The sequence below is a fragment of the Bos javanicus genome, chromosome 14 (assembly GCF_032452875.1).
Source record: "Bos javanicus breed banteng chromosome 14, ARS-OSU_banteng_1.0, whole genome shotgun sequence".
Taxonomy (NCBI): domain Eukaryota; kingdom Metazoa; phylum Chordata; class Mammalia; order Artiodactyla; family Bovidae; genus Bos; species Bos javanicus.
Window position 1 is genome coordinate 15827018 of NC_083881.1, and position 72089 is coordinate 15899106.

Below are 72089 nucleotides of genomic sequence, written 5' to 3' on the forward strand. Positions count from 1 at the left end.
GTCTACACAAGGGGGTGTATAGCACAAGGCATGATTCACTGGGACCATAATGGAACAATCGGACACTAACACACAGCTAGGAAGTGATTGATCCAATTACTGAACTTTCAGCATTCTATGCTTTTGGAGCCGACACACAAAACTGGTGTCCTGGAGACTGCTGGAGACTGCTTTTTCATCTCTCTCTTCCCAGGCCCCACCCCAAACCCAATGAATCAGAATCTCTTGGAGGTAAAAGGTATATATGGGGGGAGGTGGTAGAAATCCCAAGAATTTGAGACTTAAATAACTCTGTAGAAGATTCCAACACACCATGGGAAATGTAGGGGGTTTCAAAGAAAAGAAAGTCTCTCTCTTAAGAGCTTGCATTTTCCAAAGAGAACATTCTTAATTATCATTACAACAGGAGCATTGCCCTGAAATTTAAAAAATTTAAAAATGCTTTCCCTGTTTAAGTTAGAGCAGTGGTTCTCAAACTTTTGTCTGTGAGTGTGTGTGATGTGTTAGTCACTCAGTCGTGTCTGACTTTTTGTGACCCTATGGACTGTAGCCCCCTCCAGGCTCCTCTGTCCATGGAATTCTCCAGGCAAGAATACAGGAGTGGGTTGTCATTCCCTTCTCCAGGGGAATCTTCCCAACCCAAGGATCAAACCTGGTCTCCTGCATTGCAGGCCGATTCTTTACCATCCGAGCCAGCAGGGAAGGAATCAGTATTAACTGGAGGGTCTGTAAAACGCAGATGACTGAGTCCAAAACCCAGTTTCAGATTCAGGATGTCTCTGGTGGAGCACCTGAATTTGCATGTGTAACAAGTTCTTTTGTCTAGGGACCATACTCTGAGAACCACTGAGTCAGAGCAGTAGAAGGATTTGGTGATAAGGTTCCTCCAATGACTCACATTTTTTGTACTTATATTTTTACAGCACATCTACTGCATATATGGTCTTGGGCTGGGTGCAGCAGCGGATATAAGGATAGGATTTAGGTCTTGATTACACTTGAGCAGATTTATTCTCTAAGTGGATCTATTCTCTAAGAAGCCAGGAAGCCTAAGTGTCAGTTCAGACAGAGCAGAGATCTCCTCCCTTGGGAAAAGATAAAGCTCGTAAAAGGAGACTCTGTGACTCCTCCGAAAATGCCTAGGACACGTGGAAATGGTGGAAAATTGCAGAATTCTTTCCGTCTCAGCATAGATAAAAAAAAATCAACCCAACAGACCTGAACAAACACCTGGAAAAGGTCTGCGGCATTCATGCCTCAGGCTCCAGCACTAACAATCTGCAAAGTGCTTGCATTAAAACGGGGAAAAGTGTTCTCAGTGTCAAGGTCTCAAAGCCTTCTTGGGAAGGGGTAGACATGGCTTCGCCTTCCCTTTACAGAGATCGGGTTCCGGCGGAAGCCGGGGTGTGCGGTGACTTGGCAAACGGCGCGGCTTGAGCGCTTCAACAACCCAAAGGCTGAGCAGGGCGCTGTGGTGAGGCCCGTGTCAAGCGAAGGGGGCCACACGCTGGACCATCATTCAGAACCAGCCTCAGATTCAGGTATGACGCTAGGGCGGGACGGGTGGCAGTCTCACTACCCAGCCCAGCGAGGGGCTCAAGGCTCTTCTTCCGTACCCCTCAGTCTGGACTCAAATGTGGCGGAGGCTAGGGCCGGCAGCCACTGCCCTCTTCCTGCACCTTCAAGCACCGGAGGGCGGGAGGACGCGCGTGCACTCGCCTCACGCGGGAGCGCGCGCGCCCCGAGAGCCTGCGCACTGCGCCTGCGCAGCCCCGCCCCTTACCCGCCCCCTTCTTTCGCCCCGCCCTGTTACCCCCTACCCTGCCGCTAGGGGTAGCGGCGGCGGCTGGGGTCCGAGAGCGCGGCACCTTTGAGACAGACCTGAGGAGTGAGGACGAGCGCCGGCCAGAGGCTGGGAAAACCGGCGATAAGGGAGGGCGGTGCCGGAGAAGGGCGGCGCGTGGCTGACTCATCCCTCTGGAAGATAAGACTGACAGACGCAAACCCTTGCCGAACCCGCCCGCCCGGCCGCGCTGCTCCGGGTCGGCTGGGAGGCGCCCGCCCGCGCCGCCAGCCCGCCTGCCAGCCAGTCTTCTCCGGGAGCGCTCTCCCGGCCCGGCCGCCTCAGAGAAAGTTTTCGTCGTCGGGAGGGACCGGAGGTGCCGCGGGCCTTCGGGGAAGGGAAGGAGGACGCAGGAGGAGGCTTCAGCCGCGCGGGCCCGGGGAGTGCATGGTGCCCGGCGCCTCGGCCGCCTATCAGGAGGACGTCGGGGCGGGGTCGGGCTGAGGCCAGCTCCTTCTTTCCCGAGGCCTCGTCAGAAATCGCCCTCCCGGACTGCCGCGGGGTCCCCGCTCCTCAGCCCGCCATGTCCCGGCTGCTGCCGCTGCTGAGGAGCCGGACCGCGCGCAGCCTGAGGCCGGGCCCGGCCGCCGCCGCCGCGCCCCGGCCGCCCTCCTGGTGCTGCTGCGGGCGGGGGCTGCTGGCGCTCGCGGCCCCGGGCGGCCCCCGGGCGCTGGGCACCCACCCCAAGAAGGAGCCCATAGAGGCGCTGAACACGGCGCAGGGCGCGCGCGACTTCATCTACAGCCTGCACTCCAGCGAGAGGAGCTGCCTGCTCAAGGAGCTGCATCGCTTCGAGTCCATCGCCATCGCCCAAGGTAAGGGGGACCCCAGGGGGGCGATCCGGGGGGCCTGGCGCCCTCCTTTCCCCCGCTCGCCCCTCGGCCTGGGCCCCTGGCCGCCGCTCCCCTCGCCTTCTTGGCCTCGCGCCTGGGACGTCGGAGGAGGGGGAACTTTCCGCCTCCTGAGTGTCCCCGGGGCAGGTAGGACAGCCGCGGATCGTGCCAGGCAGCCGGGGCCAACGCTTGTCTGGTTCCTCGGAGCTTCAGCCCCAGTTACCAACCGACGAGAATCTGATTTTGTTTAGATTTGCCGTGTTCACTCTCCCCCGACCCCCACACCCGCTAGTCGTCCTGTCCCCTAGCTCGTGCTGCTTCTGGGAACGTGCAGCCGTGCAGGTGGCTAAGCCGACAGGCAGGAGGAAACTTTGTTGAATGGTTATCAAAAGAAGATGTGTGGGTCCGAAAGAAGGGATGTTGCTTCTTAAGGCAGAGATACTCTCAGCTGCCTGTTTGTACACGCCTCCAGTTGGATTCATTTGAACAGCCGAAGGAAACATTTTCCTGGGAAATGGAAAGAGTGGAGTAGACCAACAATAGCACATACAGACTGGCAAGTCAGTCCATCATAGGTTTGGTGCTACCCAAGTTAAACTCCCCTTTCTGTTGTTTCCTCAGAGGATGAAAGAATGCAGTAGATAGGAAGGGTTTTTTTTCTGGAAATCTGTGACTCTACAATAAAAAGCAGACTTCTGCTTAAAAATAATCTGGAATGGTGAAAACCAAGCTATTTTTAAGCTAACATGTTAAAAGAGGATATTTTTAAAACTAGTGCAGAATGCTGGTAGGTCAGAATTTGAGTCCAAGTGAAAGAGCTAAAAAGTCAGAAAACCAGAAGAGGTGAAAGGGACCAGTGATCAATCATTCATTCTTAAAATACCTTTGCCATTTAAATACCCTGATACAAACAAAATACATTGCTGCTGTTTTATATTACATTCTGGTGTGTTTGAAAGTTGTGTTTTTTTCCTCTAAGTTTATGCCTCTCCTCCTTCAGGGTTGGTAGGTAAATAACCATTTCATAAATTCCTTACGTTACGAGCCCATTTATTTGGAAAAAGACGTTTCATTTGCCAGAGGCACTTGAAAGTGCTTCTTTGATCTGTGGATAGGAATGGAGGAAAGAATTACGTATCTCATAAGCATGATTTTTCTATACTACTTTTTCAGAAACTTTTTATTAGTTATTTCTTTAGCAGTAAAGAAAACTTTTAACTTCTTTCTTTTCTGCAGTTCAGGGAATTGTGGAATAATTTATGGTATTGGATCATTCCAGACATTGTCTACTCACAGTGCTTCTATAGGAAAAATGTAACATCCCAATCAATTCGGTTATTCAATATGTAATCATGATATTATATGAAGTCATAATCAGATATTAGCATATTTGTAAGCTATATGTGCACTCAGTGTGTGGTTTTAAAATAATCATTTCCAAAAATATGACCATTGGAAAAAACTATAAAGACATCCATGCCAGAGCATTAGTTTTGGGAATCTTTCTCCATGTATAAGACTGTTTAAACTCACATTTGGCCTTTTCTAAGTAATTTCTTAGAAATTCTGTATTAACATTGTTTCAAGATTGGAGGGCCTTCTTAATATGATTTTATAACAGTTCATGAAAAGCATGTTCTGTGATACACATGGATAAATTTTACCTTGTACCTTATTGTTTTAGCACATGCCAATAGTATTGTGGTAGGAATGCTACATTTTCCAGTGAAGGTAATGCTTTAAAATTTAACATGGTTTTAAATACTGGAAAGGACCTATAAATTTCAGTCAATGGAGATCAGTTAGTGCCAAACTTAATAATATATAAGTTATATGAGAGAGAAGTTGGTAATTTAAATTGTGTTTGTTCAAGATAAACAAGCAAGGATATAGGAAACAATGTAGTAGTCAAATGCTTATTTGACTTACAAGCTAAATAATTGTAAAGTTTAAGTCAACTAATTTTACCAATGTTAATGACTAAATTAGTGCCTTTTGACTCATGTGACATTTATTGATGATGATGCTTTAGTTTTTAGTATAGAATTAATTCTAATACAGTTTTCGATACCAGTCAGTGCATATAGTTTTGAGGGAGATAACTGGGATCATAACTAGTAAATTACCCTAGTCATTAACCACTTAAGGTAAAGAGATTTCTTATGTCAAGAATGCATACAGCTCAATCTATTGCTGAAATAAATTTTTTCCCCAGACAAATGAAAAATTGTCATATTTTTCTTTTATTGTTGCTTTTTGAGTGTTTTTAAATACTCAGCCTGTGTATTAAATGTGTGTGTACTAAGTGCACTTTCTAATGAAATAAATCATTAAAAGAGCTGTTTCTTATAATAGGAAATCTTACATGTTTTTGGAAAGCGGGTGCTTGCATGATCTAATGTAGTGTTTTGGATTTGGTGTGGAAACATTACAAGAAAACATCTATGCTTTGAAATGGAAGTGGATCTACTGCTGAAATTTGTCACATTGGCCCTTATCTTTCTTATGTGTTTATCAGTAGGCATTTGATATAGTCTGTGGCAAGATAAAGCCTTAGAATCAATTTGTAATAGATAAAGCAAACTTTGTGGGATGTCTGGTTATGGTTAAGTAAGATATTGTGATTTTTAAATTACAAACTGATTTCCTGCCAAGGTTTTTTTAAAGTAGATGTTATGTTCTCAACTTATCTGTTCAACCTGTTGTCTTTCTTCCAGAAAGAGTCCGTATTCTGCTGACAGTACATTGTTGTGCTGATATTATTACTATTGCCTTTTAATTCTAGCTGAGCTTTTTAAACCAAATTTGTTTTCAAATTTCTACAATTACTATTTCTATTTGTAATTATTTTAAAAAACATTTAAAATATCAATTTAGTTTTTCAAGAATGAGCAGGATTCATTGTATTTGTTATACATTCAGTTCAGTTCAGTTCAGTCGCTCAGTCGTGTCCAACTCTTTGCGACCCCATGAACGCAGCACACCAGGCCTCCCTGTCCTTTACCAACTCCCAGAGTTCACTCAAACTCACGTCCATCAAGTCGGTGATGCCATCCAGCCATCTCATCTTCTGTCGTCCTCTTCTCCTCCTGTCCCCAATCCCTCCTAGCATCAGAGTCTTTTCCAGTGAGTCAACTCTTTGCATGAGGTGGCCAAAGTACTGGAGTTTCAGCTTTAGCATCATTCCTTCCAAAGAACACCCAGGGGTGATCTCCTTTAGAATGGACTGGTTGGATCTCCTTGCAGTCCAAGGGACTCTCAAGAGTCTTCTCCAACACCACAGTTCGGAAGCATCAATTCTTCTGCGCTGAGCTTTCTTCACAGTCCAACCCTCACATCCATACATGACCACTGGAAAAACCATAGCCTTGACTAGACAGACCTTTGTTGGCAAAGTAATGTCTCTGCTTTTCAATATGCTCTCTAGGTTGGTCATAACTTTCCTTCCAAGGAGTAAGCATCTTTTAATTTCATGGCTGTAATCACCATCTGCGGTGATTTTAGAGCCCCCCAAAATAAAGTCTGACACTGTTTCCACTGTTTCCCCATCTATTTGCCATGAAGTGATGGAACCAAATGCCTTAGAATACATAAAAACAAATATGACTTTTCCTGGAGTTCAAATCCACTAGGGATCTTGGACTCTTTAATAAGAGTATTCCCATTTTTGTCAACCCTTTGTATAGGATTATATAAGTAGCAAAGCTATTAAGCTGTTAGCCTCTGGGATGAATTGGTGATAATCTTGGCTTTTGCTCAGAGAGAATAGGAAAGAGGGCAAGAAAACATTTCATACTCCAGTTTAACATTTGTGAATAAAGATATTTCAGTGCCTTGGTGAAACAGTAAAAGAAAATAAAAGAATAACTGGACCTCCAAGAGGAGAACAGATGAGGATATGAAATGTGGATTGAATCAGGAGGAGTGAGTCATCTCTAATAAGCTGGGAACTTCTGTATCTTGGCCCTGGATAAGTAAATGAAGCTTTGTTACTATCAGTTATTTTTCCAATATGGGAAGAGCCTCATTATGGCAGTATATTCCAACAGCCTTAATTGTGAATAGTTTTAAGAGTTAATGAACATATTGGATTAGCCCTATAACTAGGGATTCTGCCTAGAAAACAGATAACATAAATAGGATTTTTTTCCTTTCCATTATAAAATGGATATATTCTATTAACAATCTTTAATCATCATTTAACATGTAACTTGAGCTCTAGAGTTATTTGTGACATAAAACAGTGACCATTGTGTTATATCTCATGGTTTTATGGATCAGGAATATAGGCAGGGCTCAGCTGGGTGATTTGTCTCTTTCATGCAGTATCTGTGGGGGTCACTTAGTAAACAGCTGGCAGATGAGCTAGTTACAGGATCCAAGATGGCTTCACTCGCTTGTCTGGCACTTTGTTGGACGTGACTGGGAGTTTGGGCTCAAATGGAACTCCTGACTAGTGTAGATGCATTTGATTTCACTAGCATGACAGTCTGAAAATGAATCAGGACTCCCAGAGGAAATGTTCCAAGAGAGCTGAGTAGATGTGGTAAGACTTTGTATCAGTTTCCTATTGCTGCTGTAACAAATTACCACAAATATAGTGGCTTAAAACAACACAAGTTCATTCAGTTAGAGTTCCTGAAGTCTGAAGGCCAAAATTAGACTTAAGCGGCTAAAATAAAAGTGTTACCAAGGTTCTGTCCTTCTCCAGGCCCTAGTGGAGAACCTGGTGCTTGTTTCTTCCAGGTTTTGGCATGTGCTCGTTCCTGCTCACATTAATCTCTGCTTCAGCTGTCACATCATTGACCTTTTTACCTTTCTCTTATAAGGACCCTTGGGATTACATTTAGAACTGACCTGGATTATTCAGGATAATCTTTCTCTCTCAAAATCCTTAATTTAGTCACATCTGCAAACTCTCCTGTGAAGACAGGTTGAAGGATTAGAATGTGGACATATGGTGGGGGGTAATATTATTCAGCCTACCACAGATTTATGACCTAGCCTTGCTGCTGCTGCTGCTAAGTCGCTTCAGTCGTGTCCGACTCTGTGTGACCCCATAGACGGCAGCCCACCAGGCTCCACCATCCCTGGGATTCTCCAGCAAGAACACTGGAGTGGGCTGCCATTTCCTTCTCCAATGCATGAAAGTGAAAAGTGAAAGCTAAGTCGCTGAGTCGTGTCTGACCCTCAGCGACCCCATGGACTGCAGCCTTCCAGGCTCCTCTGTCCATGGGATTTTCCAGGCAAGAGTACTGGAGTGGATTGCCTTCTCTGTATGACCTAGCCTTGGAAGTCCCCAAATGTCATTTCTGCTGCATGCTATTGATCAAGCAAATTGCTAAGGCCAGTGTAGATTCAAGGGAAGGAAAATTAGGAGGAGATATTCTGTGTAGTAACCATAACTGATAACTGTAGTTTGTTCCTTTTTATTAGTTATGTATAAAAATTAATCGTTTCTGTTAGAAATTTTATGTTGCATCGTTCTTTATTAATGTACACCAGTAACATGTTGGATTTTTGTTTAAGACTTTTGAACATTCTGAGTGCCAGTGTAGTGACAGTGATTCCTTTGATTGTTATATATTGATATATTGATTAATATATATATAGAGAGAGACAGAGAGATGTATAGGTCCTTTTCTCTATATCAGGATTTCTCAACTTTGGCAATATTGACATTTTGGATTGAATAATTCTTTGTTGTGGGGTTGTCCTTCACATAGGATATTTAGCAGCATCCCTGTCTTCTAGGTACTAGATGCCAGTAGCCCCCTCCCACCCTCCTCACCCCAAGTTTTGTGAACCAAAAATGTCTCTGCTGCTGCTGCTGCTAAGTGGCTTTAGTTGTGTCCGACTCTGTGCGACCCCATGGACTGCAGCCCAGCAGGCTCCCCCGTCCCTGGGATTCTCCAGGCAAGAACACTGGAGTGGGTTGCCATTTCCTTCTCCAGTGCATGAAAGTGAAAAGTGAAAGTGAAGTCGCTCAGTTGGGTCCGACTCTTAGCGACCCCATGGACTGCAGCCTACCAGGCTCCTCCGCCCATGGGATTTTTCAGGCAAGAGTACTGGAATGGGGTGCTATTGCCTTCTCTGAAAAATGTCTCTAGATATTGCCAACTGTCCCTGGAGGAGACATTGTATGGGAGGAAGGGGAGGAATTTAGCAAAATAAAAACCAGTCTGATCAATGGCCATTGCTTCATATGAAATGCTGTATTTCATATAAATATATGAATAGAAAAGACAATTACTTCTTCGCTCTTTGTCCCTGTCTCTCCCCTTTGCCTATCATCCATTGATACTTGCTATTTTCAGTATATTCTTTTTGTTCTAGCTCATTTCCTCCATTTTACATTTATTTTTCTCTGGATAAGGACAGAAGAGTAATTCCTCACCTCTCTGTCAGACTCTTTGGGGCTTCCCAGGTGGATCAGTGGTAAAGAATCTGCCTGCAGGGCAGGAGACTCAAGAGATATGGGTTTGATCCCTAGGTTGGGAAGATCCCCTGGAATAGGGAATGGCAACCCACTCCAGTATGCTTGCCTGGAAATTCCATAGACAGAGGAGCCTGGTGGGCTACAGTACATGGAGTTGCAAAGAGTCAGGCACGACTGAGTGACTGAGCACATGTTCACTATCAGACTCTTCACCTCATTATCATAAATGAACTTCGCAATAACTGTTTTCCTTGATTGCGATGTCCTTTCACTTCTAAGTTCTTAACTAAATTCTAAAAGTTAGACACTTAGAAAATAGGACTTCCAGATAAGTCAAACACTGCTATAGTTGAATTCACCAGTAATTTGGTGGTGGTCCTCTCAGTAGTGACTATTTGCTTACTTTTTATAGTAATTGTGACAAGTAAGTTTTTATAAACAAATTTATAGATGGGAAAATTGAAATAATATAAAGTCTGCAGTGTTATAGGGTCATCCAAAGGGTCAGGCAGAACTAACGATAATGGATGACCTTGAAAGTTAGGGATGATCTGTTATTGAACCACTATTAATGATGACTGTTTTAGTTTTTCTAAAAATAGTGATGAGTTTGCATAACTCTACTCTTTTCTGGGTTTCTTTGGCATGTGAGAGTATAAAGCTAACTGGGACAAATAGGGGCTAAATTCCTGAGTGCAGAGTTTATTAGCATTTTGCTAGTCAGCTGAATTAATTAGTAAAACTCTAGCCTTGTCCTTGACTCAAAGGTTTATGTCTGCTCTAAGTTAATGAAAATAACCACATAAAAGCAAGTAGTTACTTGTTAAAATATAATAATGTAGTTACCTGAAACCATCTGGTAAATGAGAGACTCTTCTACACAAAGGACTTTGCAGGCAGCAAAATGTCATTTCTCTTAACCTCTGAAATGTTTACTTTGACTATTTTTGATGGCAACATATCTGAACATACTGCATTTTTCTCTGCCTTAGTAAAGTATATTGAGCACAGTTTTGCTTTTACCAGATGTCAGAGTTTTTGTTTACTGTATTTAATACAGTGATTTTTCTCTGGGGCTACTTACTTCTATTTGTAGATGTACTAGTCATCACACTCAGTGCCTCCAGAACACTGTGCTGTTTCAGCTGGCACGCTTTTCAGACCGTGTCTCAGTGCTGGTGAAAGGTGTTGGATTTGTTGTGCCGCTCCCCATCCTATCTCCAGTGCCCTCAGACTGTGCCACTCTATTCTCATTCATCCCTTGTGGTTGTGGTAAACTTTGCTGCTGTGTAAGGAGGGCTGCTTCTTGGCATCTGTTACGGTTTCTAATGTCTGCTTTTTGTCACTCTTCCATGGTGGTTTCTTATTATTATTTTTCTTTCATTTTCTCTCTCTCTCTTCACCCTTAGGTTTTTCAGTAGAGTTTAATCTTTTTTTTTTTTAATTTATTTTTTGCTTGAAGGATAAATGCTTCACCAACCTGAATCAGCCACAGGTATACCATATGTTTCCTCACTCTTGAATCTCCCTCCCCATCCCACCCCTCTAGCTCGGTTTGAGTTCCCTTAGTCATACAGCAAATTACCATTGGCTATTTACATTATACATGGTAGTGTAAGTTTCCACGTTACTCTCTCCATCCATCCTGCCTTCTCCTTCCCCACCCCCACCCCTTGTATCCACAGTCTGTTGTCTTCGTCTGTGTTTCCATTTCTGCCCTGCAAATAATTTCATCAGTAGCATCTTTCTAAATTCCATATATATATGTTAATATACATTATTTGTTTTTCTCCTTCTAACTTACCTCACTCTATAGAAATCTTGATAGATGTTTCAGTGACACAGACCACTACTCTCTCCTGTCTTTCCAGCTAGCCCATTGTGCCTATCACATTGTTAACTGATCTTTGACTCTTCAGATCTCACATTGAAGATCTTGTATTTGTGCTAACATTACAATTATGGCCATTCAAAGGATTGTTGTAAATATCTAAAAGGTACTTAGTTGAAGTTAGAATGGTGTTCTTTACTTGGCTTAATTTAGATTTTCTGTCTTCTTTCTAAGTCTTAGTACAGATTATTTAGGGCATTAGGTTATTAAAACATTTGTGATTTTAAAATTAGCATGATATTTTTGTAATATAGCTTCTGAATTTCTGTTGTATAATGGTTATTATATTTTATAGTAGACATCCCACTGCTCCCCTATTGCTGCTGCTGACACTATTTTCATTACATTACTTAGCAGTTACTGAATATTTGCTATAGACATACTGAGCTAATTAAGTGAGTTTTCATGTAATTATTCTGTTTACTTCTCTTGGAGAGAGAATGAATCATCTCCGTTCTCTGGATTAAGATGCTGAGGCTAAGAGGAGCTTGCCCAAGATCCTTAAACCTGTGTGGCAGAGTAGAGTAAGTAGAGTAAGTTTTTAGCTTAGCTTTGTTTGACTCTAAAATCCCTGTTTTCATTATTGCACCTTTTTAAATATTCACAGGGCTTTCCTGGTGGGTAAAGAATCCTCCTGCAATGCAAGAGACCTGGTTTTGATCCCTTGGTTGGGAAGATCCCCTGGAGAAGGAAATGGCAACCCACTCCAGTATTTTTGCCTGGGAAATCCCACGGACAGAGGAACCTGGCAGGCAACAGTCCATGGTGTCACAAAGGAGTTGGACATGACTTAAGGATTAAATAACAATGACAACAGATATTCATATCTGGGATTTTTAACATGCTGGAAAAAAGGTAACAACTCGAATTCTTGATAAAAGTCACCTGTGCTGGTAACATAACTTAGTCTACCTTTTATATGTTTGCATAATATACACATTCAATACAAAAGCAAATATGGCATTGTTAGTTTTAAAATAAGGGAAATCAGATCAAAGTCAATGTGCAAAAAGTTTGTAAATTGTGGGAGAATTTTGAAAAAGTAAAAAAACTAGTATCTGGGACTTCCACCTGTCATAATAAATCTCTTAATTTTCTAACTTTTACTGTAATTTTCCTTTAGATTTTTGAATGAGCTTTTAAAAAACGTACCTAGCATACTGTTCAAAGAAAACCTTCCTAAACTTTGAAAATTTATTTATGTAACAAATATTTGTTAATCTCCTACCATATCATAAACATGGTACTGGATATTGCGGGTGCATCAGAGAATTAATTCAGGAAAATATTCTCATGAAACTTACATTTTTGAAGAGCGGAAAGATATGAGAAATAAAGTAAATAATGAAATAATTATAGATAGTGTGTGCTATTAGAAGTATAAACAGAAGGACCTTTACTTAAAGGTGATCTAGGAAAGCTTTTATTTAGGTAATATTTAAGATTGAGATGATAAATATAAATAATAAAGGATTGAGAAGAAGCCATTCATCAGACATAAAGGAAGAGCATTCTCAGAAGGAGAAGCAAGTATCAAGGAAGGGACTTGGCGTGTTATAGAAATTGAAAGAAGGCAAATATGAGTGGAACCTAATGAACAAAGAGTATGGGATGAGATGTTGGTAGGCAGAAGCCAGATTAGTCAGGACCTTTCTGGGTAAACCATATGAAGGCCATTTAAACAGGAATGGAGTAATGGTATTTAAAGAGCCCTCTGGCTGCTAGGGTCGCAGAGTCAAACACGACTGAGTGAGCACACTGGAGAGTGCAATGCATAAGCTGGGAGACCACTTAGGAAGCTGTTACAGTGGTCTAGGCTAGCAGTGTTGGTGCCTGAGACTAGGAGGCCATGGAAATGAAGAGGAAGAGATAGATTCCAAATAGACTTTTGAGAGTGATCTGATGGGAAGGAAATTAAGGGAAAGGAAATAGTAAGTGATGACTTAGGTTTCTGACTACAGTGACTCAGTAAAACATAGTATTTACTGCAAGGGAGAAGACTGGGGAAAGAATGGATTTGAAGTTTTAGATACCTCTGTGAATATAAATGGAGATGTCAAGGGAGTAGGGGTGTGTGTGTGTGTGTGTGTATTTATATACTTAAATCTAGAGCTCATTGAAGTTTAGGCCGAAGATGTAAGTGTAGGTGTCAACAGTTGTATGTAGATGGAGAAGATCCAGGATAGAACTCTGAAAAACAGTGATGTTTGTTGGAAGGGAAGACGAAGATCAAGAGACATACATACACCTGTGGCCAATTCATGTTGATATATGGCAGAAGCCAACACAATATTATAAAGCAGTTATCCTCTAATTAAAAATAAAGAAATTAAAAGGAATGAAAACTAGAGAGAGACTGAGAAATGTCTACAAAGTTAGGAAAAATAACAAGAATAGTGTATTCCAGAAGCTAAGTGAAGAAGAGAGCATTTCAAGAAAGAGGGGATGATCTGATGCTTTAGATAGTTCAAATAAGAGGAAGACTGGGGAGAGGGGTGGGTGCTGGGGGTATAGAAGGTTTATTGGATATAATAACTTGAAAGAGAAAAAAAAAAAAAGAGTGATGTATTTGTCGGTTTTGTAAGAATTATGTGGGGAGAAGCTGGATTTTAGTTGACTGCGGAGGCAGTACCAATAAAGAATTCAACTCTTTAAAGTGAACTTTGGATGTGGAGGGCAGGGGGTGTTGGGCAGTATCCTGAGTAATACTGAGGTTATCTCTTTCCCCATCAGTCAGGAGTCTGAAAGTAATTTAAACATATGGTACCAGTTTACTCATTTTTTACAGAGTCCTGTGTAGAATTCTAGTTTATCAGAGAAAAATGTTATACCATGGGTAAGCAAATTACACCTCTTTTTAACAGCATGGTGTAGAAAATATGCAGACCATTTAGCAAGTAATGTCTTTGCATTTCCTTTGGTAGGAAGCTTAGAGAAATCAGGAAGATGATTTGAAACTCCACTTTCAAATTAAATTACCCAGTGACTAGGGGGAACATTTCTTTTCTTGGAATGTGGGACTTTGAGTGCTAAAACTGAATTAGTCTGAGGCAAAACCTACCCTAAGGGTGACAGTATTTTTTCCCTTTTCATAGATTAAGGCCTTGACTCATAGGAGAGATTGAAAAAGGGATTCAGATAGTTTCCTGTCCCTTCTGCAGCTTTCCTTTCCTCTAGATCTGAACCACTGGACACTTTCTTAGGGCTCCCTCTGTTATCATTTGTGTCTGGTGAGATTTCTAGTGAAAGAACCTGCAGGTAGGTGCAGACTCCCACAGAGTATTCGCACCCGAATCCTTCACAATGACTCACTGATCATCAGCCTGCTTTCACCTGTTCCCTTACTCGTCTAGCCGTCCTGTTCTTATGGTGTCCGGTTGCATCTGTCTCAGATAAACATGTGCTGACATCTCCTCTGTCCTTGCAGGGGCCTCTTCTCTTTTGATTTAGGCCCAGCTATTTGTTTTGTGACTTGAGTTCCCTTAAAGCTTAAAAATAAATCATAAATTTGAATTTAGTTTGACGTTATTTCTCTGTAAGGGTGGGAGCAATGCTCTTTGTAGCTCTCTGTATTCCACAGTGAAAACTAGAACCTGCTTCACGAAGTTTAATGTACTTATAAAATCACGTGGGAATCTTATTGAAATACATATGTTGTTTCAGTAGGTATGGGTTTGAACCTGAGTTCTGTGTTTCTGATAATTCTATGTTTCTATGTTTCCCAGTGGTTCAGTGCTACAGGTCCAGGGGGGCAACATTTTGAGTAACAATATAGCAAGTGTTTTGTTTTTAAGGTGAGAGAGAGTTGAGGTCATGTAGATAAACTCAGGCATGCTTGCATTTTGAAAGGAAACAGGCAAACATGCGCGAGAGCAATAATGTAAGATGTGGCATATTTTGTGAGTTTGCAAAATTTTATGTTTGTGTGTGAGAAAGATCTTATGGTTTCAAAAACATTATTATAACATTTTTAATACTCAAAAGGGTTTGTTAAGGACATTACAGAAAATGTGCATTGTTAACACTGATTTTATAGTTATGCAGCGATCACTGAGTGATAAATACTGTATAAGAGATTTATTCCTTGTTGCTCATCTCTTTTTCTTTTGCGTTATTACCTTGAATATGCTGTTCATTGGTTAGTCTCATTTCTTTGGTAAACCATGCCCTCTGTCATACGTTTTTCTTCGGCTTTTCATCAGCCTGTTCTTTCTATATTTTCCCCACTCAATTTTATATTGCTTTTTTTCTTTTCTTTTTCAATTTTATATTAATTTTTTTAAAACTTAGAAACAACCTCAAGTTTCTAGAAAAGTTTCGCATATAGTACAGTATAAGCTTTTTTTTTTTTTTTAATTCCTTTCCCCCGAATCATTTGGATAAATTGCTGACATGATACCCTGTCATCCCAGGCACAGGGTAGGTTCCTTGGGAAGCAGTCTCTGAGACAAAGCTTAACATGCAAGGAGTTTATTGGGAGTGCTGTCTACAATCCTCACCAGGAAGATACTTCAATACTTTAATATCATGAGCTATTTCATGATATTAAAAATATGAAAGATAAAATGTAAGCTCTTTCAGACTTAGAAAAGAGTATGACAATTCCCCAAGGCATAGGAAAGGTACTTGTTCCATACTGTAAGTTACATGATGAGACAGAATGCTAGCACTATTGAAGCAACTTTTGATCATTTAACTTTTTTTTTTACAAAGAATAAAGCACTTTTTTTTAAAGGTCCTTGTTAGTTATTCGGAGAAGGCAATGGCACCCCACTCCAGTACTCTTGCTTGGAAAATCCCATGGGTGGAGGAGCCTGTTAGGCTGCAGTCCATGGGGTCGCTAAGAGTCGGACCCAACTGAGCGACTTCACTTTCACTTTTCACTTTGATGCACTGGAGAAGGAAATGGCAACCCACTCCAGTGTTCTTGCCTGGAGAATCCCAGAGACGGGGGAGCCTGGTAGGCTGCAGTCTTTGGGGTCGCACAGAGTTGGACACGACTGAAGTGACTTAGCATAGCATAGTGTTGTTAGTTATTCATGAAGAAAGAGACAAAACCAAATTGAAGTACTGCTACAACATAACTGGTCTATAATCCTCACCAGAGCCTTGAGTGAGGCAACGTTCTTCAGCTGAGGCAGTCCCCTCATAAGACTGTCACTGAGAAGTATCTCTCGGAAAGACTTCAGGCATCTAGGGATTGACTGCATCACAGTACCCACTACAGCTGGCTTATATTTCCTGCAAACAAGAACATTGTCCTATATAAGCCACGATATAACATGGATAGATTCCTTCCCTCTTATACTCTGATGTCATTCCAGTTTTTACCAGTTGCCCCATTGATATTCCCTTACATCGGAAAGATCCAGTCCAGAACCATGCATTGCACTTAGATTTCCCTTTATTTGAAACAGTTTCTCAGTCTTTCCCTTGGCTTTGATTACGTTGATACTTTTGAGGATTATAGTCTAGTTATGTTGTAGCAGTACTTCAATTTGGTTTGGTCTCTTTCCTCATGAATACCTTCCAGTTAAGCATCTTAGGCAAGAATATCACAGAAGTAATTTTATGTTCTTTTTTCCATCCTGTCAGTTGCTCATGATTTTTATTTATTCCTGATGATATTAACCACTTCTTGGTTAACCATGTCCTTTGAACACTGGACTAAGTAGTATCAGTCTGATTTATCCACTGTAGAGTTTCTGTTTCCCTTTTGTGATTAGTATTTTGTGGGGAGGTACTTTGAGTCTATGAAATACCCCAGTCCTCATCAACTATTCAAGTTATGAATTCATATCAATATATGTTCATAAATTCTTATTGTTTAATAGGTTACAGTTTATTACTTTCATTTTTGACCTTCCAACTGTCCCATGCTTCACATTTAAAAAAAAAGATAATCAAAAGAGAATTGACCAAAAAAAGGGTGAAAATGCAACAAAGAAATTAAAAGTGGTAATGCTGATGTGATATTTTAATCAAATGTAAATGAGGTTATAGAAGAAATAGCTGACATTGGGAATATTCATACTGCTGTTGAACTCCTGCCATTTGAGAGACTCCAGATACTTAGCCAGAAGAGCTAAGAGAAGGCAAACTTACGGACATAAATGAGGAAAGTGAGAAGTTTGTGGTGGAAGGATGAAGACTTAGGGAGGAAGTGATTCTGGTAAAATTTTCACATTCAAGGAACTCTCTGAGCTATTTCATAATATTGAAAATATGAAAGGTAAAATGTAAGCAATTCCAGACTTAAAAAGGAATGTGGCAGTTCACCAAGGCATAGGAAAGTTGCTTGCTTCATATTGTAAGTTATACGATGAGAAAGAGTGCTAGCACTATTGAAGCAACTTTTGATAATTTAATTATTTTACAAAGAATAAAGCACTTTTTTATAAGGTCTTTCTTGGTTATTCATTTTATATATAGCAGTGGGTACCTGTCAATTCCAAACCCTAACTATCCCTAGTCACCACCCTTCCTTGCTGGTTCCCATAAGTTCTTTCTCTAAATCTGTGAGTACAAAGAATAAAACACTGTACTGTAATTCTTAGTGTGTCTAATATTTTCAGTTACAGATATTTTAGTCAATAGTTTTACTGTTTAAAAACTTTCCCTTTATATGTATAACTACTAGTAAGAGAATTTTTTAATGTTTTGAAAAGAAATTTAAAAATCACAGAACAATGGTGATTTTCCCCATCAGTTACTAAGATTTCTTTCCCACTTACACTGTCATTTTTATGTCCCCACAATATTGTACAAAGTGAGGACTGCCCATATACTAGCATGTTTCACTTCAAAATTTCATATACATTTAAAGTTTTATACATATTTATGTTATTGCTTGAATACATTGATTTAAAATATTTTTAGCATGCAGGTATCCCAAACCTGAGATTGCCATTGTGAAGCGAGCGAAGGAGGTGTCATCAGCAGAGACCCCTGATAGTTTTGGTACAGTACAGTATTGCAGTATTGATTGTCAGATGTTTATTGCAAGTGGAAGAGCATCTATTTGACAGGACTTCTTGCTTGTTTGAAATAGAATGTTTTGATTATAGTGATAGTCTTTTTTTGTTTGTTTACATCAGTGTTTCAGTGTTCCATTGTCTTTGGAACATCTATTTTTATTATCTAACCCTAGACCTGTGGACATAATTGACTAATAATTGCATGTTTAATTGACTGAAAGATTGCATTTATGATCTTAACAAAAGACAGAATCACTAATATTTAAATAACATATTTTAAATGTTGTTGAAATAACCACAGCAAAGTGAGACATCAGAAGCAACAAAGATGATGAATTTCTTTAGGATGAATGAGTAAGACAGAGGGACCACACACAGAGAAACCTTCAGAGTATTCTAAGAGAAACTATGTTTCAGTAATGAACTTCAGTAAAATATATTTTAAGAGTATATTCTTGAATAGTTTGAAAGTGTTATGTACGTTCACTGTTAGGCCATTCATGAACTTTTTATAGATTAAGTCTCCATACAGTTTGATATCTGACTTACATTGTATGCTGTGGTGGTGGTGGAGGAGGAGGAGGAATTGTGTTGAGTGTATGTGTGCGTGGGATGGAGGGAGAAATAAGAATAAATATCTCTGTCCATATTTTATTTTTTGATTACTATTTAATATAGATGAATTGCCTCAGAAGTATAACACAATATATGGAAAGGAATAAGAACTGTTTTACGCACCAATTGAAATTTTGTAAGAAAAAGTTTCTTAGACTGTATATATAGTGTCAGGAGCAAAAGATAAACTGAAAGATCCTGATTTCTCAATGGGGAGGCATGTAGTGTGCATGTACAAGCATGCACACTTGTGTATATTTTAACGTATCAGTGCAGTGCAGAAATCCTCCAATTTGCTCTACTTTGCCAGTTCTAATGTTATTCTAAAATTAAAAATTTTGTCTCAGGGTGTATTGAGAAATTAAACATTTAATGAAAATGTCTTTTGGAGAAGAAAGTTTCAATTTTGGATTATTCTGAAGGTTGTTTTTAGATAACCCTCATTTTTAAGACAATGTAGGGAAAAGGAATGATACTTATTCTATGCTGCTGCTGCTGCTGCTAAGTTGCTTCAGTCGTGTCCGACTCTGTGCAACCGCATAGATGGCAGCCCACCAGGCTCCCCCGTCCCTGGGATTCTCTAGGCAAGAACACTGGAGTGGGTTGCCATTTCCTTCTCCAATGCATGAAAGTGAAAAGTGAAAGTGAAGTCGCTCAGTCGTGTCCAACTCCTAGCGACTCCATGGACTGCAGCCCACCAGGCTCCTCGTCCATTGGATTTTCCAGGCAAGAGTACTGGAGTGGGGTGCCATCGCCTTCTCCGACTTATTCTATAGATAATGGCAAATGATATCACTAGGAGGAAACATGCTGCTGAACAATAACTAATAGGCTTTAACCTGTCAGTGATTACCTTTTGATACTCAGTCTTTAATTATGTCCCTACTCACCGTAATGTGCTTCTTCATAAATGTTTATGTGGTACACCTCTATTTTTTTAATCCTACTAGTTATACAATAAGGAAGCAATATAGAGTCAGAATATTAGAGCTATAAGGGATGCAGAGACCTAAAATCTTCATTTTATGTAACATGAAACAGAGATATAGAGGGTTTAGGGTTTATGATGTAGTCAGGTTTGGTGACTGGTTTTATTATGTATATATGTGTATATCAGAGCAGGGGTTAGTGTCAAGGCCTTTGAGTTTATTATTATTATTATTATTATTGATTTATTTGGCTGCACTGGGACTTACTTGCTTTGTGCAGGCTCTTAGTTGTAGTTTGTGGGATCTTAGCTACCCGATCAGGGATTGAACCTGGGTCCCCCAAATTGGGAGCATGGAGTTCCAACCACTGAACCCCCAGGGATGTCCCAGCCTTTGGATTTTTAGTTCAGTGCTCTTTTCATGGTAATAAATTACTTTAGGGTTAGCAGGGGAGATTAGTGCTAGACTAGAGGGTATCCGATTTTGATGTTCTTGCAAGAGAAGATGCATGCACATCCTTCTACTCCACCATCTTGACTTCTGTGCTATGGCATGGCATCTAGTCACATCACATCATGGCAAATAGAAGGGAAAAAAATGAGCACAGTGGCAGATTTTATTTTCTTGGGTTCCAAAATCACTGCAGACTGTGACTGCAGCCACAAAGTTAAATGACGCTTGCTCCTTGGAAGAAAGGCTATGACAAACCTAGACAGTGTTTTAAAAAGCAGACATCACTTTGCCAACAAAAGGTCCATATAGCCAAAGCTGTGATTTTTCCAGTAGTCATGTACGGATGTGAGAGTTGGACCATAAACGGGGCTGAGTGCTGAAGAATTGATGCTTTTGAACTGTGGTCCTAGAAAAGACTCTTGAGAGTCCCTTGGACAGCAAGGACATCAAACCAGTCAATCCTAAAGGAGATCAACCCTGAATATACATTGGCAAAACTGATGCTGAAACTCCAGTACTTTGGACACCTGTTGCAAAGAGCCAACTCATTGGAAAAGACCCTGATGCTGGGAAAGATTGAGGCAGGAACAGAAGGGGGCCACAGAATGAGATGTTTGAATGGCATCACCAACTCAATGGACATGCGTATGAGCAAACTCCAGGAGATAGTGAATGACAGGGAAGCCTGGCATGCTGCAGACCATGGGGTCACAAAGAGTCAGACACAACTAACTGAACAACAGCAACAACAAAGAGTATCCAGTTCTGAAACCAGCAGAAACCATGTAATTTTCCCATTCAGAAAATGTTTTATTTGGTAACTATAATAGATGAGTTGATTTCTTCCCCTCTCTTTCAACTTTGATGGATTTTTTTAATGATTTATATGAAAAAGAATGATTTCTTAGAAGAGAAAAAAAGCAATTGGAAAAGGTATTAGTATTTTAGATAATTGTGGTTTTACTTCAGTTTTGAATATTAATGCCTGACCAATGTTTTGACAGTTTTATATATTCATTGTACAATGAATATATATATATATATATATAAATAAAATGCTGTGTTTTCCTATTAAGAATTTACTCACTGAAGAGAGGAAAAGAGGAAGAGAATCTGGGTTCTAGACACAGTTGTGTGTCCTTAAGTAAGCACTTATTAATAATGTCTCTGGACCTAAGTGGCTAAATCTTCAAAATGGAGAAATAAGTCAGTACACTACTATGTGGGCATAGTACGCATACGGGCTGGATAATTCTTCATTAGGAATGACTCTTTCTTGCATGTAGGGTGTGTAGAATCCCTAATACCAGTAGCATTTCTCAGTCATTGGTGGTGGTTTAGTCGCTAAGTTATGTCCAATTCTTTGTGACCCCATGGACGTTAACCCGCCAAGCTACTCTGTCCATTGGAGTTCCCAAGCAAGATTACTGAAGTGGGCTGCCTTTTCCTCTCTAGGAGATCTTCCCAACCCAGGGATCAAACCTGTGTCTCCTGCATTGCAGGCAGATTCTTTACCATCTGACCCATCCTCTCAGTCATTATCATATCCAAAAGCAACCCCACATTTCCCAGCATCTTCTAAGTGAGGCACCATATTGAGAACCACTGGCAGACTGTTTCTAAGGATCCTTTCAGCTCTAACATTCTGCGAAACAGTTCTTATTTCGGGAATGATTAAAAGGAGAAAAACGTAATACACTGACTGAAAAACTCTTCTCCCTCCTAATATTAAGCAGTTTTATTTTTTAAATGAATGTTTTTTAGTAATTTATGTCATCATACCCACACACATGTCAACCACTTATGATGTTCCAGGATGATTTTTTTTACTTCACTTTAAGCTTTCCATCTATAATATATTGTACCCATGTTATATACACTTAGTTATATAATTTTAAAATTTAGAGTTGTGTAGTGCTGTCTCTATACCTAAAACATAAAAGTAAGATCTGCTTTTTTAAAAAACTTGTACTGTTAGTTTACTATCTTAGCCTTTTTTAAAAAGGAAAATCATTATATATAGTAATTGTTTTCTTTGTCTGTTTTCTTTTGGCATGAAAGAAGGAAAGGAATACAGTGTCTGAGTTAAGCAGTGTATATAATTGTTCTAAATACACAACTTAGACATGAAAAAGCAACCACGAGCAATAGTATGTTTGATTATTCTAAAAAAAAAAACACCTCATGAAATGACAGATACAAGAGAAATAAATTACTGTACATCTAGTATTTACTATTTTTTAGATTTGTTTTTATTTATTTGGCTGTGCCAGGTCTTAGTTGCAGTGGGTGGGATCTAGTTCCCTACAGGGAGTGAACCCTGGTCCCCTGCATTGGGAGCAAGGAGTCTTAGCCATTGGACCACCAGAGAAGTCCCAGTATTTACCATTTCTGACATGCTGCGATTCATGGGGTCACAAAGAGTTGGACACGACTGAGCGACTGAACTGAACTGAAGCCAACATTAAAGAAGTTAACAAAGGTGATGATCAATTAGGCACCATCATCTTCCTGGGGCTTCCCTGGTGGCTTAGAGGGTAAAGAATTTGCCTGCAATGTGGGAGAACTGGGTTCGATCCCTGGATTGGGAAGATCCCCTCCCTGGAGAAGGGCATGGTGCCCCCACTCCAGTATTCTTGCTTGGAGAATCCCCATGGACAGAGGAGCCTGGTGGGCTACAGTCCATGGGATCGAAAAGAGTCAGGACTGAATAAGCATGCACATATCACCTTCCTCGTCATTAGTACTGGCCAACTCCTGTCATCTGTTGTACCACTGGACTGCCTCAGACCAGGAATTTGTTAGTCTCCCTTAAGTAAACTGCACTGAAGCCCCAGGTTGCATGCTGTGTTCCCCTGAAGTTTAGTGAGTGACAGTATTACATGATCTAAGTAAACATTTCTTTGCATGTTGCAGTAAACTTTTAAATGCTAAATAACAAAATCACATTGAAATACTTTTTTTTGGTCTCAGCTAAGGAATGTGTTTAAAAAACTCAACATCGTTTTGTAATTAATAGCCATTATTTTAAAAGACAAGACCTGTTAATTGAAATTTACAAAATTAAAAAGTTAAGTTTTTTTTAGTTTCTAAAGTATTTCAATGTTCAGTTCAGAATGTCAGGTTTTGTAAGTATATTGCTCAACCATATTAATTTATTTATTTTAAAAAATACTGTGTTGTAGCTTTATAAACCCTTTTGGTGCATGTTTGATTTTTTGGCACCTGGTATGATTTGCTTTGCTTAAATTATTTTGAACAGCATGATTTGCATTTTAAGTTTGTCTTCTTTAATGCATTATATATTTATTGTAAATTTAACCTTACCTGTTGGAACTTTTGGTTCTGTTAAAAGTCTAAGCAGTTTATGTTTGTATGTACATCTGTTCTTTTCTCTCCTAGATTATTATAAAATAATTGAGTTTTAATTAAATAATATGTCACACTGTAGTCAAGGGGTGTAGTTTTGTTTTCTAGTGAAAGTGAAAGTTGCTCGGTCATGTCTGATTCTTTGTTACCCCATGGACTGTAGCCTGCCAGGTCCTCTGTCCATGGAATTCTCCAGACCATAATACTGCAGTGGGTAGCCTTTCCCTTCTCCACGGGATCTTCCCAACCCAGGGATCAAACCCAGGTCTCCTGCATTGCAGGCAGATTCTTTCCCATCTGAGCCACCAGGGAAGCCCACCACTTTGTAAACACATTGTTTTATAGTGGAGACTAAAGAAACTATAAGTGTTCCACTTACTTTCTTCTACCAAAGTATTTTGATTTTCAGTTTAATATATATTTCTTACTAGAATGACTTACAATCCTAAAAGATATTATAGAATCGTTTGTTGATATTGGACTGAAGCTTTTTAAAACTTATTTTTATGGGAAAATATAATTAAGGAAGACCTGGACACAGCATGACTTAGTGACTGATCAACAACAACATAATCAAGGAGGGATATGCAGGTTAATTAAATTTCATAATAAACTCCTTGAACCTGTCCTATTTATTTGTTGTATTGGAATCTTTTGTCAGTTAAAGTAACTTGGCAATTGACTGGGGCTTGAAAATTTCTTTCAAGGATTTTGTTTTAATGACATTTTACCTACGTTCTGAGAGCATAAGAATATTTTTAGTAAAAGTGTAACATTAAAAAAATTAAAATGTAGCAAGACGGGAGTAATTTGGCCTACTTTTTCTGAGAGAAATTTTGTAAAATTTTAAAAATCCCTAAATTTATGCCTTTTTTGGACTCAGTAATGCCACTTAAGAATAATCTACATTAAAGAACTTTCAAGGAAACATAAGAAGATTTAGGTACAGGTTTATGTAAGTGTTATTTTCAAAGCAAAAAATAAGGAAGAATAAATATCTAGTTAAGGGGATTAAACTATTGTGTATCATATAATGAAATAAAATACTATCAATGCAATTATTGCCTTAAGGAGTTAAAAGGGGAAGTGTTCACCTTATAATGCTTTGTGAAAACGACAGAATACAATTTTATGTGCACTTCTGTATAGAAAAAGGGCTTCCCATGTGGCACTACTGGTAAAGAACATGCCTGCCAATGCAGGAGATGTAAGAGACCATGGGTTTGATACCTGATCGGGAAGATCCTCAGGTGGAGGAAATGGCAACCCATTCCAGTATTCTTGCCTGGAGAATTCTGTGTACAGAGGAGCCTGGTGGGCTACAGTTCATAGGGTCACAAAGAGTCGAACATGACTGAGTGACTAACACACATACAATTATGAATAAAGAATGGCTACTTAATGAAGAAATACAGTGGAGAGACTGAAGAAAACCATGTGCCAGCAACTCCATTCGCCCAGATCTAGAGTTTCCTTCTTGTGTGGCCTTCAGTGAGGGTCCTTTCAAAAATTTTCTCTCTTTTTAAAAAAATCTCTACAATTGTTCCTCATCTGTTTTTGTTACCTTGCTCTGTTCTCATTTCTTCCTTTGTCTTTCTCTTTCTAATCTGATTCCCACCCCACTTCCTTTTAAGTGAATATAGTATGAAGTAATTATTTATACTTATATAGCAAAATATAAAAAGCTGCTGGATTAAATACATTTTTAATCTTGAGATAGGAGAAAAAACCCTTAATTTATGTTTCCTTCTGACTCTCTTTTGACTTTTAAATGGCAGTGACCCTCAGTTTTATATTTCCTAAATAGATAATAGTTGACCATTAAATGATGATTCTGATATACTATAATATTCCAATTCATCAAGGAAATATTTCTTTAAAAAATTGAGTATTACTTAGGTAGTAACAGTATTTTGTAAGCTACAACAGGTCTTTGCTTACTTTTTTTAATTAGAAGACTAACTGGAATTGCTCATTTTTTGTACATTCTAAAATATCAAAATTTCATTTCGTAAAAGTGAAATTGCATGTTTTAAGTTGTTTTCTCTATTCTTCCTGGGTTACTAAAGCAAAACAAAATGTTGAAAGTGTTGAAATTTTTTATATTTAAACATGCAAAGTGTTATAGTTTTCAGGATTTATAGTTAATATCTAGGGAGCTTTTAATTAAGAAAAAATGTTTATACATTAAAATACTTGAATATATTTATGTTCTGAAGGATAAATTAGAAGGAGAGAAAGTCCTACTTAAAATAATTTTCATTTGGTTTGGTGCAGTATAAATTAGCAATTTGTAAGAACTATCATGTCTTATTTACTTTCCTGCTAGTAAAGATTTAAATGTGAAATCAAAATGAAAAAAAATTTATGTGTAAATATTATCTCATAGACACATACAAATAATTGTCCTAACCTATATATTTCTTTGTGTGTGTGTGTCTTGTTTGGATTTTCATTATTAGTAGATCAATTCAGTCATTTTTAGCTAAAGTTTATTTGCCTTTCTGCCTGTGTACATAAGACTTTTAAGAACAAATTTCAAAAGTGCCTAACTTCTTTTACTCCTGTTCGTTAATTTTAATTAAGCTTTTTATTTTGACATAATTGCAGATGCACATGCAATTGCAAGAAATAATACAGACTACCCACTTTCCCTAAAGGTGACATCTTGTAAAAACTATCATATGGTGTCACATGCAAGATATTGACATTGACAGAGTCAACATACAGAAGAGTTACAACCCCACAGGGACCCCTCTTGTTACTTTTTTTTTTCTTTTTTAAATTAATTAATTTTAATTGGAGGCTAATTACTTTACAACATTTTAGTGGTTTTTGCCATACATTGACATGAATCAGCCATGGGTGTGCATGTGTCCCCCATCCTGAACCCCACTCCCACCTCCCTCCCTATCCCATCCCTGAGGGTCATCCCAATTTACTGGCCCTGAGCACCCTGTCTCGTGCATCGAACCTGGACTGGCGATCTGTTTCACATATGAGAATATACATGTTTCAATGCTGTTCTCTCAAATCATCCTGCCCTTGCCTTCTCCCAGAGTCCAAAAGTCGGTTCTTTACATCTGTGTCTCTTTTGCTGTCTCGCATATAGGGTCATTATTACCATCCTTCTAAATTCCATATATATGCGTTAATATGCTAACCTATATATTTCTAAACATGAAACCCTATTAAGTACAGCTTCTTCAAACAATGAAAAATATCTGAGAAAAGGAAAAAAATAAGGAAATCTGGATGTTAGTTATTTTTGCCAGTATTGTAAATAAACACACTTTGGAAAAGCAGTTTCCATTCCGTTATCATACTGTTAAGTTATTTTTCCACTAAGCTATCATTCTGTTAAGAATTTTTCTGTCTATGTTCATGAAGGATATTGGTCTGTAGCTTTCTCTTTTTTTTGGTAATTTTTTGGTTTGATTTTATTTTTAGTACTTTTCTGACCTTATAAAATGAGTTGGGAACTATTTCTTCATTTTTTATTTTTCTGAAGGAACTTGTAAGTTTGTCTAGGATTGGCATTTGCTTTTCTTTAAGTATTTAATAAAACTCATTAGTGAAACCATCTGGGTCTGGAAGGTTTCTTTTTTTTTAGTGTGAATGTTATGGAAAGGTGCTTGTTAACAAATTTGGTTTTGCTACTAGATAGAGCTATTCAGATTTTTTGTTTCAGCTTATATCTTTTGGTAAGTTGTATTTTTCAAGGAGTTTGTTTATTTCATCTAAGTTGACTAGGTTAGCATAAAGTTATATGTAATATTCTCATTTTAATGTCTGTAGGATCTGTAGTGATGTCCCCTGTTTTATTCTTGACATTAGTAATTTGTGTTCTCTTTCTAGGTTGGTGTACCTAAGGATTTTTTCATTTTGTTAATCTTTTCAAAGAATCAACTTTTGGTTTTGTCTATTTCCATTATTGTTTGCTTTTTATTTCATTGATTTCAGCTGTTTTTGTTGTTATAGCCTTCTTTCTACTACTTATTTTTCATTACCTTGCTCTCTTTTTTTTCGTAGCTTTTTCAGATAGAACCATACGTTATTTATTTTAGGCCTTTCTTCTTAATATTAGTTAAAACTTAATATTAAATATTAAAACTACTTAATATTACTTAAAACTCCTCTAAGGTTTCATTGAGCTGTCCTGACAAATTTCAGTATACTGTATTTTCATTGTGATTCATTTGAAAAATATTTTCTAATTTCCTCTTTGATTTCTTCTTTGGTCCATGTATTTAGAAGATGTTACTTAATTTCCACATTCTTCCCTAGATATCTTATTACTATGAGTTGTATTTTGGTCAGAGAACATATTCTTTACAATTGTAATCATTAACTTATTAACACATTTTGTGGATCAGCATGGATCAGCATATGGTCTATTTTGATAAATGTACCATCTGCACTTGAAAAGAATATGCATTCTGTAGTTGCTGAGTATGGATGTTTAAATATTAGTTGAATGGAGATGATTGGTAGTGTTGTTCAGATAATCTGTTTCTTAGTGACAATTTCCAGTAGTGTTCTATCAGTTGCTGAGAGAGAAGCTTTTGTATCTTCAAGTATGATTGTAGAAATGTTTCTTTTCCCTTTAATTCTGTCAGATTGGGCATCATGCATTTTGAAGCTCTGTTACTAGGAATAAGCAAATTGTTATTATGCCTTTTGATGCGTTGACTCTTAGCATTTTGAAATGTCCGTGGTTCTGGTAATACTCTTTGTCTTTAAGTCCACTTTATCTGCTTTTAACATCGCCTTTCCAGCTTTTGCCAACAAAGGTCCATATAGGCAAAGCTGTGGTTTTTCCAGTAGTCATGTGCAGATGTGAGAGTTGGACCATAAAGGAGGCTGAGCACCAAAGAATTGATGCTTTAGAAATGTGGTGCTGGAGAAGACTCTTGAGAGTCCCTTGGACTGCAAGGAGAGCAAACCAGTCAATGCTAAAGGAAATTAATCCTGAATATTCATTTGAAGGACTGATGCTGAAGTTCCAGTACTTTGGCCACCTGATGAGAAGAGCTGACTCACTGGAAAAGACCCTGATGCTGGGAAAGATAGAAGGCAGGAGGAGAAGGGGTGACAGAGGATGAGACGGTTAGAAGGCATCAGTGACTCGATTGACATGAGTTTGAGGAAACTCCGGGAGATAGTAAAGGACAGGGAAACCTGGTGTGCTGCAGTCCATGGGGTGCAAAGAGTTGGACACTACTTAGCAACTGAACAACTCCAGCCTTAGGGGCTTCCCAGGTGGTAAAGAATCCACCTGCTACTGCAGGAGACACAAGAGATGCACGTTTGATCCCTGGGTCAGGAAGATCCCCTGGAGGAGGATATGGGAACCACTCCAGTATTCTTGCCTGGGAAATCCCATAGACAGAGGAGCCTGGCGAGCCACAGTCCATGGGGTCACAAAGAGTCAGATGTGACTGAGCGACTAAGCACAGCACTGCAGCAGCTCCAGTCTTAGAAGCTTATTGTTTGTATAATATGTCTTATGCCATTTATTTACTTTTAATCTATTAAAGTGTAATTCTTGCAGATATCATATAGTTGGGTCTTGCCTTTTTATCTGTTTTAACAACCTCTGCCTTTTAATTGGAGAAGGCAATGGCAACCCACTCCAGTGTTCTTGCCTGGAGAATCCCAGGGATGGGGGAGCCTGGTGGGCTGCCGTCTCTGGGGTCACACAGAGTCAGACACAACTGAAGCGACTTAGCAGCAGCAGCAGCAGCAGCAGCAGCCTTTTAATTGGATTGTTTAGTCCTTTAACATCAAAAGTAGTTATTGATAGAGTTGTAAGTAGGTTTACTATTTTACTGTTTGGTTTCTGCTTGTGCCTCTTCTTTTCTTCTGTTCTCATTTCCTGTGTTCTTTTGACTTAATATTTTTTGCAATCCCCTTCACAAAATTATTTATTTAGCTTTTTAACTGTATCCTTAATGCATTTTGTCTGTATGTATAATTGCTCTGCTAAGTCACTTCAGTCGTGTCTGACTCTGTGCGACCCCATAGACGGCAGCCCACCATGCTCCCTGTCCCTGGGATTCTCCAGGCAAGAGCACTGGAGTGGGTTACCATTTCCTTCTCCAGTGCATGAAAGTGAAAAGTGAAAGTGAAGTCGCTCAGTCGTGCCCGACTCTTAGAGACCCCATGGACTGCAGCCCACCAGGCTCCTCTGTCCATGGGATTTTCCAGGCAAGAGTACTAGAGTGGGGTGCCATTGCCTTCTCTAGGAACTGCAAGTAGGCATCCTTGAACTCTACAGACTGCTTAGAGCTAATTCTACTTACAACCTTGTACCACATCACATACATTGTGGAAACATTGCAACCACATTTCCAAATTGGTCCATTTGTGACCTCCTTCATCCTTTATGCTTTGATGTCAAATGTATTATATCTACATACATTATAAACTCCGCATGGCAGTGTTGGAATTTTTGGACAATCAGGTTTATTTAATTTACTAGGGAGAAAGAAGTCTTTGATATTTACTCAGTATTTACCATTCCTGATGCTCTTCATTCTTTTTATTTTCTATTTTACCTTAAGCTGGGGTTTTTGTGGTTTTCCCTGCACAGGCGTGTTTCACACAGAAGCCATATGTTTGAACTGAATGTATATCAGAATTTAAGGCCCCTCCTTTCTGACTCTGCTCTTTTCTCTCACTTTGCAGTGGCTTTGGTTACCTTGCACCTTGCCCAATGCTTCTTTAGGCCAGAAAGACTGCAGGTTTGTTTTTTTTTTTTTTTTAAAGAATGGATTAGGCCAAAAGCTTCATAAAGTGGGTAACTCACTTAGTTCCATTCTTCCTTGTAATTGTTGATTCCTTTCCACAATCAACATGCTTTTTGGTCATTTTCCAGGGCTCTCAAATATTTATTTATAGTTGTAGTTGTTCTGTATAGGATTGGTCTGATTGAAGATAATTCAGCCTATACTGGAAGTAGAACCAGGACTTTTTAAGCTAAAAATGGTTGGAAAATATGGTGTGGTAATGTACAATCTTTGGAGAAGGAAGTGGCAACCCACTCCAGTGTTCTTGCCTGGAGAATCCCAGGGACAGAGGAGCCTGGCAGGCTACAGTTCATGGGGTCACAAGAGTTGGATACGACTTTGTGACTAGATCAATGTACAATCTTAAGAGTCTTCTTATTTTAAAATATTTAGAAAAAGAGAGAAATTATGATGCATGTAATGCACACGCACACTGAAACAGAAAGAACTAGTTTTTCTAACTCCAGTCCACTTAATACAACATTAGATTGGAGTACATTTCCATGTAAATGTACGTAGTTTACCATGTATCAGAAGAAAAAATTTAAGGTTAAGATATGTATGTAGGGATATAAAGCTTTGGGATTTATTATGATTATTTTCAAGGGGATTATATTAGCTCCCCTCACATTTTAAAATTGGTACAGACTGCTGAAATCTTGGGCTTATTTCATAGGTTGAGTTTTATTGTGTGTTATAAACCTAATGTTTTTTCACTTCTGATATATATTTGTCTTCTTTCCGTTAATGTAGTAAAGAAGATATAGTGTCAGTTTATGAGTCACAATTTTTGATGGATACTTTCCAATAAAATTTCCACTTTCTAGGAAATGTTCCTTTCCTGTTTCCTCTTGTTACTCCTTGGGTTCTTTATAATGCAGGAGGCAAAACTCTATGCTTTGATTTTGCTTTAACCTCTGTGCCAGTGGTGTTCCTCCCTGCTGTGTCTCCTTTACTTTGTATTATTTTCTTTTTCTCTGTCTTTTAAAAAGAGTTATTTTTCATTACCTTCGATTTTTTTAATCCTTGTAAGTACTTAGAAAGACAGATTAGTAATATTGCTTACATTATTTGATTTCCCCCTCATTACTTTTTACACATTATACATTTGCCTAGCTCTTATCCTTTCATCCTAGGAGTTGTAAAATATTTTAAAATACTTTGGAAAGATGGTAACAATAACCCGGTGTACGAGACAGCAAAAGAGACACTGATGTATAGAACAGTCTTATGGACTCTGTGAGAGAGGGAGAGGGTGGGGAGATTTGGGAGAATGGCATTGAAACATGTATAATATCATGTATGAAACGTGTCGCCAGTCCAGGTTTGGTGCACGATACTGGATGCTTTGGGCTGGTGCACTGGGACGACCCAGAGGGATGGTATGGGGAGGGAGGAGGGAGGAGGGTTCAGGATGGGGAACACATGTATACCTGTGGTGGATTCATTTCGATATTTGGCAAAACTAATACAATATTGTAAAGTTTAAAAATAAAATAAAAAAAAATACTTTGCTCAGTATGTAGAGAATTTGAAGAAGTAAAAGCAAGGACTCTATATTATTCTCATTACATTGGGAAGGTCCTGCTTGTTGAATTTTTAGGTATTTCAAGATGTTCCAGTCAACTGACAAGGACTTCTCCTCACAGTGTCAGAACTGTAGTGATGATGAGAGTAATGCAACTAGGAAATAGTTCTGGTATGTAACCACTTTTGCATGTTTACTTCACCAGAAAACTCTGTGGAGTACAGTGGTATCTTATATTCCTTGTTAAAAGTTTGGGAAACTATTCGCATGCTTTCAAAGTAGATTTTCAGGTAATAGTACTAGTTAAAGATTATATTCTAAGCAGGTATAAAATACTGCAAAGTTTTAGGATATCTTCATTTCTTTACTGTCCTAGAAAAGGAAAAACAAAACGTAAACTTGCATTCTTAGAACTTTCTTAATAATCCAGTAATTGCCTAAACCCTAGGTTTTAGCACATTTCTTATTATAAAGTCATTATGTTACTATATGCTTTTTTAGTAAAATAACATTTACAAATATGCCATACTCCTTTTTATGTAGCTTATTGATGGAGATTCATTGGCTTTTCACTCTTTAAAAACTAAACTCTTCAGTTCTTATGTTGTCATAGATCATAAATAAATATTTTAGAAAATATATATCCAGTTTATAATGTATTTCTTTGGACACTTTGGTTATACTAGATCTTTATTGCAGAGCAACCTATGGTTTGGGTTCTTTTGTATAGTATAACAGTTAATTCTGTTGGATTGAATGAGGATAAAGAAGGTGGAATTCTCTGCCATTTTACTGTAACTTACTCTTATACAAATGATGAGTTGGTTATTGTTATGAGATAGATAGCATTTTTGTAATTGTTAATTTTTAGATTTAATGATGGCACTTGAATATACTTTGATATAATATATACTTGAGAAAACTTTCTGTGTTTATTATGACATATAAGTAATGTTATATTTGGTGAATCACACCCTACTCTCTGGGGTCATTTTGTTGTGTAAATGTTCTTTATTGTCCAGTAGTATAGCTTTCAAAACTCAAAATATTCAGTATATTATCAAGGGATATTAATTAGTCTCATTATCTTACAAAAACCCCAAAATAAGTGATTTGCCCAGGGATATAGGGTCATAGTAGGCCTGTAACTAAAGCTGAATTTGTTTTTCTAGCCGTGTAATTTAATCTATACCAAGAAATATTTCCTGTATGGATAACTTTGGTTCATTCACCTAAAGATAATTTATGAATAAACTCTGATGTTCTCTCATTTTTTAATTCTGCTAGTGTTTTCTTCATTCTAATAAAAAAGAAATCATGCTATAGTAACTAATTCTTGACCACACCCTCTCTTTCCCCTTCAGAAAAGTTGGAAGCTCAACCACCAACCCCAGGACAGCTGAGATATGGTAATGGTTCTATAATTATTTGTGCATCTGTCTTTTGGGCTTGAAATAACTATGTTATTCATTAATAGTACAGAAGGGTTAATAAATTAATTCATTCCAGATAAAATAGATTATCCTATTTATTATGCTAAAGCAAAAGGTTTATAAACTTAGTTTAAAACATAATATTATGGAATTTCTAAGATTGTTAACCATGTCTATCAGTGTTTACATATTGTTACCATCTAGAGATAGAATTATAGTAGAGGTTTTCTTAGTTCCCGGGAAAAAGGATATGTTTACTTCAGTTTGGATTTAAGTTGGATTATTTCAGAACTAGAATTTCTAAACTATTTTCTTTGGTAGAGAAAATGCTCTGACTTGTTTCTAATAATGAAGAAAGTAAAGTTCATTTTAAGCCACCCCAGAGAAGAACCTTATAATGCTGCTGGTCTGCTTTCTTTACTGTATTATGATTGGAATAACTGTTCAAGGGCTAACACCAAAGTAATGTAAAACAGTTTAGGGTCTTATTATAAAGACAATGGAAGAAGAGAAGTATTTAACAGTGCAGTGAATTTGAATGGTTGTAAATTAAAGCTAAATATTAGATATGGTTTACTAATAACTGCTGAGTTATAGAGTAATATTTTCCAAAGGAAACTGAAGAAATCACAAATTGGTAGTCTGTCATTATATACTGGAGAGCAGACATATGATTAAAATTTAGTAGCTAGTTCCTTTTTTTCTCTCAGAGGTAGAATATAATTTATCTTAGAAATCTAGTAGCTTTTCCCAGGTATCAAAACAATTTAAGAATTCTTTAAGATTTTTCTTTCCTTGGTAATCTTTTCTGATACTTCTAGGCTGGATTAATATACTCTAAGTCCATAACACTGTATAATGCTATCACCATTTAGGGGCTCATATTGACGTTAACTATATGGCTCTGTTATCGTTCCCAGACTTCTTGAGGGCTGGAATCAACTATCTCTGTATCTCAAGTGCCCAACGGAGTGTTCAGTACATGTTATGTAATTTTTTGAAATTTATATTTTTCCTTTGGGTTGAAAATAAATTTTTATTTATGGGATACATTTATTTACATCTAAACATCAAAACATGATATATTTTACAGTTGCAGGAAATTATTATAGCAATGTAGCAACATGCTTTGGTTTTACTGACCAAGTTTCTACTAAGATAACTATTAGCTTAATCTTAGTTTTGTAATCTTGACATCTAATTTTAAGATGATTATAACTAGCTAGAGAAGGCAATGGCATCCCACTCCAGTACTCTTGCCTTGAAAATCCCGTGGACGGAGGAGCCTGGTGGGCTCCAGTCCATGGGGTCGCTAAGAGTCCGGCACGACTGAGTGACTTCACTTTCACTGTTCACTTTCCTGCATGGGAGAAGGAAATGGCAACCCACTCCAGTGTTCTTGCCTGGAGAATCCCAGAGACAGGGGAGCCTGGTGGGCTGCCGTCTATGGGGTCGCACAGAGTCGGACACGACTGAAGCGACTTAGCTTAGCAGTGTAACTAGCTAGTTTTAGACATGTCATCAGATTAACCCCAAAATGGATAATAATTCCAAAAGTTTCATATTTTACCATATTTACTTTTCAAAGATGATTGAGAAGGTGTTTGGGCATCTTCTCTCCATATATATATATATCCAAGTAGTAGCTCTCTCTTCACTGTAAATGTTCCATATAGTGAACTATTAGAATTTCATTATACTCCTTTGACTTACCAATTTGTAGTATTTTTTGAAATTCTGTATGTATTTTAGAAGCTGATTATTATAAAATTTTGAATGTCTGGTCATTAAGCACCTGGACCTAGGCAAAAAGTTGAAGAATTAAGACAGCCCTTTAATGAAGAAACCCTGTTTCACTAATGTCATTTGATTTTTTATTATCTTTTAAAACAATATACTTTATAATTAAAAAGATGCTGCTTTTTACCTGGGACATTCTTATGTGGTAGCAAGAACTTTGAAATGACCTAGAATATATACCATTTTCCCCCTTGCTTCATAGTCTTTGATAGTGCTTGTGGGTAGAAATATTTCTTGTTTTACTGTTTATTAGCCTTCTCTTATTGGTGCAGAACTCAACCATAGTAGTATCAAATTTTCATAACTTCTAGATTATATTTTAATTGTACTTTCTGTGGACTTAACTGCATTAAAAGAAGAAAGATGTAAAGTCACTAAACACATAACTAACCAGTTGGTTTAAGGGACTATTTTTTGATGTGGTATAAAACTAAATGCTTTGATGCCTATTTTTAAAAAGCCCTCAGTTGAGTGAATGTTGACTATACCTTGGCAGATTTATAGAGTAATTAGAATAAAGTCTTAACTATGCTCAGCTTTTAATCTGTTTCACAGTCTTCCCTCAATTGTCTTAGTTTGGAATTTTCTTCCTTTCCAAGGTAGATGTCCTCAACTTAATTAACTAATGTTTGTTGAGCATCTACTATGCACTAGGTATTCTGCAATGTGCTGAAGATGCAAATAGGAAAAAAAGATGAAGCTAAATATATTTTTAAAATAGACATTAGCTCTTCCTAGTTACATTTCTGTTTTCTCAGGTCATCCAGATTATGTACAGATTATGTAGATAAGGTATGGTGTGCTTTTGGTAGGAAGAGGCCAAGTTACATTTTTATTTAAATCAAATATTGTTTGTTTTAGTTTGTGAAAGCAGTCAGGGATACTGATGTGTTGAGGAAGGAAAGAGGATTTTGAATCCAGATGTCTAATAAAAATGACATAATCACATTTCCCTAACAGTGTTTAAAAAATTGTTTGATAAGTAAATGTGACCAGATAACTTCCCTGAAATTTGATTCAGGGAAGTTTGATTTTTTATTATTTCTAGTATGGAGATCAATTTTATGATATCAGTCTTTAGGTATAAGAGAGAAAAAGATTGATGTCAATAGATATTTAACAGGTAAAATATGGTACTCATAATATGTATTTATTTATTTGTTCTGTCATTAACTGTACGTAATTTGTACACGTGTGTGTGTTGCCAATAAGAAAACACAAAAGCCTACACAATTAATTTTACATGTTATGTGTTTTTTATTTTGTTTTTTCCCCATTATAGCTTCTACCAAGTATATAAACATAGCAGAAGCAGAATCTTTTGGCTGTGGGAAATGGAAAGCAAATTCCAAAACTTAAAGCATATCTACTTATGAGACTTTAACCATATGATCTGTTTTTTGTCATTTTAAATTGTAGAAATCTTAAAATATATTTTTCTGTTTTTGATGTTTTTCAGTATTCATCCACAATGCGATACCTTTCATAGGGTTTGGCTTTTTGGATAATGCAATTATGATTGTTGCAGTAAGTTCTTTCAACCCTTCTATTTTGAATTAATAAAGAAATGTGGTCTAAATTTTCCTTATAATTTATATATTATAGTTGTAAAGCTTTAGTTAACATAATGAATAAGACTATTTTTAGCTGTATTTCATGTTAATTAGATTGTAGCTCAATTTTGAGGCATTATATCTATTAATCATCAAGACTTTTGGTAAAGCATTGACAATAATAAACAGATATTTATTGAGTATATTATTCTGTTCTAGTTTCAACATTCTTATTAAATAAAAAAGTTTGTAAAATTTTCTGATGTTCTCTAATTTTATCAGCAGTTCTCATATGTGTATGTTATTAATTAGTTCCTTGTCCAGTTTTGCCATACAAAAAATATTTACAAGAGTGTTTTGATATTTAGTCTATCCATTTAACTCAAAGATGATTTAAGTTTCAATTCAGGATACTGTAAATGATAAGGCCTTCAGTCTTTGTTCCATCACAGTGTTAAAAATTCTCTTTTGCTGGAGTCATTTTCATTTAAGGTTGTTTCTTAAAGGTATTGTTTAATCGTAGGAATGGTCAATTGACCTTTCATACTCTTCTATGACATCTTTTGTCAATATATACCAATTTTGGGTCTAGATTATAAAGTCATGATGAAAATACACGTCCATCATTAGTCCACGAGGAAAATGCAGGTCTTCTGAAGCTGCCTAGTTCTGTATCCAGTTCTCCTCATTGACTCAAAGTTTTAAAAAGTCTAAAAATTATAAATATTGTGTAGGAAACTACTCAAAAAAAAAAAGGGGGGGGTGCTTTTAGGATTATCGAATATGAGGAAAAAATAGTTGAGAGATGCCAGGGTTTTTTTTTTTTTAATTTGTCATTGTTTGTTTTGTTTTTTGTTTCAGTGTTTTGATGGTCACATATACTATAGGTGGGTAGAAATAGAATATTTGGTTTTAAAATAGGGATGAAAGTATAGTTTACATTGTATAGATTATAAAATTTGCTTGAAGACTATCTAAAATTGGTTCGCTCAAGAATGGTTTTCTTTGCTATATAGTCTTACTTTATGTCCAGATTGATGGGGATCAGATATCCAGAAATTCTAGCCGTTCAGCTGGTTGAGGAAACACAAGGTTTATACATCAGGAAGGTATCTCGCTTGGTAAACAGTCATAGAAGATACTGTAGCATGCACATAATTTGAAAGTGATCAGCACCCATTGGATGGATAATTCTTGAGCAGAGTAGTCTGGTAAGAGCATCTAAAATATAATTTCAAAATGCTAGCTTTTTGGCTGATAATGATAATTTCCTAATATGTATACAAGAATCAAGTTGATTAATTTATATATCTGTGAATAAAAGAAACTTTTTCAACCATGTCATACTACCTTTTCTGAAGCAAACCTTTAGTAAGCCTTGAGTTGGTTAGATTATTTAAATTGTTAGTGTAAATGAAGTCTAATTTTATTTACTATTTATAGAAAAAACACTATGATTAAATTATAAACTGTCATTTAAGACTTGGTGTGTTCCTGAATAGATTGGATTAAAGCTTCTCTGTTACAATTTTACACTCAGTATTTTAATTCTGTATTGATAGCAGGTATCCCCTCATTCTACCATCTTAAAAATCTTTTTTTTTTTTTTTTTGCCTCAGTTGAGCAAACCTTAGATATTCAAATGATGAAAGGCTATCCTAAAGGGAAGTGTTGAGATGATATATTTTGCTTAAAGAGAGAGGGCAGGGAGATTTTGAAGAGGGAGCAGAATAGGGAAACTGGGTAGTTTCTTAGATCCTGAATAAGACCTTCACAGTATGGTCTTGGGGCTTCCCTGGTAGCTCAGCTGTTAAAGAAACTGCCTGCAGTACAGAAGATCCCTGTTTGATTCCTGGGTTGGAAAGATCCCCTGGAGAAGGGAATGGCTACCCACTCCAATATTCTGGCTTGGAGATTCCATGGACTGTATAGTCCACGGGGTCGCAAACAGTCAGACATGACTGAGTGACTTTCACTTTCATCAACTTTCAGTATGGTCTTACTATTTCTTTGAAATAAATATCTCAAGTAATTGATGTGCTGTGCTTAGTCGCTCATTTGTGCCTAACTCTATAACCCAATGGACTGCAGCCCGCCAGGCTCCTCTGTTCATGAGGATTCTCCAGGCAAGAATACTGGAGTGGGTTCCCATGCCCTCCTCCAAGGGATCTTCCCAAACCAGGGATTGAACCCTGGTCTCAATCAATGCAGGTAGATACTTTACCATCTGAACCACCAAGGAAGCCCAAGAATACTGGAGTGGGTAGCCTATCCCTTCTCCAGTGGGTCTTCCCAACCCAGGAATTGAACTGGAGTCTCCCACATTGCAGGCAGATTTTTTATCAGCTGAGCTACCAGGGAAGCCCCAAGAAACAGATATCTGTGTTTAAATACAGATACCAATTAAGACAGAACAACTACAGCCACATTCTAAAGTCAAATTATTGTAATGTTCCTATCTTATGTTACTCAGGCCTGTGTCTTATTGTTAGTGTGACTAGAGTGGACTGTTTTTCTAGGCCTGAGATGATTGACTCTAACTCAGTAAAATTTGTTTTTCTGGTTTATGTTGAAATCCAGTTTCACAGACATCACCAATTTTTAATTTATATAGTACTGAAATAAGTATGTAAACTACTGGCTTAAAACTGATTAAGAGTAAAAGATGTGTTAAAATAGCCTGTGATAATTGCAGAATAATTCAGAAACAGTTAAATTTTCCAGAGAGACTTTTTTAATAGACCGCTAAGACTAAAAATCTATAAATAATATAACTATAGAATCTATGAAAAGGAAAATAAGTGAACATTGTTATCTTAAGAATGTTTTTCACCTTTTTTTGTTAAACACTAATTGCCATTATAGGATAGCTGTGACTGTTTGAAGATAGTAAGTTAAGAAAACATTCTTTTTAATGTTTAATTTTTAACTGATTCTTTTTTTTGTATCGTGTCGTTTGATATTTTTCCTGTTAGGTATACTCTCTTGATTGCTACCCTAATTGCGATCATGTAAACAAATTCCTATATAACTTCTCGTAGTAGATTTGACCTTTATTCTTGGCTGCTGTTCATACTAAGCTTTTAATTTCATAGTTTTTTTTTAATTTTTGTGTTGTTGGATTGCTTATTATAACTTATATTTTAGTGAGTGGGGGGCAGAATTATTCTTACAATTTAATTAGGATAGACTTGATTAGAATTCTAGAATAGATGAATAAGATTGAGGTGATGAACCAAGTACAACTTTAAGACAACTAGTACTAGGTTTATTTATAATTTCTACCCTACCTGTTAACACGAAATTTGATGTTAATATGGGGAAAAGGAAAAGAGGAGAGATTTTATTGCCTTCAAACCAACTTTGACTTTACATGAAGCTTTTCATGCTGTTAGAAGCATCTTCAGGTTTCTTAAATTCAACCAAGTGATTAAGCATGTAAATGCTTTATAAATACATGTGTTGGCAAACAGATTCATTTTAGGTAATTTCCAATGAGTCGTTGCTGTTAAAGGTGCTGTATTTATTTTTTGTACATTGTAGCTGTCGGGTGCTTCTCTCCTATATTAATACTCCACTGTTTTTTTCATCCATGTATAAAGATATTTCTTTGTGCCTGTTTTCTTTTTCTTCAGAAATCTGTTTCTTTGCGTTCCTTTACAACCTTGTAACTTTAATGCCTGGGAGACCTTTACATCAGGCTATTTGGTCCATACTCTATAGGAATTATATTTGAAAGGAGTGGAATCAAAAGGCCTAGGGGAAGGAAAATTGAGGAAGTTAAATTTAACTTCTCTTCAGTTTTGTAAATAATTGAGTAATGCAATATAACTGTATACCAGATAAGGCATCTCTTTTGTTTTTCCTCAACAAATACTGAAATTTGTAGGGTGTTTTTTTTTCCCTCCACAAGTATCATTGGGATTTAAAAAATTTTTTTTAGAAATTTTCAACCATCAATATTTAAGAGAACTTTTGAAAAGTCCATTTTTGGCAGCATTGCATAAGGGTTAGAACTGAATTAGCACAATAGATTCTAGGATTTCTTTTTTTTATGCAGTAACCCATCAGAATCGTTTAATCTTCAGTTCCGTATCTTTAAAAGTAGAAGTGAAAATATGAGCCCTTGTTTTCTTTAGAGGGAGTCTTAAACTCTCAATAAGTAAATTCAATGGAGCTTCATTTTTGCTGTATCTTTATTGTATTAAATGCTGTTGTTGCTTGTAAATGAATTATATAGTCTCATTATCTAGTGATTAAAGAGTTAAATGTTTTAAGGATAATTTTTGAAGTCTGATTTTTTGGGTCCTTAGAAACTGGTCTAGTCTTTTACATCTTTTATAAGATAAATACCAATAGTATATAATTATATCATTCAGAATTTAAAATTTAGGTGAGTTGGTTATCTTTGTGTTCAAAAGCATTAAAGCACCTTTCCATAGTAGGAAAATATAAATTCTAGATTATTAATGATGAATTGTATTGTTCTGTGTGTTGCTATTTTTTATTTTTATGAAGGCTTAATTGTAATGAATAAAATATTGATGTTATTTCTGCATGAATGCATATATGTAATAAATAAGTGATTTGCTATAGTATATGCATATTTATGTATATTATATATATAAATTTGCTGTAATAAAATTGTTTTATCTGTTTTAATTAATGCTTTACTATTTTATAGCCACTTCAGTTTTAATTTGTAAGATTAATTTCTTTGTAATTGTTTTTCAGGGAACCCATATTGAATTGTCTATTGGAATTATTTTGGGAATTTCAACTATGGCAGGTATTTAATAATAGTAGTGTAATTATTCCATTGTCTGTATATTTATGAAACATTTTAGTAGGTTAAGTATAGAAGAGGATACTTCATTTGAATGAATTTATTCACTGAGATGTCTGTCATTAATAGTTTATCTCCTTAATCCTGTCCTTTAATTTTTAATTTGGTAAATGTAGTATGCATTTTTCTGAGAATGTTTGGGTACTTTATGTTAGTTAATGAGTAACAGTAATCTGCTATATTGATTGTGTTAAAAAATTTTTTTTCTCTTAATTCAGTGTTACCCTAAAACCTTCCTACCCATTTCTCTATCAAATTATTTATTTTCAAGCTGGGAAGAAAAATCAAGGAAGGAAACACAAGATCAAAAATCTGATTTAGTTCTGTCTCCTTCTTTCCCCACAAATACCACTCTACTCTTCATGATGGTGAAATTTGGGAACAATTCTGTGTTACGTTACTATGGAACATGTGAAGTAGATGAGTAACGAAAGAGGCATTTCTCTCCTTGATTTTCTTGAATGTCATTAGCTGTACTTTACTCTTTAACTTTCAAGTATCCAAATTCCCTTAAATATTGTCTGAAAGTTGAACTACAGAATGTTATGCAAATTTTTTAATATTGAAACCAAAATGGAAACTGGCTGCCACATCAGAAAAAAAAAAACTACTAATTGATGGAGGTAGAAGACTATAATCTCAGGTCTCTATTTTGAGATCTTGAAATTCAGAGCTATCCAATGAGTTACTTTGGATATAGTCATTGTAGCTTAGAAAGGTGGTAACTCTTCCAGACCAGTGCTTTATTGATTACCTGGTGATCTACTATAGTGATTTTTCTGACTTTTATGTAGTAATTCACTTGTCCATTTTTCATTTTTTTAGCTGCTGCTTTGGGAAACCTTGTGTCAGATTTAGCTGGTCTTGGGTAGGTTCACTTGTGCATGTGTATACTTACTCTCTATTCTCCATTTTCCTTTAATTGGGAAGGATTTTGAAAAGGGACATTTATTTTTGCATGTGTGTTTTAGAACTAAATTTTTAAAATTAATGTTTCTAAATCAGCAGCACTAAATGTTTGGTGTACATCAAATATAGATGCCTAGCTCACATCTCAGTCTTGCAGAATTAGTGTCTCTAGGGATGGGGCCCTGACATTTGAGTTTAAGAATCTTCTCAAGCAATTCTGATATGTGTAAATTTTTTTCTAAAACTACCGTAAGGTAAGCAGAGTTGAATTTTTCATGTCCCGAAATGTTTATATGTATTTTATAAATATTTCTAGGGATGAGACAGGACTAAAAGTAAGAAACCCTATCATTATTTCATACCCCACCCCGTCCTCCCACTAAGTCCAAAGATAAGAAATATGGCTCAAATGTGAGGACACTGACTGGGCATGTTTTCTAGAGAGAGGAATTTTCAAAGCGAATAATGGCCAAAGCATACATGGACTTGGCTAATTTTTGCTCTTTTTATTCCATGTGGCAAGAAGGAATGATGAAACAAACTGAGGGCGCCTACTCAGAAAAGGCCAGCTTTCTCTCTTTCTGTTTTTACATTTTCTCTTCTAAGCAGCAGATGGCCTGGGCTGCTTCCTGAGCTTGGGGAAACCTAGGAAGTATGAATTAGACAGAGTTGGCATTAATTATTGTGATAAACATACTCTGTCTTGCTCAGTCTTTGGTTCTGTTTCTTCCTTTTTTTTTTTTTTTGGTTCATTTTGATGGTAAGTTTTGAGATTTGAATTTGGGTCTAGGAGCAGTCTACTTAGCCCTATAATCTAGGGAAAGGCAGCTTTATACATGATCTAACTCTGTATATTAGACATCTGCACTTAAGTATGGGGCCACAGCTACTGTTCAAAACACAGTTTCTTTGTTCTGGGCCAAAGCAGAAATTTTGTAACCTGGAATTTCTGATGTAAACCTGTAGTGATATTATCTCTTAAACATTCCATTTCCCAGTTTCCAACATTAAGGTTTATAATGATAATATTATAGATTTGTTGGGACTCTTCCACCTAAGAACTATCTCTCCTCTGCCTTAAAATACCATTATGTAGTAAATACCACATTTTATCAATCTTAGTTGCATAGGTTTTTAGAACTTAACATATCTAATGTTGGGATCCATCTTATAATTGATGGTATGCATAATTTAATTGGCAAATTTTTTTCTTTATTCCAGTTCTTTAAGTAAGACTGTATCCAATAAGCAATGGCCACTTAGAAGATACTTGAAATTGCCCTGAAAATTATAGGCTGTTTTTCTTAGTATATCAGTCTGATAAATTTTAAGAAAACTTTTTTTCTGGTGACAGTTATTAAATTATATGTTAAAGTGCTTTGCTTTTGAATTTGGAATAAATGCATTAATTGTAATTGTAAAATTTTTATATACCTTAAATTGTTCTTTTTAAAGTAATGGTAGAGAGTAATTACTCTTAAGTCAGTTTATTTACCTGTGTATTAAATATGTCAATCTGGAAAATTTTAAACCAAATATATGTATATACAATAAAGATGAAAATTGTAAAAGAAAGTTTACACCATTTCTGGAGTATACAGATATAAAATTATCTTTGTTATAGTCATGAGTTTTTCATATGTGAGAACATAGTTTTTCATATGTGTCTCTTTAAAAACTTATATTCTGTCCTCTTTTTTTTTTTTTTTGATTTTTAAAAAATTTATTTTAATTGGAGGCTAATTACTTTACAATATTTTAGTGGTTTTTGCCATACATTGACATGAATCAGCCATGGGTGTGCATGTGTTCCCCATCCTGAACCCTCCTCCCACCTCCCTCCCCATCCCATCCCTCAGGGTCATACCAGTGCACCAGCCCTGAGCACCCTGTCTCATGCATCAAACCTGGACTGGCGATCTGTTTCACATATGATGAGATACATGTTTCAATGCTATTCTCTCAAATCATCCCACCCTCGCCTTCTCCCACAGAGTCCAAAAGTCTGTTCTTTACATCTGTGTCTCTTTTGCTGACTCGCATATAGGGTTGGATGGCATCACCAACTCAATGGACATGGGTGTGGGTGGACTCCAGGAGTTGGTGATGGACAGGGAGGCCTGGCGTGCTGCAGTCCATGGGGTCGCAAAGAGTTGGACACGACTAAGCGACTGAACTGAACTGATATAGGATCATCGTTACCATCTTTCTAAATTCCATATATACGCGTTAATATACTGTATTGGTGTTTTTCTTTCTGACTTACTTGTCCTCTTGTATTTTTAAAGACTTGCAGGCTATGTTGAAGCTTTGGCTTCCAGGTTAGGCCTATCAATTCCTGATCTCTCACCAAAGCAAGTTGACATGTGGCAAACACGTGTTAGTTCACATTTGGTGAGTACTTTGTGTGGTTTATGATAATGAATTTGGGTAGCCAGAACAAGACACTGTATATAATTCAGTCCCTTGAGAAATTTGAGATTAAAACTGAGTGGAGTTTTTAACAAAAACTGTCCAAACCTTAGTAGGTTTCAGAAAAACTAATCATTGACTTTTTTTGTAGGCATACTTGAAAAAGATTTTTGAAAAAATCTTTATATGATTCAGTTACTGTTGAGGAGTATCAGTTATGTGCTGAGACTGAAGGACATAAAATGAGTAATAAACTATAGTTCTTTTTGAGGATTGTATAGGTAAAGAATCAGACATATTAAACAAATTATAATTTAGTGTGACATATTCAGTAATAGAAATAGTACACTGGATATAGCAGAAGCACCAGGAGAAGAAATAACTCTTTGTGGAAAGAAATTTCTTTTAGCAGGGAGATTTCTTGGTGCATATTAGATCTAAGCTTATTTTTAAATTATTGATGAAACATTTATTAGGTGGGAGAGAGAATTCCAAGTATATTGATTAGCAAGTAGAAACGTATGATGATAACTAACTGGAAGTTCCTGGTGGAGAGAGGGACTGCATCTGACTAATCTCTGTCTCCCTGGTACCTACCATAGAGTTTGGTACTTTGTAGATTCTCAATAAATGTCTGTATGAAGATGTAAAACTTAATTGATAAGTATTTTAACCTTAATAGTCATCATAGGAATGCAACATTTAAAAATCATTTATAAAAATTAAATAAATTTTTCATAATATAGGTGAGGTCACAGAAAAATTCTGTGTATGTAGACATATAAATATATTGCAGTGGGTATATACATATATTTGCAGTTTTGTCTAGAATAGACAGCAAACCAGTATAATTATGCACAGATATTCATCTTATTTGATTTTTAAATAAATCATTGAGGAAGAACTATACACCGAAATGTTTATTGTTCTATCACTGACAGTAGTGATGATTTTTAATGGTAAGAAGAGCTTTTACATTTATTATAGGCCCATCAATTCAGTGGAATTTAGAAGTTTTTGTATTAAGTTTATGAAACAGTTTGAAAAAGAGTTTATTATAACATATATGACTGGTGGGGGGCAGGAGGAAAGCAGTAAACAAAGTTATGTTTACATAATGATTAGACCTACATTCATAATTAGGTGTACATGGGGATAAATACTGAAAAGGAATATGTACAAAGGACAGCAAATCCAAATGTATTGAGAGTACTGGGTGAGATTTTTCATTCCTTTCTATCTTCTGACTTTAAAATGTATGTACATTTTTAAGGTATTTTCTTTTTGAAAACTTCTCTAATGTTATTTTTATGGCAATTTGAAAAAATTTTTAAATTTTTTTCCTGATTGCCTTGAACTTTACATATTGTTTGTTCTAGAACCTTTTTGTACGTTATTTTTTAATTTGTTAGTATGATCAAAAGAAATATAGTAACAGTTGAATTATATAGTACATAGTAATTTTTATCATAGATACTTAAGCAGAGGTTCCTCTTACAGGGATAAAATAACTTTGAAAAAATGTTTTCTTTTGTTTCCGTAGGGTAAAGCTGTCGGGGTGACTATTGGCTGCATTCTAGGAATGTTCCCTTTGATCTTCTTTGGAGGAGGTGAAGATGATGAAAAACTGGAAAAGAAAAATTAACTCACATAGAATACCTTTAAAAAGATGTAAACTAATGTACCTCAGTTATCAAATATGCTGTCAACAGCATTTAGGAATTAAGACAGTAACAGTGTATAGATAACGGGATCAAATAATTCAGCATGTATTATGGAAAACACTAACTTATTGTGGCTTGGTTTTCTTAGGACATCTTTTTAAAAAAATTTTTTGTGTAAATTGGTAAAATGCTTTTTCATCAATGGCAGTCAACATTTTACCTTTTCTTTTTCTTTATATACCAAAATACCGTTTAAGTATCAATTGTTGATGTACTGTGCTAACTTGAGATTTGCCTGTTTGTTTCTTACCATGTGTACACGCATGAAAGCATTTTCTGTCGTTGTTGTCCCCTACAGTTACAATTCAACCTTAAAATTTTTTCCAAATTACTTAAGATGTTTAATATCAGTTGAATATTTCTTTTTTACTCTTTTTGGCAACATCAATTTTGTACTGTTTCACAGTAAACATTTACAATCATATAGTTTCAGTCATTTTTTAAAAACTCTCGTATCTATTCAAAATGAAGTACTTATCACTCATTTTGATTTTCTGACCTCTTAGTCTCAAGAGCCAGAGATTAATTAGGATGAACAATTATTTTTAGTCTGCCTACTACATAAGAACATATATGTTAAGAACTGCATTATTTTGAGTTGGTTTTTATACTTTTATTTTCTCAACTATGAATAATTACCTAGTGATTTTTGACTCCTATTGGAAAGAAAGTCATTAGAATGCTTTTAATGGGGATTGTGGGATTTAGGTCAACTAAGAGGTTTCGCATGACACTTGGAAAGTTACAAGGCTAAAAAAATGTTTTTTTCACAGAAGTATAAAATGGAAACTGTTAAGAAGGTCTATGGTATGACTGGTGACGTTGAGGTGATGTTCGTAAGGTTAATAAGTACAAATAATATTGTTTGGGAATGCTCCTCCCCTCCAAATGTTGTCTCCTTATCTGAGTTGAATGAATTTGAATCCTAATGTTATATCTTCTTTAGCAGATTTTATTTCTGGATAACTTCTTTTGAGGTGAAAAATAAATATTTGGTATTTTCCTTTTTGCTATATATATATATAGCCTAGTAATCGAAAGATGTATGAGGAGAAATTCTTTCTCCCATTTTTTGTTCCCTTTCTTTTTTTGTGGCGTTTAAATCATATTCTAGATTGAAGTTCCTTATGTCCAGTCTTGTGTATCTGACTTAAGTGTAGCTAGAATTCACATCTATACTTGTGAGTCATAAATTTTAATTTTATGAACCTGTAAAGTTTGTTAGCATGTGATCTGTTATACATGCTAAAAAATTACTCTTAATTATAAGAGTACTTAAATGTATCACAGAGGAGAAAAACAAATTAAAATGACTATTTGGGCCACTGAAACTATTTACTTTGTTAAATAGATGAAAAAGAAGGGAAACTTAAAGATGGCTGTATTTACAGCTACCTTATTTTAAAGTTTTATTTGCACATTTACTTTGAATTCTTATTTTCAGAGGAGCTGGTTTCTCTCAGAAGACAGTTTGTGATCAATTCTTTTCTGTTTACTTCAAAATTATTTTAGAGCTATCCTGTAATCATAGATTTTTGAGGGAAAAATAGATCATATGCTATAAAAATAAATATATAACATTCTTCTTATGTACAAATAATGTGACAGTCTCGTTTGATCAAATTAAAATTATAAAACTTAACATCTTAAATAGAATTGTGGTTTGTATCTTCCACATAACAGCACAGACACCAAAATTTGTTTTTTTTAAATTTCAGATGATAGGATTAGAGTGATTATTTAAAAAAATTTTTTTGGTAAATGTTTAAGTGCTTTTGTGCCTAACTTATATTGCCAGCCCTTTTTGTTCTCTAAAAATATATGTTTTTGTGGTGCTTAAATTTTCTTTTTATTAAGTCTTAGATGCAGAAACCTTGCCTGTGAGTTTAGAAAGGGCTTTTGATTTTACTTTTTTTTTTTTCTGCTCATGAAAATAACACAGTCCTACAGAATCTTTTAGTTTAACTGAGCATCTGTAGAATTATTTAAGATTTCAAAATATGGAATATATAACCTTCATATTGAAAAATGCTTTAATTTATGGTCACAATACAATTTGCATAATTCAGGTAATTAGTTTAAAAGAATGGAGCCCTTTCATCCTTAACCTAAGGTACACGTTTTTTTCTAGTATGGTGCTTTGCACAAAGTGACGTCTGAAAAATGGTTCCCTTTAAGATAATGACTTCATATAATCATTGTTTAATGTTACTTGTCATGGAGAATGTTATTTCAGGTTGAAACTGGAATTCTTATTTCTCACATTAAGTATTTCTTTATTGGGAGCAACTATAACTATGGTTAAATGCAACATGAGCTGCGTCAATACTGTTCATTTGAAGTCATGTTGTCCGTGTATTATGATTTGTTGACTTATTTATGCATGTAAACTGGGTGCATTTTGTTGCCACTGTATGTTAAATGGTGACCAATGTTTTTACAAAGGAATTGAACAAAGAAAAATACCTTTTAAGAAATTTTGGAATGTGGTTTTGATTTTGAAATTTGATTTTCTTTCTAATCTCAGAAAATCCTGGTTATTCTGTAGCTTAAAGGAAATAGTATAAATAAATGCAGATTTGTTACAGGGTTCTGCCAGTGTCACTGAGACAGTAAAATGGAACTATTTACTGTTTCCCTGAAGTCCACACTTGAGATACATTATAGATTATGAGAGCGGGATGACCCCATATTGAGACAGTTTGACCTTTAATAGGATGTCAAAAAAACTTTAGATAGATTGACATAAATTACACTGATGGCTATTTATTTACAGCAGAGATATCCAGGCCTTCTATATAAGAATGCATCATTTACTTTACTCATTTTCTCTAGAAAATGAATTTTGAAGGTAATAAAAATTTATCTTTTATACCAAAAACTCGTGCAAACCATTTTGAAGTAAATTTTCCCAGTTTTAGAATTATAGTTTCTTGCCATTTTAAGAGTGTATTAAATGTAATATAATCTTTTTACATTAATATTAAATATAATCTTTTCTTGAACAATTGGGATCTTACCTAGGATGCAATAGTGGGTTAGTATAAGGGGTCAGTCATTGTAATACACTGCATTAATAGAACAAAGCAGAAAATACCACATGATCATCTCAATTCTTGCAGAAAAGTGATTTGACAAAATACATCTTTTTTTGTGAAAAAAACAATCAGAAAACTAGGTATATATCTGGTTTTTATAGCTTTTTCATTTTCCCCCCATTTTTTGCTGCTCTCTCTTCTGACAATTGCTCTCTCTCTCTCTAATTTGCTGTTTTTTGGCTGTGTGGACTTAGAAACTTGATAGTCAGTCTTACCATAAATTATTTGAGAAATATTAGAAAATAGGCTATGGAGCCTAAGTGAGATGATGATGGCAGTGGTGGTGATGATAAATATAATGTTAGTTCCCTTTTGTTAAGCACTTACTGGTTGCTTTGTACTGTAGTATTTTACACACATTATCACACTTAATCTCTGTAATAGCAATGTCAAGTTGGTACTGTTATTATCCTTATTTCATATTGAGCAAATGGAGACGTGGAGAGGTTAGTTTGCACAGGACGTCACTATTAATAGGTGGACTGAAGTCTGGCTTTGTCCAAGCATGCAGTCTGTGTTCTTAACTACTTACTATGCAGGCGGGACAGCAGTTGCATGGACTCTGTAATGGCTGTTCTCTGCTCAGGCTTCTTTTTGCCTGTGTGTTTATGGAGTTATTTTCTCACTTATAATTTAAAGGAATTGTACTAAAACTCTCCAAGTTCATTTAACAAATCTTTTGTTTTTGACTGTATATTATATACTGGGAACTGTTCAAATCTCTGAATGAACAGCCAGAACATCTATATATCCTTAGGAAACTTATTCTGTAGGGGAGCGGAAGTGAGGGAGGAGAATACAGGAAAGCAGTTGTACCCTTAAATAAGTGGTGATAAGTTCTTTAGTAATAAATGAAACGAGAAGGATAGAAAGTACCGGTGGTCATATGTAGGGGGTTATTTTTATACAGAGTGGTCAGGGAGCACCTGAAAGAAGTAAGAAATAAACAATACATTTATCAGGGAAGAGGAGGTATTATGCTAGGTTCTAGAAAGTTGATGTTTAGAGAATCTCTACTATATGAAATATTTTCATATTTCACTTTGGAATGCATTATACGATTTTTTTCTTTATATTTTTTTAAAAATTGAAGTGTAGTTAATATACAATACTATGTTAGTTTCAGATGTGCAGCACAGTGAGTTATATATATATATTGATATGTATATATATTTTCAGATTCTCTCCCCTTACAGTTTATTATAAAATATTGAGTATAGTTCCCATGCTGTACAGTAGGTCCTTGTTGGTTATCTATTTTATGTAGTGGTCTGTTGATGTTAACCTCAAATTCCTAACTTATCCCTCTCTGTTCTCTTTCTGCTTTGGTAACCATAGTTTGTTTTCTGTGTCTGTGGGTCTATTTAAGTTCATTTGTATCTTTTTCTTTAGATTACACGTATCAGTAATATCATATAGTATTTGTCTTTCTCTGTTTAATTCACTTAGTATGATGATCTCTAGATCCATCCATGTTACTGCAAATGGCATTATTTCACTCTTTTTATATGACTGAATAATATTCCATTGTATATATGTGCCACATCTTCTTTATCTGTTCACCTCTTGATGGACATTTAGGTTGCTTCCATGTCTTGGAATAGTGCTGCAATGAACATTGGGGTGTGCATGTAAATTTTCATAATTGATTTTCTCCAGATACATGCCCAGGAGTTGGATTGCATGTAAAAAATTTCCTGTTTGTTTTGCAGTATTCATGTTTTCAGAATTAAGCCTGAATATTAATATTTAAGTATTAAGATTAATCAGTTCAGTTGCTCAGTCGTGTCCGACTCTTTGCGACCCCATGAATCTCAGCACGCCAGGCCTCCCTGTCCATCACCAACTCCCGGAGTTCACCCAGACTCCCTGCATATTTACTGACAGCAGTAAAGGGAAATGACTTGGAAGCATGGGGAAGCTACCTTGGGATTCATAAAGTCAGTGGGTGACCAATCTATCAGCAAATGATTTAGGGTTTATTATGTGCTCATAATGAAACCTTGTAATTTTTTTTACCTAGGTAGTAAATGCTATTGGTGTATAAGTATTAACACTGAAATAAGTTTTTTTCCTCCAACTTTTAGGATTGAAGTAGAAATTAAAGCAGAAACTTGTAACATTTTAACATTGAAGCTTTAGAACTTTCAGGATCTACTGATCTTATGCTGATAGCTGTATGAAGCACATGGTGTTTTGTATTGGTATTTGTATGAAATTTTATAACACCAAACATAGGTTAATGCTATTGATGAGTTTATGAATGAAAGAAATTTCAGCAAATTTTTTGTTGACTTCTGAAGATTAAAAAGATGGAATAGGCATCAGATCAGATCAGATCAGATCAGTCTCTCAGTCGTGTCCGACTCTTTGCGACCCCATGAATCGCAGCACACCAGGCCTCCCTGTCCATCACCAACTCTCGGAGTTCACTCAGACTCATGTCCATCGAGTCAGTGATGCCATCCAGCCATCTCATCCTCTGTCGTCCCCTTCTCCTCCTGCCCCCAATCCCTCCCAGCATCAGGGTCTTTTCCAATGAGTCAACTCTTCGCATGAGGTGCCCAAAGTACTGGAGTTTCAGCTTTAGCATCATTCCTTCCAAAGAAATCCCAGGGCTGATCTCCTTCAGAATGGACTGGTTGGATCTCCTTGCAGTCCAAGGGACTCTCAAGAGTCTTCTCCAACACCACAGTTCAAAAGCATCAATTCTTCGGTGCTCAGCCTTCTTTACAGTCCAACTCTCACATCCATACATGACCACAGGAAAAACCATAGCCTTGACTAGACGGACCTTTGTTGGCAAAGTAATGTCTCTGCTTTTGTTTGTTTTTTTTTTTTAATTTTTTTTTATTTTTAAACTCTACATAATTGTATTAGTTTTGCCAAATATCAAAATGAATCCATCACAGGTATACATGTGCTCCCCATCCTGAACCCTCCTCCTTCCTCCCTCCCCATACCATCCCTCTGGGTCGTCCCAGTGCACTAGCCCCAAGCATCCAGTATCGTGCATTGAACCTGGACTGGCATCTCGTTTCATACATGATATTTTACATGTTTCAATGCTGTCTAGGTTGGTCATAACTTTCCTTCCAAGGAGTAAGCATCCTTTAATTTCATGGCTGCAGTCACCATCTGCAGTGATTTTGGAGCCCAGAAAAATAAAGTCTGACACTGTTTCCACTGTTTCCCCATCTATTTCCTATGAAGTGATGGGACCGGATGCCATGATCTTTGTTTTCTGAATGTTGAGCTTTAAGCCAACTTTTTCACTCTCCACTTTCACCTTCATCAAGAGGCTTTTTAGTTCCTCTTCACTTTCTGCCATAAGGATGGTGTCATCTGCATATCTGAGGTTATTGATATTTCTCCCGGCAATCTTGATTCCAGCTTGTGCTTCTTCCAGCCCAGTGTTTCTCATGATGTACTCTGCATATAAGTTAAATAAGCAGGGTGACAATATATAGCCTTGACATACTCCATTTCCTATTTGGAACCAGTCTGTTGTTCCATGTCCAGTTCTAACTGTTGCTTCCTGACCTGCATACAGGTTTCTCAAGAGGCAGGTCAGGTGGTCTGGTATTCCCATCTCTTTCAGAATTTTCCACAGTTTATTGTGATCCACACAGTCAAAGGCTTTGGCATAGTCAATAAAGCAGAAATAGATATTTTTCTGGAACTCTCTTGCTTTTTCGATGATCCAACACATGTTGGCAATTTGATCTCTGGTTCCTCTGCCTTTTCTAAAACCAGCTTGAACATCAGAAAGTTCACAGTTCACATATTTCTGAAGCCTGGCTTGGAGAATTTTAAGCATTACCTTACTAGCGTGTGAAATGAGTGCAATTGTGCAGTAGTTTGAGAATTCTTTGGCATTGCCTTTCTTTGGGATTGGAGTGAAAACTGACCTTTTCCAGTCCTGTGGCCACTGCTGAGTTTTCCAAATTTGCTGGCATATAGAGTGCAGCACTTTCACAGCATCATCTTCCAGGATTTGAAATAGCTCAACTGGAATTCCATCACCTCCACTAGCTTTGTTCGTAGTGATGCTTTCTAAGGCCCGTTTGACTTCACATTCCAGGATGTCTGGCTCTAGGTCAGTGATCACACCATTGTGATTATCTGGGTTGTGAAGATCTTTTTTGTACAGTTCTGTGTAGTCTTGCCATCTGTTCTTAATATCTTCTACTTCTGTTAGGTGCATACCATTTCTGTCCTTTATCGAGCCCATCTTTGCATGAAATGTTCCTTTGGTATCTCTGATTTTCTTGAAGAGATCTCTAGTCTTTCCCATTCTGTTGTTTTCCTCTATTTCTTTGCATTGATCACTGAAGAAAGCTTTCTTATCTCTTCTTGCTATTCTTTGGAACTCTGCATTCAGATGTTTATATCTTTTCTTTTCTCCTTTGTTTTTCACTTCTTTTCACAGCTATTTGTAAGGCCTCCCCAGACAGCCATTTTGCTTTTTTGCATTTCTTTTCCATGGGGATGGTCTTAATCCCTGTCTCCTGTACAATGTCACGAACCTCATTCCATAGTTCATCAGGCACTCTCTCTATCAGATCTAGGCCCTTAAATCTATTTCTCACTTCCACTGTATAATCATAAGGGATTTGATTTAGGTCATACCTGAATGGTCTAGTGGTTTTCACTACTTTCTTCAATTTAAGTCTGAATTTGGCAATAAGGAGTTCATGGTCTGAGCCACAGTCAGCTCCTGGTCTTGTTTTTGTTGACTGTATAGAGCTTTTCCATCTTATAGGATAGATTATATAATTTCTCCACAATTAAAAGTCAAGCCTTTTGTTTAGATGAGTAAATTGTGAGAATGATGACTGAGGAGTTAAACTCAAATAAACTACTTTGGGGGGAGATGAGGGGAATGTTCAAAAGCTGTAGGATAAAGAAATTTTCTGTGAGAACTGTGAAAGTCAGTAAAGATTTGATATTTGCTAATAATATGAGAGCTATACATTTATATAGTGCTTTACCGTTTATAAAATATTTATGCATATGCAAGATATAAACGGAGTTTCAGAAAGATAGTTGAGTCAAAGAAAGCTGTTCAGCACATTTCTGTGGATTGGCTGTGCAACTAGTCTACTGGTTTTGCCTGGGTTCAGTCATATGACTGTAGTCCAGCTGGCAGAAGCTGAGGGTTTAAGATGGTTTTGACATAGAGGGAGGACTAGGATCTCTCACCATGTGGTCTCTCATCATTTCATAGTCTATGACCAAATCTTAGCATGGCAGTTGGGTTCCAGGAGAGTAAAAGTAGAAATCATGAGGTCTCACAGTGCCTACACTCTGGACCTTCTACGGTGTAACATCTACCATCTTCCTTTGGTCAGGACAAGTTACAAAACCAGCCCAAATGCAAAGGAGTGGAGAAACTGACTCCATCCTTCTGAGGGGAGGATCAAGAATGGCCTGTTGCAAAGGGTCATGGACACAGGCGAGCATTGTTCATTGGAGGCCATTGTGATAACATCTCTATCCTTCCAGATTATGCTTTATCATGGGCATATTTTTTGGTATCCATATCCCTTCTGTTATATTGTGAGTTTCTTGCAGCTCATATCTTTTATTCATCTTTTATTTCCCTTTGCAACCATCACAGACCTTGAACACTGTTTCGTAAGTGCTGAGTTTCTCGTGGATGATGAGAGAAGTAAAAGGAAAGTGGGAAAAAACTAAAATTTAAAATCTCTCTTCGTCATGGTAAGGTGAAAAAGATCCCCAAGTGTTTAAAATGATAATTTACATGGCAAGCAAAAGCAAACCACAGCTATTGATAAGCTATTTAGAATATCCTAATAATCACAGCATTTTGTAGCAAAATAGATAAGGGCAATGCAATCCTTAATTTTATAGATGAGAAGAGTTAAACTGTTTTTAAGTAATTAGATCTTATGTAAATACAACTCTTTTGATTTGAAATTCTAGTTTTTTTTTTCTTCAAATTTTATAGAATTATATTTTTAGATAATTGGAGAGCAGATGGATAACTTTGGGATTTTAAATTTACAGAAAAAACATTCTGGTGGCTAGTACCATGCTTTTTGTGTTTATATTTTTCTATGTAGATGAAAGATTGTAGAACAATGCTTAAGGTGCTTAAAATAAACATTCATTTATTCCAAGTCCTTTGTATTTCTAAGCGCTTAGATTTCAAGAGACAAAGTATGTTGCAGAGCAGCTCTGCCAAAAATTTAGTCCAAGTTCTTTAGTCTTTTCTAGAAATCGAAGCCAATGTTTTGCCTATCTGCTATTAACACATTACCCTTTTCTTGCCATCTGATATCTGGCATGTTTTGTAAACAAGCTGAAAACTCTAGGCTGGATCCCGGCTACGTTTTAGGTTTTATAATTATATCTTCCCTCAATATTCTTCCCACTCAGACATCTAATAAATAGTTTAATTAATGCAAGATTCACCCTTTCTTCTTGTCTCTAAAATACAGAAATTGAAAATGCAATTCAAAGAAAAACATCTTCTGTATTCATTCCTATTATGTGTTTGGTGTCCAGTAAGGAACCAGGTTTTGAGGGAGGTAGATCAACAGAATCATGAGACCGGATCCCTTCCCTGGAGGATCATTTGGTATCGGACAGATGGACAGTCTTTGGGTGTCTGCAAGCTCTGGAATTCTGTGATTCTAAGTGCGTGATCCACATGGTTCACAGTATTGCTATTTAGTTCTTGCAATGCATTATATTATAGATTTTTAAAAAATTTATTTGGCTGCACCAGGTCTTAGTTGCAGCATGCAGGATCTTCCATCTTCATTGTGACATGTAGGATCTTTTTTTTCCTTTTTTTTTTTTTTTAAAGTTGCAGCATGTGAGATCTCGTTCTCTGACCAGAGATCAATCCTGAGCACCCTGCAATGGGAGTGCACAGTCTTAGCCACTGGATCACCAGGGAAGTCACTATTAGAGGTTTTTTGTTTTATATAATTCAACATATTGGGCAATAAAATAACTTTGACACTATTCATATTCATCTTTACTCTGAAGTAAGACTTAATATAACCTTTTAAATAAAAACACTGAATTATTCCAATTTAGGAAAAATATAAATGAAACACAATGATCTTAGAGGGCAAGGCATCAATTTAGTTTGAATTATTGAGTTAAATTCTCCATGATTCCACAGCTCCCTGTGAATACCATTAATTCACATCCATTGTATGATGCCTCAGCACTGAGGCCAAGGCTGTATATAATTCATTCTTGTCTTTGACATTTACCACGATGGTATATTATAGGTTTTCCTTCTTTCTATATTTTTTATTAGTCTTGGTATCAATTATGAACTTCTGAAGGCTTGGTAAGATAGTTGGAAATTCATTAAAAATACATAAATAGATTGAAATTCTGCACCCATCTCTGACGCTCATTTTAAGCCTCAGCCTCTAAGCCTCTGAGTGGAGTGGCTCCTGCTGATCCATCTGGCAGTCTTTGTAGAGGAAGATCTCCTTTCACAGCTGAAGTCCTTTGCTTTTCTGAAGCCATGTTAATAGCATTGAGCATTTGGAATCTACAGCTCTAAGCTCATCAGTTCATAGCTCTGGGAACTTACATACCCATGAAGACTAATCTCTGAACTCTCATAGTGCCCCCATTATAAAATTGAGACAGTAATACCTCCTTACAGGATTGTGATTTTATATGTACCATGCCTGGTGGAATGCTTGGCGTATAGAAAGTGCTCAGTTGATGGTCAGTCATAGTGAAGATAGCATTTTTTAGAACTCTTACTCCTGTCTTCAATTTAGTGGTTAAATCTTTGGGAAAAAATGGAACTTGTAGAATATCTTTAGCTGAGAAATACTGGGAATGTGAAAACATTCCACTTTGGTCATTTACAGTGTGACTGTAAGTATTGAAATCTCAGTCCATTGGACACATCTTTGATGAAAATTAAGCAACCAAAAGATAACCCAGATCAAACACGTGGTTTTGAAGTTATTTTCCCACTGCTACCCCTAAAATAACTGCACTGAAGTGCAATGATTTGGAGCCTTCCAATATTTTTCTTGTGTTGTGGAAAGCTGCTAAGGGCCTATGAAACTCCTGTAGTTTTACTGAAATAATGTTTAAACCTAAATTCTCAGGTCTTTTGTTTACTAGCTGTTTGGTCCTAAGCAAGTCATTCAGCTCATCTGCAGAATGAGTACTAGACACACTGTTTTTATCTCACAGGTTTAAGACTGAATGAGACATTTCATGGGGAATGACTCTGTCATTGGGATGGCTGTTAATCATTCTAAAGACCTATTGGGGTGAAACAAGACTCCACTTAATGGAATACTTCAGAAACACCTCCTTTCTCATGTGAAACAAGACTGACTGCGGTTCACTGGATTCTTACACAGATACTTAATCTCATAGCACTAAGTTCTCAATGGGCCATCTACTTTAACAATTCTAGCCTTTCTCAATCACTAACCTGGCTCATTCTCTCCGCTAGGCTATGCGTATCTACCATATTTGGCTTATGATGGTTGGACTCAGGGGGAACTTGTCACTTCCTGGGTCCCCTTTGGTGTCTGCTTCTCTGCAGAGAAATTGGCCACTTGATAATTTTATTAGAAAATGTTTTTCTCCTGCCTAAAATGTCCCAAGTTTACAAAAGATGCATGTGACTTGGCAGCTAGTCTGCCTAGTTCTGTAGTGCAGAATTATGGAGCCCATTTTTTCTGTACACCATATTTTCACCTTAGGCTTTATCAGCAATAAGGCTGCTATTTTTATCTTCAACAGTCCAGCTTATTTGTTTCTCAAAATGTTAAGAATTTAACTGGGAAAGAGAAGTATTCTTTATTACTCTACTGAAAAGTAAGGGCTGACTTACCCAAGACTGGCTCCTCACACGGTGGCCTCCGAAAAACTCCATACAAACTACCTATAGCTGAGAGTTTAAGACAAAGCAACATAGGGCGGAAATCTGCGTGGCAGTTTAGTTGGACTGACGTTCCCACAGCCAGGGATGGACTTCTTAGGTGGCTCAGTGGTAAAGAACCTGACTACCAGATTGGGCTTCAATCCCTGGGTCAGGAAGATACCCTGGAAAAGAAAATGGCAACCCCCTCCAGTATTCTTGCCTGGATAATCCCATGGACAGAGGAGCCTGGTGAGCTATATAGTTCGTGGAGTCACAAAGAGGCAGACACGACTGAGCATGCAACACTCACTCACACACCTCAACCAGGAATACAGGGTGGCAGACCTGGGCTGCATACTGAGGTTCTGCCATGTTATACAGCTGTGACCCCCCAGATCTGACCAACCTCTTGGTTTTGATAACTGATGAGTGCTGATGTTATGACATCAGGGTGGAGTCCAAAAAAAAAAAAAAGGGTGGAGTCAAGGTTCTGCCCCATCATATTGCTGGGATCACAAGTTTTGGACCCCATATCAGTGTGTGTGTGTGTGTGTGTGTGCCTATGTGTGTGTTTGTGCATGCACATACGCCTTGCTAGGTCATTCATCTTTGGTTGCTGTCACCTCTAAACTTCAGCATTGTCTGCTCAAACGCAATGATTATGACTTATCTAGAGCTCTCTGGTTGACAAATTTCATGCCGATTATCTCATTTGACCATCACAAAAACCTTGAAGACATAGATGTCCCTTCAGTCAGTTCAGTTGCTCAGTCGTGTCTGACTCTGTGACCCCATGGACTGCAGCGTGCCAGCCTTCCCTGTCCGTCACCAGCTCCCGCACCTTGCTCAAACTCATGACCATGGAGTCGGTGATGCCATCCAACCATTTCATCCTCTGTCGTCCTCTTCTCCTGCCTTCAGTCTTTCCCAACATCAGGGTCTTTTCCAGTGAATCAGCTCTTCACATCAGGTGTCCAAAGTATTGGAGTTTCAGCTTCAACATCAGTCCTTCCAATGAACACCCAGGACTGATCTCCTTTAGGATGGACTGGTTGGATCTCCTTGTAGCCCAAGGGACTGTCAAGAGTCTTCTCCAACACCACAGTTCAAAAGCAGCAATTCTTCGGTGCTCAGGTTTCTTTATGATCCAACTCTCACATCCATACGTGACTACTGGAAAAACCATAGCTTTGACTAGACGGACCTTTGTTGGCAAAGTAGTGTCTCTCCTTCTTAATATGCCATCTAGGTTGGTCATAACTTTTCTTCCAAGGAGCAAGCATCTTTTAATTTCATGGCTGCAGTCACCATCTGCAGTGGCATTTGGGGCCCAAGAAAATGAAGTTTGTCACTGTTTCCGTTGTTTCCCCATCTATCTTGAAGTGATGTGACTGGATGCCATGATCTTTGCTTTTGAATGTTGAGTTTTAAGCCAGCTTTTTCACTCTCCTTCACTTTGATCAAGAGGCTCTTTAGTTCCTCTTCGCTTTCTGCCATAAGGGTGGTATCATCTGCATATCTGAGATATGCCTTGCCCCATTTCGTAGGCAAGGAACTTGAATTCTGACAACTTCAGGGTCACATACAATGAATGACAGAGATGGTTCTCTGGTACCCATGTCTTTGGCCTCTAAATCCTATGCTCTTTGCTTTATAACCCTTTCTAGAAGTTGGTAGTTTTACAAACATCTACTGAGTCATGTTGAAAAGCCTGATTCCCTTGTTGCTATGGGAATAGTTGAATGCTTTATTTTCCAAAAGCCCTTTTCTTTATCCCAGATAGCAGTTCCAGTAATGGGTTTTGCTTTAAATAAAATTAAAAAATAGCCCATCTCTTTCTGTTCTCTAGAGCTTATTTTTCATCTAATTTTTCAAAATTGTACAGGAGCTAAAGAGAATAGATAGTGAAATCTCTCCCACCCAGATGCTGCTGAGGTGGTACTGCAGGTGAAAAAGAAAAGAATACCAGATTGGGATGCATGTGTTCAGAGCCTACAGGGAAGATTAGATGATAGCCAAGGAAAGGTGGGAAACATCAGATGAAAGGAGGTGTTAGGAAAAAGAGAAGAACACACACGCAACTTTTTAAATTGTGTTTCTGCACATTGGTGAATTGTCCCAGCGAAAGTTCTGGACATGCAGGGCAGTCAAGCCACCTTCAGCCCTGAAGGGACCAGGAGGGGTTACAGCCGTGATGATGCCGGATTGGTAGAAGTGGGGTCAAACAAGGAGGGTAATCCAATGGATGGAAGCTGTTAGGAGAAAAACTTAGAGCCTCAAAGGACTGTGAAGATGCAGGGGTGTTGTAGTGAGAACTTCAAAGAGAGTAAGACTTGATGTCTTCTAATGAGCTTGCAACCAGACATGGCACACAAGGCCTGACAAGTACATTTTCTACCCAGAAGTGTCTAGAGACAGGATCATTTAGAAGACAGATGAGCAATGAAAATATAACTTGGGAATCAGAACTGTCCCTGGAGCAGGGGTGAAATTCATAATATAGGCCCAGAATATAGCAGTTCAGAATTACTGTGGGCCAGCAATTACCATGTGCCTGCCGTTCCTTTCTGTGTTGAATGGGAATATCTATTATGATCACCCTATCTCTTTATTACCAGTATGTGGGAAAAACCTGTTTGTCTCTTAAGTTCACAGGTTTTCAGATCTAAAGGAAAATATACCTGAGGGAGTCTCACCTACACTTGAACCTGTATTAGATAAAAGACCTTAGAGCCTGAGGCTGGTGCTGTCATAGGATGCGACTCCTAGAGGTCTTGGAATATGGGAGAATTGTGAGCCATCCAGGATCAGAGAGCAAAGTATTGCAGTCTGTTTGATTAGTGGCCACGGGAAACAATGCCTCCTGGCATTCACCGTCTTGTGTGCTCTTCTTTCCCTGAATCTGGGCTAGGCTTATGACTAGCTTTAACTGGTGGAATGTGGCAGAAGTGGCAGCATGTCAGGTGCCACCTTGTTGGGAAGTATGGCTTTGGTTCGGTGCTCATGAGGGTCTATGCTGCCATATAAGGAGTCTGACGATCGTGCCAGAGGGTATGTGAAGTGACCTGAGAGAAATTCTGTCATCCCAAAGTATCAACTCCACCCAGCCCCAAGTTAACCCACAGCTCAATACAGCTAGTGAGTGACCACCATCAAAATCAGCAGAGGGTTTCCCCAGCTAAGCCCAGTCTAGATTTCAGAATAGTGAGCAAATACAAAGTTAGTTGTTTTAAGCCACTCAACCTGGGGGAGGGTCTGTCTATAAGCAATAGGTATTTGAAACAGGACCAACTTGAAAAGTGGATCCATGAGCATATAACTAAAATAATTATGTAATAATTATGTAATAACAATACCTCATAAGAATAAGAATGAAAATAAATATCTGGTTTGACTGAAGTTAATTGACTAAGTTGACAATCACAGTCGGAGCATAAGTCACAATTGAAAAGACTGATGCTGCAGAGTAAATGGAGCAGGTTCAGAATGCTGACTATATTCAGCATCTTGGGATTTGGTGTAGGATGTGTGTGCATTTTAAAATCAGGAAAACGGGGGGAAAAAAAAGTCAAGTCCTAGTAGAGCCTAGAGATTTGTTTATGCTTTTTAATGCCAGAAACTTGAGATGGTTTTCCTCCTCTGAGGAAGGAAGGTCCAATTTGTAATCCTGCACAGCTGAGAAGGCATATTTCTGTTTTCCCTCAAGTCTCACTCCTCACCTTCCAGCCACATGAAGAATCGTTGAATGCTGAGTTCTTAGTCGCTCAGTTGTGTCTGACTCTGTGACCCCATGGACTATAGCCCGCCAGGCTCCTCTGTCCATGGAATTTCCCAGGCAAGAAAACTGGAGTGGGTTGCCATTTCCACCTCCAAGGGATCTTACCAACCCAGGGATCAAACCAGTGTTTCTTGCATCTTCTGCATTGGCAGGCAGATTCTTTACCACTGTGCCACCTGGGAAGCTCCTAAGAATCATTGCAGCCCCTCAGATATGCTAGGGGCTCTCACATATCTCTGCCTTGTTCATGTTATTCTTCCTGCTTCTGTGCCCTGTCCCCAATTCATCCATCAACCTCTATGCTCTACTCACTTTTTAAACATATAAATTCGGCTTATTACATATACAAGCAAGTGGGTAAATGAAGAGAGACATAAAGGCTTATATCTTCATCTTTCTTTTAGGTGAAGAGGATTTCATGATGTAGAGTCCTTGACAATTTGGATTTGTTCTTCACGCTATGCACTGACTCTCTGTGATTCCTGATTTTTTCTTCCAGACACAGACCATCTGCTTCACGACCTGCCACTGACTGCCTCTTCAGCACTATCTCATGCCGCTCTTCCCCTCGCTCTTGATGCTCCCGCCACATTGGCCTTCTTCCTGTGTCTCACACTCAGCAGACTTTTCACCTCAAAGTCTTTGTCATGCTGTTTCCTCTGGGGAAAACGCCTCTTCGATGTGCTTACAGGACTGAACCCTTCTCAATATTCAGACCTCAGCCCCAAATTCTCAGAGAGGTCGTTCCTGAATTCTCAGTCTAATGTTCTCTCTTGTCCTGCTATCATGGGAGGTTTTGGAGTTTTTTGTTTTGTTTTGTTTTTACCTTAAAAATAGCTTATTACTAAAATTCTAACCATCATCTGAGTCTTCAGCTAGTCAGAATCTTTTTGATGGTGGTACACTCCGCCCGCTTTATCCCCCTGGAAAAAGTGCAGGCGAAGCTTCCACTTGGGAAAGAACTGCTTGACAACTGTCCTCTGTGTCCCCAACAGGCTGACCTCTCCCCCATATTTTGTTTTTATCTCTATTATTTATGGTTTGTTTGCTTATGTTTTGCTCCTGCTGGACCATGCATTTCTACTGCAGACATGGAGAAATCCTACTGAGATGACATGAATAATATGGGGCAATAATGGCACGGTTACACTTGGCCTGAGATCAGTGGTTTTCAAAGTTCTGGTTGCATCCCAAGTGCTTGTTAGAGAGGTGTACTTTAATCCCCAATCCACATAGTCTCGTTCATTTTGAGGCTGGGAGATCTGCATTTTAACAACCCTGGTGTCCCTGATGCAATAGGTCAGGTGACTCCATTTTACAAAATACAGTCTGGGTTCCTCCAGTCTCCTCTATCCTCTTACTACTTTGGGCTGATTCCCTCCAGCAAAGGAAGAGCCTAGGATGGTATTTAGTGAAATTAAAATCAGGGGGACACATTTGGGTAAAATGTCCTGTCCTAAAAGTAAAAGGCACAGGCTAAAATTATAAATATTTATTGATGTTATTTATACCCGCTTGCTCTGATTTACTTTTCCACTAACAGTCAAGAACTGGCCGTATTTAAAGGTGTGCTGGTTGACTTTTTTTTTTCAAGGCACACTGTGAATAACTCCTCAAAGCTAGAAGAATTCATGCATTTGATAATTGAATTGTGAGGAGCTTATCTGTCAGCTGCATGGTGTTTCTGCAGTCTTCCTGTTCTGGGCAATAAATCCATCGTTATTGAAGGCAAGAGCTGTTCATTAGTTATGTTCATACAGTCCAGTTGGAAGCCCCAGATTATCCAAACTGACAATAATTACAATAGCTGGGTTGCACAGTGGTAAAGAATCTGCCTGCCAATGCCTGAGATGCAGGAAACCCAGGAAATACTGATTCAGTCCCTGGGTGGGGAAGATCCCCAGAGTAGGAAATAGCAACCCTCTCCAGTATTCTTGCCTGGAAAATTCCATGGCCAGAGGAGCCTGGTAGGCTACCATCCATGGGGTCACAAAGAGTCGGACATGACTGAGCAATTAAGCACGCACCATTTCTCTACCTGTTGCTTTATATCAAGGCTGTGTTCAGTGTTTTATATCCATTTTATTCTTTAATCTTCATTAATACTTTTGAAACAGGTTTTATAAATGAGGGAAGTGGGGCTCAGAGAAATTTAAATAACTGGCCCAAGGGACAGAGCAGGGATTAATACAAGGTCTGCTTGACCCTAGGACCTAGGTTTCCATATTACACCACAGGCTCACTCCTTAGAGCAAACCTCTGTAGGTTACAGATGGGAGAATGGCCATTTAGTGTCAGAGTAGAACTTAGGACCCAGGCCTCCTGACCCTCAGCATAATTTCCTATTCATGACCTTACATATGGGGGAAATGAAAGAGGGAAACTGGGACTATTAATGATTAATTCTGGGAAAAAAGAGAGGAAAAAATCCTCTGATTGTCTTTTACTTGCTTAGATAATTTGGGAAATTCTTGACTCCTCCAGAAAGCGTGGTTTTACAGAAATACTTAGCAAAGTCTAAATTCACTATTATACATGAAATTGGAACGGATGACCTGGGCCCTGGCCCAGTTTCCACAAACTGCTATTCCCCTAACTTTGTGGAAATGCTAAAACCATCACATAATCTTCTCTGTCCATTCTGAAGATTCTCAAAACCTCTGAAGGCCTTGTTAGACCCATTCAACCATTACAGAGCTTTTCATGGAGAACTGGCAAAGGATAATAGCTAAGTTACGACGTGGGTATTTTAGACTGAGAGCAGGCTGGTTTTATGAAAACCCAGCAGCTTTTGTGAATATTAACAGAAGAAGCAGAAAGCAGCACAGGCAGTGCCATGAGCAGCCAAGACTGTGGCTCAATATGACCAAGACCCCACGACATGGCCAAGGAGACCCCAGATCAGCCTCGAGTATCTATTTACTTTCAGCTCTGCCTGTGCGATTCATGGGGCTGCAGAGAGTCAGACACAACTGAGCGACTGAACTGACGGACTGACTGACTGCCTATGACTGGTGAGAGTGTTAGCTGTTCAGTCGTGTCTGACTCTTTGTGATCCCATGGACTGTAGCCCGCCAGGCTCCTCTGTCCATGCGATTCTCCAGGCGAAAATACTGGAGTGGGTTGTCATTTCCTTCTCCAGGGCATCTTCCTGACCTAGGGATCTAACCCGGGTCTTCCACATTGCAGGCAGATTCTTTACCATCTGAGCCACCAGGTGAGACAGGCAAACCTCTCAACTCGGGCAGGCTTTTTGTTTTAAATTACTATGTAAAGTACTATCTGTGCTGCTGGTGGAGGTGAGAATTGGGCAAAAATGTCAAAAAAATTCACCACAACTCGTTTCTCTGTGTTTTTGTTTGGTTTGGGTTGTTCACTTATTTCTTATTTATTAGTTTTATAAATTCCACATACGAGTGAAACCAAACAGCACTTGCATTTCCTCCTCTGACTTAAGTCACTTAGCATGATATGCCCAAAGTCCGTCCACATTGTCACAAAAGTTAATTTTTTGTTATGGCTGAGTAGTATTGTGTGTGTGTGTATACATATATATATATATGTGTATATATATACACTACATCTTTATCCATTTATCTGTTGATGGATATTTAGGCTTTTCTAAAGTGGGGAGGGATGGGGAGCAAAATGGATAAAGGGGATGAACTGTACAGTGACCAATGGATATTAAATCTCTGGTGGTGAGCACATTATACAGTACACAGAAGTAGAAATGTCATGTATGCATGAAATTTATATAATGTTATAAATCAATATTGCCTTACTAGAACAAATCTTTTTTAAAAAATTTTACTTTAAACAAAAAGTGTAATCAAGATTTCCTTGGTGGCACAGTAATTAAGAATCCACATGCCAATCCAGGGAATATGGGTTTAATCCCTGATCCAGGAAAATCCTATGTGCGGTGGAGCAACTAAGCCCGTGTGCCACATCTGCTGAGCCTGTGCTCTAGAGCCCATGCTCCGCAGCAAGAGAAGCCACTGCAATGTGAAGCCACTGCAATGCAAAGCCCGTGCACCGCAACGAAGGGTAGCCCCTGCTCACCGCAACTAGAGAAAGCCTGTGCAAAGCAGTGAAGACCCAGCGCAGTCAAAAAAATGGAGTCAACCAAATACACACAAAAATAGCTCACCCCGTGTGAGCTGTTGGGAAGTTAAGAGTCATCTGCCAGCTTTGCTGGCCGTTCTGTGGTTTTTCAATATAACTTCACAGTTGATGTGATCAAAATTACTGCACACAGCAGGAGTACAACCAGTACTTGGTGGAATCAAGCTGCTGGATATTTATGATAATTGAGAACTTCAAAGATGAGTTTGAACCCACACACATCACCCTTGTCCCTTGTCTTCTGGAAATTCAAGAGCTAACGGGTTGTGCTGGTTCAAGATCACCATTGCCTAAAGTGTGGGGTGTGTTCTGTCACTATAATATGCAGGATGTTTCGCAGAGTAGGCAAACATTTTAAATGTGTAGTTAGATATTTAATTTACTGTGTATATTGTTAAATATTCATTTGAAAAATGAAGTTAAAAGTTATCATTTAAAAATATATAAAGCAAACAGTAAGGATATGACAAAAATCATGAAAGTGGCACACATATGACTATAATTTAGGATCTCCTAGAATATTGCTGAGTCTGCAACCCCATGGACTGTAGCCCGCCAGGCTCCTCTGTCCATGGGATTTCCCAGGCAAGATTACTGGAGTGAGTTGCAGTTTCCTTCTCCAGGAGATCTTCCCAACCCAGGGATTGAACCCAGGTCTCCTGCATTTCAGGCAGATTCCTTACCATATGAGCTACCAGAGAAGCCCCAGAATATAATTCCTTAAGCCAAACTCTTGGAGCCAGATGTGTTCTAGAATTCAGAATATCTCATGCATTACTTGACACCCCCAGAGGTAACTGGAACAGCACTCTCAAATCAAACACATTGTTCTGCAGTAAAACATATGAATAGAATAAGTAAAGTCTATAAATAGACTTACATTAATTCAGGTCGAGTACTGCAGCCAAATGAATTACAAAAAATACTGCTTTTCAGATATAAAAATGTAAAAGCATTTTGTAATTGAGAGAGATTTTTAACCTATGGCAAGAATACTGGAGTGGGTAGTCATTCGCTTTTTGAGAGGATCTTCCCATCCCAGGGATTGAACCTGGGTCTCCTGTATTACAGATTCTTTACTATCTGAGCTACCAGGGAAGCCCATAGTAAAACAGATCTAGGGGAAAAAGAGATATATCCAATAACCTTTCACATTAACTATACTTTATAGTTTATAAAACACTTTCCCTCTCATTATCTTATTGGTGAAGTATAATACCTCATATTATAGATGAGGAATCTGATGCCCAGAAAGGCTAAGTGCTTAAGTAAGATCACACAGCTCAGCTAGTAACCAGTCAGGTCGGGACTGAAACCCAGGTCCACTGCCCCCAGGTTTCTGGATCTCCCACACCATATCCCACACGTCATGTAAATCTGAAGAGTCAGAGTTGCAGAGGCTGAATTCTTGAACATGTTCTCTGGAGCACAAAAATGCTTTCCCCTAGGGAAGTGTCTTATCAGACTGCAGTTTCCACAAGGAGGCTTCTGGAAGGAGGAATGAGAGAGGATGAAACTTTGGCCTTTTAATGTTGAACTACAGATGCATCCAAGGTATTTGGTTTAGTCTCTTCAGGCAATGCATAAAACCCAGCCCAGGGACTTCCCTGGCAGTGCAGTGGTAAAGACTGCACTTTGAGTACAGGGTTCTATCCCTGGTGGAGGAGCTAAGATCCTGCATGCTCCATGGCATGGCCAACCACCGCCCCTGCCCCCGCCCCACGAAAACAAAACAAAAAACCCCAAACAGAAACAAAGAGTAAAACAAACAAGAAACCTAGTACAAATGCTTGTTACGGTTCAGTGGTATTTCAGAGGAATCATTGCCTGCTACTTCCAGGAATTCTAAAAATAGTATTTATTGACATCTGCTATATGCCAGGAACTCTTCATCATAACATTTTGGGGTGTTTTTACTACTCCCACCCCCCAGAAGAAGAAATGAAGGTTCAGAGACACAGTCAAGGTCCCATAGCAGCCAAATGACAAGTGAGGGTTGAGCCAGGTCTGGTTCTGCCTGGGGGCACAGTCTTACGAGATACCTTGCACAGAGCAATGGCAGTGCTCTGCATTTCCCATCCAACCCTGGGAGAGAGGCCTTTTCCCGTGACCCAAGGCTGCTAGCATGCCTGCAGGTAGAATAGGGTGGGGAGTGAGGACCACAAGCACATCTCCCATGGTCATCCTGAAGGAGGCTTCAGACAAACTCAAGGACTGTTCTATTTGCAAGACACGGATGCAAAGATCCTCGAGGATTATGGGTGTGCTCTAACTGGATCTTGTGTTTTGCAAGCGTAGGGTCTCAGAAATCCAGGTGCAAATGTATTCAGCCTCCTGATTTTGATGGTACAGCCTCCTGCAGTAGGGAAGTTTGAGAGAGCTTGCTCTATTCAGAAAGTCACAGTGGGTGCATATGATTGGAAGTAAAAGGAGGGTGGAGTTTGAGGAAGGGCTGGGGACAAAGGTTAAATCTTAAAAAGCCTTGTTGTTCTCACTAAAGAGATTAGAGTTTGTTCTCTAAGCAATGGAGAGTCACTGGTTTGGAGGAGGTGAACCACATGGTTATATTTCCATGTGTGATGTCTCATTTGACTTGAAAATCAGGGACTGTTTCCTTGAAGAGGTATCAGTTACCTTAGGACTGAATGGAGCAGCACAGATGACCTTTCATCCAGGGTAGAAGCTGCTGTGACAGACAGATATATTCAGGGTTCACAATGGTATGAATCAAAAGAAACCATTTCCATGTATTGAGCACCTATTATGTGCACCAGCATACACACATGTCTCTTTAATCATGGCAGAAGCCCTGCAAGGAAAGCCATCGCTCCTAGGACACAGAGGTAGAATTCAGACCCATCCCTGTCAGACCCCAAAGTCCACTCTCTTCCCATCCCACAAGCTGCCTCTCCTGTGGAGTTCAGTCTGGGCCCAGAGACAGAAGAAGGTGGAAGAACAGAGGCTCAGACAGAAATGAAAGTTGGAACTATATATATATATATACACACACACACAATATATATATATGTATATTTTAAAATATATATGTAATATGTATAATAGTATGTATAAAATTGTTATTGTTGTTGTTCAGTCACTCAGTGTCTGACTCTTTGTGACCCTATGAACTGCAGCATGCCAGGCTTCCCTGTCCTTCACTATCTCCCAGAGTTTGCTCAGATTCATGTCTATTTAGTCAGTGATGCTCTCCAACTATCTCATCCTCTGTTGCCCTCTTCTCCTCTTGCCCTCAGTCTTTCTCAGCATCAGGGTCTTTTCCAATGAGTTGGCTCTTCTCACCAGGTGGCAAAGTATTGGAGCTTCAGTTTCAGCATCAGTCTTTCCAATGAATATTCAGAGTTGATTTCCCTTAGGATTGACTGGTTTGATCTCCTTGCCATCCAAGGGACTCTCAAGAGTCTTCTCCAGCCCCACAGTTCAAAAGCTGGGGAAACTGGTCAACCAGTTGTAAAAGAGTGAAACTAGATCACTTTCAACACCATACACAAAAATAAACTCAAAATGGATTAAAGATCTAAATGGAAGACCAGAAACTCCTAGACGAAAACGTAGGCAAAACACTCTCCGACATAAACCGCAGCAGGATCCTCTATGACCCACCTCCCAGAATATTGGAAATAAAAGCAAAAATAAACAAGTGGGACCTAATTAAAATTAAAAGCTTCTGCACAACAAAGGAGACTACAAGCAAGGTGAAAAGACAGCCTTAAGAATGGGAGAAAATAATAGCAAACGAAGCAACGGACAAAGAGTTAATCTCAAAAATATACAAGCAACTCCTGAAGCTCAATTCTAGAAAAATAAACGACCCAATCAAAAAGTGGGCCAAAGAACTAAACAGACATTTCTCCAAAAAAGACATACAGATGGCTAACAAACATATGAAAAGATGCTCAACATCACTCATTATCAGAGAACTGAAAATCAAAACCACAATGAGGTACCATTTCACGCCAGTCAGAATGGCTGCTATCCAAAAGTCTACAAACAATAAATGCTGGAGAGGGTGTAGAGAAAAGGGAACCCTCTTACACTGTTGGTGGGAATGCAAACTAATACAACCACTATGGAGAACAGTGTGGAGATTCCTTTAAAAACTGGAAATAGAACTGCCTTATGACCCAGCAATCCCACTGCTGGGCATACACACCAAGGAAACCAGAATTGAAAGAGACACGTGTACCCCAATGTTCATCGCAGCACTGTTTATAATAGCCAGGACATGGAAGCAACCTAGATGTCCATCAGCAGACAAATGGATAAGAAAACTGTGGTACATATACACAATGGAGTATTACTCAGCCATTAAAAAGAATACATTTGAATCAGTTCTAATGAGGTGGATGAAACTGGAGCCTATTATACAGAGTGAAGTAAGCCAGAAATAAAAACACCAATACAGTATACTAATGTATATATATATGGAATTTAGAAAGATGGTAACGATAACCCTGTATGCGAGATAGCAAAAGAGACACAGATGTATAGAACAGTCTTTTGGACTCTGTGGGAGAGGGCAAGGGCGGGATGATATGGGATAATGGCATTGAAACATATAAATTATCATATGTGAAACGAATTACCAGTCCATGTTTGATGCATGATACAGGGTGCTCGGGGCTGGTGCACTGGGATGACCCAGAGGGATGGGATGGGGAGGGAGGTGGGAGGTGGGTTCAGGATGGGGAACACATGTACACCCGTGGCTGATTCATGTCAATGTATGGCAAAACCAATACAATATTGTAAAGTAAATAAATAAATAAATAAAACTGAGATTAAAAAAAAAAAGCATCAGTTCTTTGGTGCTGACTGAGCCTCCTTTATGATCCGACTCTCACATCCGTATATGACTACTGGAAAACCATGTATAAAGTTACAGTAAAATTATTCTGTCTAGTGTCTTGCATTGTCTGTCACCAATTTGATAAAAATGATTCCTTCCAATAAGAAATTCCACCATTACTTGATTTGTGTTTAATTTCATATGCATAGCTTTTCTTTTGCTTGCCTATGTTTCTTTTCTCTCTCTTTTCAGAACCAAACTCCTCTTTTGCTTTTTTATATTAAGAAACAGTGTACGGAAGGAAATTCTTGCCCTTTGTGTAGATTCTTTAATAAATTTGAGCCAGAATACTTTCCACTGTCTTCTTGGCACTTTCAGAATTTCTTAATGCTGATATATGGATGGATTCTGTGAATGGAAATTTTGAAGCAAGTTCCTAAATCCTGTATCATTCTTGAAGGTCATATGTACCTATTGTGAAAATGTGAAGCTGTATTTCTGAACCTGAAATAAATGATAACATTTGAAGAACAAAATATATATACATATAAATATATTAAATATATGTTAAACATATCTATATATATTTTGTATATAATATATATATGTATGTATATATTTTGGGGGGCATGCCATGCAGCGTGCAGGATCTCAGTTCCCCCACTAGGGATGGAACTCATGCCCCTGCACTGGAAGCATGGAGTCTTAAAAACTGGAAGCCAGGAAGTCCCAAAAGTAGGGATCAAACTTTAAAGAAACTTAACAACTTAGCAACCGTTCCAAACTTGGTCTCTCCAGATACCATGCTGCTTTCAAATTTACCTGTGCCCCTAATAAGACCGTGTTCATCAAAGTGAGATTATTATGTATGAGAGGAGTGTTCCAAGGGAACTAGCTTTAATCCAGGATTCATTTCCCTTGCCTGTTCCTTTGTCTGTGTGCTTTTCTCTTTTTATTTTTCAGAGTCTGTATACTCTAGGTGAAAACAGATGTCATGAGAAAGAATTCAGGGAGCAGGCCACATTGCAGCTGACACTGTT

General features: G+C 37.8%; 1 protein-coding gene across 3 annotated transcripts; it reads left to right on the forward strand.

Moving 5' to 3' along the window:
- Positions 1 to 1848: 1848 nt before the first annotated feature.
- TMEM65 (transmembrane protein 65) lies at positions 1849 to 48938 on the forward strand. 3 transcript variants are annotated; one of them, XM_061438660.1, is made up of 8 exons: positions 1849 to 2658; positions 31744 to 31839; positions 33033 to 33077; positions 36361 to 36428; positions 41189 to 41243; positions 42126 to 42168; positions 44498 to 44603; positions 46165 to 48938. In XM_061438660.1, the coding sequence occupies exons 1-8, from the start codon at positions 2367 to 2369 to the stop codon at positions 46264 to 46266; spliced, it is 807 nt and encodes a 268-aa protein (XP_061294644.1). In that variant the 5' UTR covers positions 1849 to 2366; the 3' UTR covers positions 46267 to 48938. The 3 variants fall into 3 exon arrangements, with proteins under 3 accessions (XP_061294644.1, XP_061294646.1, XP_061294647.1); XM_061438662.1 differs by lacking the exon at positions 31744 to 31839 and adding an exon at positions 17886 to 17966 and having other exon boundaries at positions 1850 to 2658; XM_061438663.1 differs by lacking the exon at positions 31744 to 31839 and having other exon boundaries at positions 1858 to 2658.
- Positions 48939 to 72089: the final 23151 nt, after the last annotated feature.

Excerpts from the sequence above, each read along its gene's own strand:
- TMEM65 (XM_061438660.1), top strand. The coding sequence starts at position 2,367 with ATGTCCCGGCTGCTGCCGCTGCTGAGGAGCCGGACCGCGCGCAGCCTG. Across the intron at positions 33,078-36,360 it reads CCCAGGACAGCTGAGATATG|TATTCATCCACAATGCGATA; the intron begins GTAATGGTTCTA and ends GATGTTTTTCAG. Across the intron at positions 44,604-46,164 it reads CACGTGTTAGTTCACATTTG|GGTAAAGCTGTCGGGGTGAC; the intron begins GTGAGTACTTTG and ends TTGTTTCCGTAG.